Here is a 72,089-nt window from a genome sequence, read left to right on the forward strand (position 1 = left end):
CACTATTCAGTAGGTCCCCTCTGATGTCTGTTCTGCATACGAGCCCTTGTGAATCCTGTGGAACTGCCTCCAATACAGAGATTGGATAGATACTGCCTACGTTGTATGTGAAGTCCAGGTCAGCTTTGAAAGATGTGACTGGAACAAATGCTGACCTACTACTGGCAAAACTATCTTAAATATAATGCAAACCTTGAAATGAGAAGATATTCATATTTTTATGTAGAGAAGTCCCTTTGACAGCTAGCCAATTGCAATTTTTTTTCATGGATAAAAGCATCAGTGAGCAAAACCAAGAACTTTCTGCCATGGTGTCACTCAGCATCATATACTGAGAAGTGGGATCAAGTCTTCATCAGTCTGTGACACACTGGCCTTTGTTTTTTTTGTTGTTGTTGTTTGTTTGTTTTTAACTTTTAAAATGTGAAAAGCTAAACAAGTCTTTAGAAACTTAAGATATGTTAGCAAGTGTTTTAGCTGGGAGTGGAGTGTTTTTATTCAGTTGACTATGACTATTTTACCTGTGTGCCACTGTATGGGTCAGTACAAAGTATGCTTGGATGCCTACTAGAATAAATGACTCCAGAACTGTGGTTGGAACATAGTTTGTGATCATACAGTAGTGTGTTACTGTTATCAGATGTTTAATGTGGGGGGTTTTTTAATTATTTTTAAAGTATTTCAGGTGGAAGCCTTAATCAGGTGCCTATCCCTTAAGGTGGGCTCACATGATGTTGTACAGACTGAAACATAACTGTCCTTAAACTGCAGTTTAAGAAACTATAACTAACAGAAGAATCCTATTGTTGCCAAAAGGCAGGTCTGGATCAGATGCGCCTTACCCTGCTCAAGTGGTTCTCAAGAATTACTTCAGGAGGCTGGTTGCTTTAACCACTTGCTTCTTCTCAGTTAAGTATTTCAAGTGGGGTCCTGATAATCAGGTGCTAAATATAAGCAGGATGGGCCTGTGTCCCATGTGTACTGTGCAAGTCTGGCTGAAATAATACCATGTATTCTAGTTGTCTTGCACTGTTGTCCTATTAATATTAAGACCTGTATTATGGAGTTAATAACTGAACCAATGGAAGCAAGTTGTATCCTAGCTTGGTTTTTGCTTTGCCAGAGCGAGGTGGAGATGGTTCCTCTACAGCTAAGCTGAACTCCTAAGGGAATTTAATATTTTTTGTCTGTTTTCCAAGCAGGTGTTTACTTGTATCACAAGCACTCTCCTTCAGTGGTGCCCTGGCTCTGTCTGCTCACAAGCAATTCAATTAGGCCGAGAAGGCGACTGAATCCCCATGATCTCTGCAGAGCAGAGCGTCTCCCTCCAGGCCAGGGTTGAGTTGGTGCTAGTGGGGCCACAGTGGTCCCCTTCCATGCACATCACTGTTCCACTCTAGCATAGGATAGGGCATTCCAAAACCATTTACATCTCTATCTATCACTGATACAGCTCAGAACTAATGAAAAAATGGAAGGTTTCTTTCTTTAAGAATCATATCATGTGTGTCTTTTTGTAATTAATTGGTGTAGTTCTGTGTCTTTATGTAGCCAGCACAGAACTCTTATTTAGAGTTAGTTCTTACTGCACTTCCATAGCCCTCATGTTGATAATTCTTCCTGCTTCCTTTGACACTTAAGACAATAAAACTGCCTCTGTACTGCTGTCAGCTTGTACAGAGATAACACGGTGTCTGTGCTGTCTTTTTTTCTGATTTAAACTTCCCCTTTGTCAGCTAGTTGAGAAGTCAAAACCACAACATTGAGTGATGGTATCAGACAAATTATGTATAGATGTCCTACGCTTTTGCAATATCATGGAAAAAAGCCATAGAAGGACCTTCATTCTTCATCAAGCATCTGAAGGGTAAGTATGTTTGTACACAAAGGCAGCTGCCAGACAGTAAGAAGTTTTTCTGTGGCTGTGTGGCAAAGGCTTAAACTCATATTCTTCTTCTAAGCTGCCATCTGCAAGGCTGCACAAATAAAGTTAGTGGATGAGGCAGGAGAGATTTTAGACTTGAGTCAATATTCTAAGAGTTAACGCAAGCCTCTGCTTGCTCTATTTTACTCTTCAACATATGATCAAGCTTCCCTTCCTGGCCAGAAGAGCAATTCTGTTTAAGCACTGTAGTTTAGTGGCCTTCCAGACTAATGACCTCACCAGGGCTTCTCAGACAAATTCTGGGTTAATAAAGGACAGTCGGCTGCAACATTCAGTACATTTCCCCAGCAAGTGGGATCCAACTTTATTCAGGCTATCATCTTCCAGGCATAGCATACCCCTTCTCTAGGGAAATGAGTAATAAAAATGTAGGCGAGCAAGCTTACAGTATATGCAACTGCAGAAGAAGGCAATAAACATCCTCTACCCTGTCACTCCAAAGCATGGCACACGCAGTAGTCTCTCTCAGCTAAGTTAATTATATAAACAATTTGTGTCTCAAGGGGAAGTAATTGCATGGTACCTCATAGGTGGTGTGAACAGACAAGAGAAAGTAATCACATCATAGGACTTTATAGTCTGTGTCTGAGCTCAGAAGATGACAGACTTCAGTGGCAGCAAAAAGGTTCTTGTTCCATGCTCTGTTATTGATCTTTAGGCATTTAATAATAGCAAAAAATAATCAAGCACTGCAACTTCTATACACCTCTACTTCAGATCCTTGTGAGACTTGCTGCTAACTCTTTTATCAGGCTGTCCCCCAGTAAGACAGTTCCTGCAATTCTAGGTTCTTAAATTAGAGATTATACTACTTGGACATCAGTGAAAAACCTTTGTTGGGAAAAGCAGCTAAAAGCACTAATTAAAAATAATAAAACACCATCACCAAAAAGCACTGCCATCTAATACGCTGAGAAGCCCAAGACTGCAGAATTTAAGGATCTCACATGCACAGAAGCATGTAGAAACCCACGAAAAAGCAGAAATAAGCTCGGAAGGACCACATGTACAAGGACTACAGGATTAGGGAAAGGTGTATGACATACTTTGGCTAAGAGGCCATTACAAAATTCAATTAATTTAGTTAAGTTGGATTTCCTGGTTTCTATTTTCATTTTGGCAGTGACTTTCATCTTAATTCCAATAAACTGTTGACACCTACGTGGGTGTGTTTTTTTGTTTTTTTGTTTTGTTTTGGTTTTTTGTTTGTTTGTTTTTTTTTGTGGTGGTGGGCTGCATTCAATTCCCAGGTCAGGAGCAGCTGCTAAAAGTGGTCAGTAAATGAATAAAATTAAGACTGCTGGAGAAAGCAGCAGACTATCAATGCAGACTTAAAAAAAACCAACAACAAGGCTTCATGCTAAGTCTTTTTTGTCTGTAAAAGGAAAGACTGGATGGAACAAATACATCTTTTGTTCTAGTGCATGCCAACTTCTAGTTCAGTTTTTCACTCATTGCCACCTCAGCACCTTGAAAGTTGCTGTGTTTGTGTAACCACAGTTAGGAAAAATTTTCCAGCTCCACTATACAGCATTCCTATTCCCTTAGAGCACAGGAATGTGCAGGCTAGATATGAAGTAAACAAATAAAAGAGAAAAGACCTTCAAGACTAGATATTTTCAGTGGAAAGTGGCAGAAAGCTCACGTTAGCAGAAGCCAAGCTCACACAACTGACAAAAGCAAGGAACTTGAAAAATGCCAGCTGGTCAGGCAGGTGTCTGTTATTGTTATAGCAGGTGAGTTCTCTTACAGAAACTCAGTACCAAACTTTGAAACATCATGCAGTACTGTCAGTGGCAGCCAGCATCCACCTTCTGCATCTCAGTGACAACGCTATGAAAAACACCACGACCCAGGCAGCTACAGTCAGGTACGGACAGCAATTCAATTAACCTGCACAACACGAAGCCTAATGAAAGGATCAGTATTTGGATGAACGCTGACTGTCTGCAAAGTCCTAACAGTACATACAGCAAACATTCATTAGTAAGGTGGTAAAAACCGGGAGGAGAAATTGCACTCGAGCAGAGCTCTGATCTGCAAGGTGCTAACTAAGAACATCACTCCGAATCAGTAGGAGCACAAAGCATGCCTTGATCTGTCCTTAAAAGAGCATCTCTGAGATGCTCAACTTTTCTCAGGTCTTCTAGAAGACTCTTTAAAGGAAAGGAATGAAGGCCCTGTTTTCCCGTGCCTTACAAAGAAGGTTGCATACAGGGCACTAACAGTAAGTCTTGGATTTTTTTGTGTTTACAACAAGAGTTACTCCTATCTAAGTGTTGGCTTCAGAGCTCCCACTCCTCCCACTAAACTCTTCAGATAAGGGGTGAGGAAGCCACTTACAGCTTGACACTATTAAAATACTGAGAGTTTAATATGACTTAGCCCCAAATAATTCTCCCATAGCTTCTAAGTGAAAAAAATACCGCTGAAGAAAATAAACATCAGTAACTTTAAAAGATAATTGGATCTTACATCCAATGTCATGGGAAAACAGCTGTTGGAAAGATACCTCATAAGAAAAAGACACAGAAAAAGAAGGCCTCAAGCAGGAGCCAAGGTTCATTTTCTGACAAAAAGACAGAAATTAGAGAAATTATACTGTATATTACTCCTCCTATCCCATATATTTTGGAAGAGCTGATCACAAAGGGCATCTTCCTAAAGTGATAAACTTAAGACCAAGAAAGAGAAGTCCAATTTCTATCTAAATGGCAAAATTAAATATGGCCTAGCAGCTGTGGTGCAACCTAAGCTGTTGTTAAATCTGTTTGCCTCTACAGCTGCATGTTTGTGCAGCTTAGGACATAACAGATATTTACACATGCTGCCAGTGATCTCTGGCACCCCTTTCCATAAGTACCAACCTCCCTGAGCTCTACATCACTACCACAAAGATGACATAGGTAGTTCACTTCCTTCTTCTGGCTATAGCAGATATTAATGTTCCACTTTCACAGCCATTTCCAGGCTTCTCTGTTTCAGAAAACTATGTAAATGACAACTAGTTACACACTTCAGTCAAGAAACAGTGTTAAGAGCTACATCTGGAATCCTAATTCTGCTTCCCATCACAAGTTGCTGATTACCACAGTCCTTTATTATATCACTATGTGATATTCTCAAAGCATCAGAGAAAACATTGTTTTCCCCTACAACTATATAATAGTTGCTGTGTTAGTGGCAGGGACTATTTCCATCTATCCCATCTACAAACTTTGCCTCCAACATCAAGAGGCATTCAAAGGTCTCCAGATCCATTTGATGTTAATTCTGAATTGCTCTAGAACAGAAGTTTTTCTTTCCTGAAACAGGTCAAGTCTGTAGGAGTCTACACCAGAGCTTTAGGAACAGTGATCAAAACAACACAACAATCAACTATTAGAGCTGCATTTCTGAAACAGTTTAATCTATGAATGCCCAAGAAAATGTGTGAACCAAGGCTTTGCGAGATGCAGGATACTGGTGGCCTTCCAACCTTCAGAGAGAAGCAGGAGATTTTTGGGCATCGTCCCAGGGTTTCTAAGCACTTGACTCCATATCCACAGTGTTTAGCAAATTAATTATTTCAAGTCCATACCATACAATTTCACATATACTGAAAAACAAAGTGTTAGACTGACCTGTGAAACCAATTTTCCAGCAGAACAGCTGGAACTTACAGCCTCCCTGTGAGATGTGTTCATGCAAGTTACCCAAAAGAAAAGTCAAGTCTTTGGTTTGAATGAAATAGAAGAAGTATCTGTGATGTTGAAACTCAGCTACATCACAGGAGTGTCAAGGTGCTTGGGCAACCAGCTCACCTGACAGGGAACTGTGCACATCTCTTGGGTCTGAGTGGAAAGCGGCAGAGGGTCAGGAGGACTTTGACACACACACACACACCTATCACTAACAGGCTATCGGACTGGGCCAGCAGTTACAACCAAAGCCAACAGTCACAGTGTTAAGTGACAGCCCTACCTGTCACAGTGTTTTTTGTTTTGCTTTTGGCCGGTTGTTTTTAAACATTCAATGTCTCAAGTTTTCCTTCACAAGGTTACCAGCTGGTGGGAGTCATCTGCAACCAGACTGCTATCTGGCAACATACAAACAGCCTGGCAGAAAAATAAAGCTCTCAGTTGCACAGATTTCTGTTTTCTCTTCCCCTTGTACAAATAAAACCAATTATAAAATCAGAGAGTACTTGAAGAAATTAAAGCAACTCTCAGAAAAAACATCCACAAAAATACACAGCTCAGCATCCCTCCCCAATTACAAACACCAGCACCACACCAGAACCATTAACTCTGAAATTTCTGATGATCAAAGCTGCAGACTTATTTACCTCCAGATTCCTGTTCACTGTGCAGACTCTTACATGTAGAATCCAAGCTGGGGTAGCAAAAGCCATCCACACATCACCAGGCAAATACAAACCATGCAGCAGGGGCAAGAAGGGGATGCAGAGTTCTTAAGAATTGTATGGGAACAGCAGAGCACACGGCCCACATCTTTTGTACAGTTCACAGAAATAAGCTCTAAAGGATCAACAGTATTTGCTTTCTTGGAAAGAGGGGAATGGTTCCCGAAACCATTCTGCAAGATAAACCCTGATGCCAAATAGACCTCTGGGATGTGAGGATATGATGGGAGACAACAGCTAGACACACTTACCCCTGCCCTTTATTTTCATTACTACTATTTTGTGTAGCTAACCCACATTCTCCTCTTTCACATCCCAGCCAGCAAAGCCTTGCTGAGCAACTCCTCTAAGGGTTCAGCTGCCAGAAGCACAAGGTGCTGCAGTTACTTTGCATTTTTCATTAAATTAGAAAAAAATTTATTTTTCAATAAAGAAAGTAACATTTAGAATATGAAAATCCCCCAGTATAACACAGAAAGAGCAAATGATATTTCAAGTCTTTTCATACCCTCTCAAAAATCCTGAGGCAGGACAAGACTTCTGTGCCTCGTTTGCGAACAGAAGGTTAGAAATATTCGTCCCACATTGCTTTCCTCACTCACAGCAAAACTGAGCACCAAAAATCAGACTAAACAAGGCAATCTGCCTCAGGACCAGGTACAGTTTTGGGTTTTTTTGTACTGTACAAGCTGAGAAAACTACACTAAGATGATACCAAGAGACTGACAATCCTGCCTCTAAGGAAACAGCATCTGTTCAGAGACAAGAGCCAGTCCAATGGGTCCTACCTACCTAAGCATGGCTAGCTCCAGAAAGCCCATAGCCTGCTAGCAGGCTGCTACCAGTTGGCTCTCTGTCCCCTGAGAGGTAAAACGGAATTTAGAAGACACAGAGGAAGGTAGGGGCATTTACAATACGTTCAACTGTCTCGTTTGATGTTTCTGCTTCCTCTAACACATTTTCAATTTTTATCTCTCTTTTGAGAGCCTCCAGAGATACAGCCTCTGGAGTTGTCATGCTTTACCTTGTTTTTCTTCACCTGACATTCACTGGGATGACCTTGTTGAAATTACTCAACTACACAAGCTCTACTGCCAGCAATACAGCCCTTACCATTATTAAGAAAAACCTATTTCTAAGCAGTTAGCAGATCCACTCTCAAAAGAAGCATCACATTCCTAAAGACCATGCTTCATATACTATCATTCAGAAATTAAAAGAAACATTGTTTTGGTGCGAAAGAATATTGGTGTACATATGCCCTGCTGCTTGGTAGCCAGAAGCAGACAGCAATCCATCTGTACTTCCCAGGTCCTTGAAGACCTTACCAAGGAACAAACATGGGAGCAAGGTTGGTTCCTGCAGCACTAAAACATCTGCTAAATTAAGCTGTGGAACAAGGATCCCTTTAGGAGATGACAGTGCCTGAACACAACTGTGCAGAAACACAGATTTGCAGAGACCCACAAAATACCAACAGAAAGGGCTCCAACTGACTCATCCGTATTTTTGTGAGGGCATGAGGGCAGAAAGGGACTCTTCGGGCATGTCAAATAAAAGAGTTTTCTTGCAAGCTGGTTGTAAATCCAGAGTCTGAAACAGCTATATTCAGAATATATTTTCTTTAGGCAAAGGGAACCAACACTAACCCTCTCCGAGGCTGGAGATCTCCAAGCCAAAGCTAGCCAGCAAGCAGAGATGATCAGATGAACAAAATGGATTTGGTAAGCCATTTGCCAGCAACAGGATGTCTTCAGAGAGAAGGGAAAGGCGGCCAAGCAGCTTTAGGACTCCATCTCGGTACAGCCTGCGACCTGATAAAGTGGAAGAAAACAGCAGCTGTAGACTGATGCTGCAGATAATCTCTACAGACTTGCAGAAAGATGCTTGTCAGTGGTTTCCAATCCTTTCCCTGATGAAGAAAGACAACCTGCACAAACACTGAATGCACTTTTGAGCCTGGATATGAAAGCAGTGAGCATCTTATAATGCTGCAGTTCAATGGTTTTGTATGTTTGCAGGCACAAAAAATCCAGTATATGCTAAATTCACAAGGTAGTTGTTTACAGTGGAATGAAAGGAACTTCCCGTAAGTCCTGAAGATAGTTTCAAATTCCCCATTGAGCAGGAATTAATTTTCTTCGCTTCTAACCTCCTCCCCAAAGCTGATCCTGATATAATCCAAAACCAGCTCCAAGGCAGTTCCTGGATGCATTTACATGCAGTCTTCCATCATCCCAACTCCCATTCCAGATAGTAGAGATGTGCTGGCATTTTAACAAGAGTCACCTCCTTCAAAGGAGGACGTGTGGTCTCAGTCAGATCTAAAGTCCAAGCCTTGAACTAAGGACTCAGCACTGCTTATTACCAGGAGCACAAATAGTTAAGCAAAGGAAGAAGAATGTATTCTGCTCTGGCTTCCTTGGAAGTCTACATGAACCTTACCTGAGCAGCTTCAGTTTTTCCAAAAGGAAGACAAACACTGTCTTCTCAAGATATCTGAGCATATGTTGCTTCTGCTTTGTGCATCACTTCAGTCAAAGTTACACCCTATATATCTACCCCAGATTATTAAAATGCTCTATCCACCACAGAGCTAAACTATGTTACACCTCACAGCCCTCTTCCAACACCATAGGGACAAACCCTGCACTGGCACACTCACCTCCTCTGTTTCCATTCATCACAGGCTCTGCTGAGTAGAAGATATAATCAACAGTGGCACCAAGCCCCATGGGCATGGTTGTGACCTCCGGGCGTCCCCTCTGTGGCAGGAAATGGCTGTAGACAGAGGTCAGGTTGAGGCCGTGCCGGATAACACCTGCAGACCTGCAAGTGAACAGCCAGAACTTACCAAGAAAGGAAACAGGATGATGCAGTGCTCAGTGTTGCAGTACAAAGCTCAAAGTCCCCATGCTGATGTCACAGGTGAAGTTGGAAGTTCCCTTACTGATACAACTCTCCAAACTATTTCTGAGTTTGCAAACACGTACACAGAAAGACAGTTGGAATTATGTACTCCTCTTGCACAAAGCAGACCACGAGCTTACCTCATATCCAATACCCAGTCCTGTCCACTCCTTTCGTTCTTGAGCTCATCGACCCAATGGTGCCAGAATATCACCTAGTTGCTGGGATCTCAGTGGACCCTCACAATTATTTCAGCCTTTACTTCAAACAGATTTTCAGTGCTGCAGAAAGCGAAACATGGAGGCCACAGAAGGTGCATCAAATTACCTTGGGATAAACATCTGGAGATCAGGGTCATTCACTGGAGCAGTGTTCTTGGGCCAGTATGGAGGGGGGTCTGCAAAGAAGTAGAGAGATTCCAGACAGATGTACATAAATGCAGCCTACAGAAGAGTTTGAAACCCAAGGTACCTAAGAAACACTGTCAGTGCTGCAGTAAGACTATACTCTGATCTCTTAAGGAACCAATTAATAATCATACAGCCACAGAATGCTACTTTTCTGTCTTCCCCTTTTTGTACCAGGTGTTACCTCCAACAGTTTTTCATTGCTATACAGCTAGGAGAGTTGTGAGATGAAAAAATACCCCATTAATACCTGGTTTAGCATCTGTCACACCTTCCAAGAAGACCAGCTCTGGTGGTCGTTCACAAGCAACATCACAAAAATGGAACTGGAGCAGGAAGTCTCGGCTGTACTTACGTCTGCCTGCAGACAGAAATACAATTTAAGAAAATAAAATATCTGCAGCAAAGTCACATTTATAGCAAGTTTCATACCAAGCACCCTTACACCATGTCAACAGGAATCAGTAAACACAGCAGTAACTGTACTCTGTTCTATTCCTTTAGCCAATGCATCCATCATGGTCAGCACCTTGATGAGACAAATTAAGAATGTTCCCTCTGAAGCACTGTAAGTTCAAGGGATTTTTAAGCAGATCAGCGAGCTCACAACTTAAGGAAACTCAAGTCTGCCTAAAAAGAAAGAACAGTTCTGCAAATTAGGTTGAATACAAATTTTATATTCAGACTTCCAACAAAAACTATTCAGTGTGGCCTCCTTTTTTAGAATCCACTTTAGAAATAGTAGAGAACAATTACTGTTTTTAAGTGGACTCTTGGCATTTTCTAATTCCGGCATGCAATCAGTACTCAAAATTGCTCTTACAAATACCTGCAGTTGAAAGCTATGGATGCCAAACATCAGTTACAACTGCACAAAAGCTCAAGCCTGAGAATATAAAAGATATGTGGAGCAATGGTTACCTGGAATCCTCAGCTGTAGGCTAGAGAAATATTGCAGATACTGGGCTACAGTGACAGACTCCAGAAAAACTAAATTTAATTCAAATACCAAGGAAAAGCACAGAAGAATAGAATTTGTTGCTGACTGCCTCATGTAACACATGCATTAGCTACTGTGGGAGACAGCAAGGCCCACAGACTCTCAATCCACAGCAAGCTCATATACTCAGCACACACTAGAGCTCACCCTGTTTCTTTGGCCGGCACACAGTAACATACTGGCAGTTGTCTGTTACACCCAGTGAGCTCGGCCACAGTGGGGACAGCAGTTTCCGAGAATGCAGCTGTTGGGAAAGGTCTTCCTGACCAGACACCTGCAAAGAGGCAACAATCAGCAGAAGAAAACATCAGCAACACACAACAGAACTTCCGCAAGCTATAGACAACGTATGTATACGCATTCACCAAGAGCAAAACAGGAAAGTGCCCCCACAGTGGCAGTGCAGTGGAGCATGGATTCAATTAACTAGAAGTCACCATACAGAACATACTTTGTGGACATGTGTTATTGAATTGATAATTTTGCATGAAAGCCAAAGACATATCTAAGCATGGATATAAATTAACAGGTAGCCACTTGAAGAGTCCAGCATAGGTAACCATTTCATGGGCAAAACTGGTTTCACATCAAACACCTACAAAAATTTCAGGTTGCGTTGGTGGATTTGTGCTTCCCTACACTTCCAGTCACCCAGCAACAGAAATCCCACAGCAAGGGAAAACCAGGGTGTGAGATGAAGTAACTGTTATAACTGGTCTGGCTCAAAAGAAACAAAAAAAGCAGTGTTGGAAGCAACATGCACACATCTTTCTACTTCTTTCCTCAGCGCTGCTGGAGGCATTGGGGATGAGTCCTGAATAATTAAGTTTAATATTGGGACTCTTTCTTGTAAGAGGAAGAATACAGCCATGCTTTTCTCCAGCAGCGCGCAGTAAAGAGCCACCCAATCCCAGTTTTGCCTGGCACCTACCTTCCAGGCTGGCATTCCCTGGTAGGAAAGTTGACCGTTCCGGATGAATTCGTAAAGCGGAGAGTCAGGTACAGAGTTCAGGTCGCCACACAGGATGACAGGATAGTACTGACCTTCAGCAGTTTTTGCAATCTTGTCGATCTCTGCTAGGAGCAAGGCCATCTGGGCAAGTTTGATATCTCCCCGCCGGGGATTGAACAACACGTGTGTGTTGGCGACGCACAAAGGACTGACTGCCTTCAGATCAAGACCCTCTGGGAGCAGGGGCTGCAGCAGAAGCACCAAACCCACATTATCCCGATTGAGGACATCCAGGCCAGGCCGGAAATACTCGATGGGGCTGACGGTGATTAGCTGGAATCTGCTTTGCTTGTAGCACACTGCGCAGCCATCAGTCTTTCTCCCAGTTCTCCGTTTATAGAAGCAAGCAAAGCCTGAAGAGAAACCATCATCCATTAAAAAGTTAATCTGGTTGCTACCTCAAGCTCTCATTCCATTCAGATTCAGCAAGTTAGTATAGCAGACTTGTAGAAGAGGTACCTACTATGATTTGGAAGGACACAATTCAATCCAGAAGGACTGCCCAGAAGGATTATTTCTCCAACCCCTATGCATTCCAACTGTGTTAATTTTCAGCCTGGTTTCTACAATAGATCTAGGCTCTAACTACAAAAAAAATCAACTGCCATCTGCCAGTAAGCAACTCTACTTGTAAAGCACTGGTTGCTTAGTAACATAGCATTTTACAGCCCCTATCAGCATTCCCCTAAGCCTCAGCTCTCTCTAGCAATAAGCAGTGCTGGGGCACATAAGAGAAGACTCACTGCTTGGGAGCAGTGCTTTTCTTCCTTCAGCCGCAATACTTTCTGCCATACAGTTACTCCTAGTTATATACAGTTACTCTTAGTTATTAGGTATTCATACAGTTACAATGCTCTGGGTGCAGCATTATACCCAATTCTGTCCCAGTAATCACCATCTATAATTTATAATCATGTCTTTTCTCTCTCCTTGTCCTCCTAGGACAGATTTGTTACTCTGATCTCTCAAATTGAAAAGTCAGTTACAAATGAAAGGGTAGAGGTCCAGGCAGATAGCTCAGAAGTGAGGCTAGCAGCTCAAATAAAAAGGAAGAAGAGTTCTTTCGAGACTGAATGCTTTGAAGACTAAGAGGGAAGCACTGCTCAGCCAGGCCATGAGCTGGGCATACAGACACGTAAAAGCAGGACATACCCATCTTCACGAACGTTGGTTCTAGCTGCTCCCTGTAATGGTTCTCTTGCACCTCCTGTAGACACAGAACCTGGAAGGAAGTCAGAGACCTCACTTGCTCCAACAGTATTTGCCAGTTACCTTGCTTCAGGGAAGGAAGAAAGTGCAAAAGTATGCTGGCATACTAACCCTGCAATAGAAAGGCCACGATTGCAACTGTGTCCTGTAATTCCCACCTAGAGAGTGATAGCTTTCTGGGTAGCATTAGTTTATCAGTGATGAGGCGAAAGTTCCTTCATCACGCAAAGAGGGTTCACAGAGAAAGTCGTGAAGTCCTCTTTTATGCAAGCCCCCTCTTCTGTGCTGCCTTATAAACTTAGCCCTTCCCCCAGAAAATACATTACTCTTCTTCCTTCACTTCTGCTGTTTATGAAGTTAACCTCTGTTAGCTAAGTATTACTAAATGCTAAAAAACACAGTCAAAACAAGAAAGGCAGCAAAAAAAATGTATACACAAGGCCTCATATGTCTCAGAGGAATCAGCATTCAGCTACCACGTAGATACCCTCTTCCTACCACTTTCCTCACCCTTAAAGAAAAGAAGGAAACAAAAAAAACCTGCCACAATGCAATTAGATCAAACAAAAAATTCAAATTCTAGTGATACTAACATGTAAGGGGCTTAAGTCATACTCACATCAGGATCCCAATGTTGGATCTCCTGCAAAATATTTGGAAGGCGGTAGTCCCAGTTCAGGATGTCTGGATGACAGTGCAGGTAAAGAGCATGGCCCTGTTCCACCAGGTCCTGGGCAAGGATGTTGTAAGACATGACACGAAATTCAAAGACAGGATTTTTTTTTGAGCCCAATTCTAGCTCACAAGGCTGGACAGAAAGATCCTCCCAGTCTCTCCATAAAATCTCTAATAAACAAAAGGGAAAAAAAAAAAAGAAAAAAAAAGAGAAAGCCAAATTACAGCCATTCTGGATACCCTCCAGATTTTTTTTTTCCTCTGGGACACAGAATATCAATGTCATTCCCCAAGCTCGGGTAATTAAGCCTCTAACCTAATTCTCATCCACTCTGGGTTTCAGATGCTTTATTTGGATTCCTTTGGTTAGTTGCCACTGAGGATGAGGTAACAGAAGACCACAGTTGAGCATATAGAAAAACTCAACAAGCTTTTGGGAGCTTTCTCAGGCACAGCTCCTGGGAAGTAATGTATCAATATTCAGACAGCCCACTGGCACAGACACTTCTAGCTGTGATCAGCTTGTCCTAGGCAAAACCTGACTTCATAGCTTTCACTAACAGATCTTGTCAGTTCTGTATGGTCTGATACAATCAGTGTTCCCCTGATAGCAAGCCCAGACCTACTCCCCTCAGAAACAAAAACCTAACCAGGTTCTCTACAATACAAATTCCTAAAATTAGATCCAGAGCCGTTGACACTGACCATGGTAGGGTACTTCCGCTGGGAGAGGACAGAATTGCACAGCATCCTGAGCAGGCCAGGCAGGGAGCTCCGTTGGCACCATCTCTGTGCCACCTGTTAAACTCCACGCCAACACTGCCGGGTCTTCATTCAGCCCTTCTACACTGATAGTGGCACAGCCAGCTATCTGGGGATCCGCTTGTGGCACCAGAGCTGCCCAAGGTGCACTGCCTACTACAGCCACTGTTTCCTCTGCTGGTAATTTTTCCAGTTTAGTCTCTGCATGATCTTGCAGTTCTGAAGAAGTCAAGGCACACAGCTCTGTGAGCTGCTGACTGGCACACCACACGACTTCTGGAGCTGAATTCAGGTCACTAAGGCTACTCATCAATAGCTCTGAACCTTCTAACCAGGTGCTGGTGGATGCAGCCGATACGTTTCCCACTACTGGAGCACTCTCACTGGCTGATGAACTCCCCGCTCCTTCCTCCAGCCACTGCTGGAGCAGGGCTTCTTGCTCTTCTTGGACCAACTTTCCTCTGGTTGCAGCAAAGATGCCTTCTATCTGGGTGGACGTGCTCTTCGCCAGAAGCACATTCTTTCGACAGGTAAAGAAAGCATCTGCCATTAAAAAAAAACACACAAAAAAAACCATAAAACAGATGAATATGCTTTCCCATTCATTATTTCTTTCTCCAGTGAATTTGCTGTTGTATATAACCATTCAGTGTAGCAACCCAAACAAACGACTTCTCTGAAGAAAAACAGTTACAATCTGAGTAACTTACCCTGCCTCTTAATGTTAGACCACAGTCCATAGCTAGCTTTTAGTCAAAGTCACTGAAACTGTACAGCACAACAATGCCTTTACCAACCTGAGTAAGTGCAATTCTTGCTCAGGCAGCACCACAGCCAGTCAGCCAAGCTGAAAGGTGCTGTGGCAGTTGGACCTGTTCTCAAACACACATCTGTACAAGTTAGCTGATGGGGTGTGTGGGTTAAGAAGCCAAGCTTTGAAGGTGATGACTTGGAACAAGTTTCTTTACAGAGATTTGGTAAAATGTACTATTCAGATAAGATGATTAAAAATGGTCACATGTCACAGCAATGTGCTAGAAAAACTGTTCTGTAATTAGAGATGAAAAGTAAAGAAGCAGGGGGACAGATATGAGCAATTAAAAGCCTTATTAAAGAGAATATATGCACAAAAGAATTCTCGATAAGAATTAATGGCCACCTGGTGACCGCTATCTGTGATAAATAAATATGTATACATAATCTGCTGTTCACATAACACTCTTGAATATTGGTGGTGTAAAGCAGAAAATGACAGGGACTCTTTCTACTTCTATCGACATCAGAGATGACAGTATTGATCTTTTGCTACAAACCATACACAGATACCAGTCCCTGATGTTAAGCAGGGATTTCTGTTGTCTACACATTCCCTTTTTTCTGCTGTACCCCTGCAGCAGTCATCCATAGCAGTAACACACAAGGGTCAGCAATAACCGTACGCTTGTTCTGCTGGTATCTTCTGTGAAAGCTTTTTGCGTGCATCAGAAATGTAGCACTGAGACCCACAACCCCCCTCTGTACACTTGTAATGAAGCTCACGTTTGTCACAAATACCAGCACTTTACTTCCACACACCCTTACAGACACGGCTATCATAGGAGCTTATAAGGCAAGACCTGAACGTCAGGGCAGCCAGCCGGTCGCTGTGATCAGCCTGCAGCCATGGCTGCCACAGATGGTGAGAACCGGTTCGGTCAGGCCGGCTTTACACGAACACAGCACCAGGGCCTGCGAAGCCACAGCCGGATCGGGGAAACCAGGTGAAACCTGCATAGACCCAACTGAAGGTGCTTAAGGGCTACCAGGCCTCACAGCTGGCCGTCTCCGAAGATCTCCCCGGGACCCGCAGAGCGGCTCCGAGGCAGCACGCTCAGAGCCTCCAAGAACAAAATCCGTGACTTCAGAGCCAGGGTCGGGACCTGCCTCCAAAACGCCCGCCTCCAAACCCAACCGCACTGAGCCGCACACGCGGCGAGCCGCGCCGAGCGAGCAGAAAGGGCCGCGCCACCTCAGAAGGCGACTCCGGGCAGCACGGGGCCCCTTCCCCGCGCCCAGGCGGCGGAGCTGGGGAAGGACCCGGCGCGGCCTCCACCCGAGGAGCGGAGGCCGCCGAGGCCCCCGCGGCCCGACCCAGCCCTAGGGCGGCGCCTTATGGGAGGCAACGCCGCCGCGTCCGGAGAGCGGCGGAGGGAAGGCCGGGCCCCGCGCGCCCCCCCGGCCGCTTCCCGGCCCCGCCGCCGCCGCCCGCCCGGGGCCGGGTTACCTCGCAGGGCCCGGAGGAGCCGCACCGCCGGCAGCAGCACGTAGCAGAGCACGGTGCCGATCATAGCGCGCGGCGCGGCCCGACCTCCTCCGCCGGCCCGGCCCCAGCTAGGCGACGCGCCGGCCCGGCCCCGCCTCAGCAACGGGCTGACGGCCCGAGCCCCGGCTCCGCGCAGGCACTCACCGCGCCGCGGCCGTCCCCTCGTCCGGCCGTCTCGGGCACGGGCCTCGCCGCGCTCCGGGCCGACCCCGGCAGGTCGGGGCAGGCGTGTGGGATGGCCTGGCCGGGGTGGGGCTGTGACCGGGGCCGGGCGCCCGCGGGGCCTGGTGACGGCGCTGACGCCCGGCGGCCGAATCGAATCGGTCCGCAACCCGGGAGGGGTGCTTACAAATGAAAGTTTGCGCTCTGTTCTCCAGAAGCCTTCAAAAGTTGCAACCCCCTGAAAAAGCACCACATAAAGTCCCTTCTGGTCCCAGGCGGTTCGTTATTACAGTTCACTACGTGTCTTGCAAACCTGTACCCACATTAGTCAACATCTCGCAGAGAGCAGGCTGCGTGGACAAACCCTGGTGGCAGCAGGTCGAAGCACCAGCACACCAACGCGTTCTCCTTCTGTGGTTTGCTCACAGCATGTCGCAGCTCTGCAAAACCGCTCCATGTGATCAGCTGTGAGCACACTGTGAGCACCTAGAGCAGTGCGAAGCTGAGGCCTGTCGTGCTGAAACCAGACAGTTTCAGGGAAAAAGTCCTGCTTGAGCTACATTTTTAATACTTTGTTTTATTCCGCATTTGGCTGTGCACAAGGTAAAAATTGAACTGAGCACCACTGCAGCTCTTTACGACAATTACATATTTTAATGTATCATAGTAATATACAAAATTGGCAAATCTAACTCAGCTAAACTGCAATGTCCATGAAAATCACCCTTGTCATCTGGTAGGGAGCATTTAGATCCTATATCCGTACTGGTTATTGCCTCTCACTTATCAGAGATTGGTTTCTGCTTCAAGTTAAAAGCTTCTCATATTTTCAGAATAATGCTTTATGCCACCTCGGGTGTTTCCCCTCCCACTTGGGAAAGACACCCAGCACACTTCTGGAGGGTGATCTCAGTAACCCTCTTCCAAACTCCCTTAAAGATGGCTCTTGGGATTAGGTCAACAAGACTCATGCTGTCCCTAACTCTGCACCAGCCAGTGCTACTAGGCTGTGCCTCGGATGGGCCCTAGCTGTTGTTTTATGTTATCATAGAATCATTAAGCTTGAAAAAGACCACTAAGATCATGTAGTCCAGCCACCAGCTCACCAGCACTATGCCCACTAAACCATGTCACTCAGCACCACATCTACACTGTTCTTGAACACCTACAGTCCCTGGAGGTGGTGATCCCGCCACCTCCCGGGCAGTCTGTTCCAATGCATCACCACTCTTTTGGAAAAGAAATTTTTTCCTAATATCCAAACCGAATCTCCCCTGGCACAACTTGTGGCCATTCTCATTTGTCCTATCACTGTAACCTGGGCTTCTTTCAGGTAGTTGTAGAGAGTGATAATGTCTCCCCCAAGCCTCCTCTTCTCCACACTGAACAATCCCAGTTCCCTCAGCTGCTCCTCATATGGTCTAGTGTCTAAGGTCTAGTGTCTAGTTTACTGTGATAAGCACAGCAGGTGTCAATGGCTAGGACCTGAGCTGGTGTTACTACGTATATGTCACGGAATAACCTCTGTGCCAAAACTGAGTATGTCTCTGGCAAAGTACAGCAGTTGTCTGCAGTCTCCCATATCTGGCCGCAGAAACCATCATTGGTGTCTGCCTAAAACAGAGGATGTTCTCCAGAGGAAGGGTTTGTGACAGCAAAGGCAAATTGCCATGGAATTTAAAACAAAGCTGTTCTTTGAGAGTTCAAAAAGTATCTTCAAGCCCAGCCCACATCAGGATAAGCAGACTGGAACAGAGAAGAATATTGGCCAGAACCACAGACAAGCAAGGATCTGGACTGCCACTGTTGTTTGGCCTATGCGAGAGAAAAATATTTACAAACTTGGCAACAGAATCAAAGCTGATGGAGGTCTGCTTTGGGGTCAAACCTTCCACTGGTTTATGCATCATATTTTGTTTTATAGCCAAATGTGACCCTGCTGTGGCCACTCTAATGAGTGGACTAGCTGGGAGGTTTATGTAGAACCTACGGGGGAAAAAAACAGAAAAGATATATATATATAAAACAGAATATTGGTGGGAAGGTTCAGCCTCTACTGCCATACCACCAACAGCTGCCTCTGATGTTGTGGCCAACATAATAAAAGAGGAGGCATTATTTTCAGAGCAGTCTTCATACATAGTGTAGTTTAAATAAACTTCAAAGATTTTGAAGTGTATGCGTCAGTTCTGCTCAGGCTCCATCAGAAATCCTCTTGTGTTACAGCTTTAGATTTCTCCCCTTAGGAAAGGTTTTGGAGTCCTCAGCATAAATTGCATAAAATAATAAGTGTTGAGCCAAATTTGGCACCACCATTACTTGCCCAGACAAATGAATACTTGATTTGAGGCCCCATTAAATGCTGGTATGTTCACAAACCACATGTTATTGAGGAACACACAGGCAAATAGGTAATAAAGAAGTTTGAATCTGTTGAATACTAATAAGGCTAATGCACCCATTTCTTTCTAAACTCCTTTCTGACCGCAAATGCAGCAGTCTGCCTTTCTCATACAAAGCTGTATAACCTGCAGACCAACCAGAAGGAAGGAGAAGACTCACCAGAGATCTGGCATCACCTTCTGATATTCCTAGGGGTTCTCACAGCCAAAACATCATCTGATCCTGTCCTTGGGTGCTGACACCATCAGAGACCAAACAGCCCTGGTTTCCTGAGAAACCTGGAACACAGAGTTTGGGTGTGAAAGTGAGGTCACAGAATGGCCAGAACAGAGGGGTGAGGGTGCTGAGGACAATATAGGGCTCTCCTAACATCCAGCCAGCCCCTACAAAAACAAAACAGGGTTCTCCTGTTTATAAGCAGTATAAATCAAGAACGTCAACCTTACAAATAGCACCATTCCTCTTAAAGGCTTTTAAATTGCAGCTGAACAGCTGTGCTTTGTACAACTGAATTAGAGGAAATGGTGGGGCCTAAAAGGTGGCTGTAAACTTCTCACTGAGTGAGGAGAAAAAGCAAATAAACCTGCAGCTCATTGGCAGTGACAAGAAAACAGCCATGGACAAGGACTCTGAGAAGAACACAGGTGCTGTGCTTAGCTATCTACAAGTAGTCAGAAATAGGTAAATCAGCAGGGTCCAACAGGGAATACAGGGAGCACTGTGTCTGTAGACAAGTGAAAGTCTTCCCTTCTGTGACCTGGGCTGTATTGATATGTTACTGCCAAGAAGTGGGGTGCCAGGGGACCCAGGCTGCTGCTGGCCTGAGATGGCTACTGCCAGAAGGCTGGTGACAAATCAGACCAGCACCTTGCTTAGAAAATAAAATGCCAGCTGACCAGTACCAGCATTTATACCTCCTGGCAATTATACGCAGCTGCCTTTCATTCCCCACGGAGGATCTAGTAGCTTAGCACTGTGTAAAATGAGGTCCTATTTTAGCCCTCCCTTGCTAGGAAAAGTGGGTTGGCTTTGAGAGGCAGACTGGTCCTGGTCTGCGCTCTGCTAAGTAGCCTGTTTGTAGTATTTGGGGCTTATTTCTTAGTCTAACCTAACTTTTCTCTCATTAAATTATACTCTAATTTCATCTTAGTCATAGTAGGATGGGACCTGGCTGTTCGCCTGAATTATTTTTAAGGTATGGTACAAGGAATGTAGAAGTGAAGATGACCTTGACAGTTTCCTTTCACACTTGAAATTCCTTAGCATATATCAATTAGATTATATCATAGAAGAGAAGGAGAGTGATTTATTACAATTTTCGTCTTACCTGAAGTTGAACCACTATAAGCAGTGATTGTAAGAAAGATGACTTCATTAGTTTAGTAGTGGTACGCCTAGCATTTTGTAATGCTAGGCAAAAGAGAAGAAAATTTCCTCTTCTTTGCCATCCCAGTATAAATTGCTAGTGTGGTATACCAAAGACTTATAAAACACAACAGAGAGAACAATATGGAGTCCAGACAACAGGCACTGCCAGCCTAGCATGAGAAGGGTTTTGCCAGTCTCAGTACATTGTAAATCTCCCATCAAACCATGGTATGAACTCCCCTCCAGGTTCATGGTTGGTAGAATCTGTGCCTGAAGAAGGCTGACCAGAAAGCTGTGCCTGCAGTCCCAATGCCTCAAAAAAAGTGAGAGAGAAAAGAATCTCCAGACTCCTCAGTCTTCACTGCATTGGTTTTGATAATGATCTCTCTCTTGTGAGACCCCCCCCTGGATTGCTGCATTCAGATCTGGGCTCCCCAACATAGGGAGCCTACAGGAAAGCTGGAGAGGGACTCTTTGTCAGGGACTATAGTGATAGGAGAAGGGATAACTCTTTAAAAGGAAAAGAGGGTAAATTTAGGTTAAATATTAGGAAGAAATTCTTTGCTATATGGAGGGTTAGACCCTGGAACAGGTTGTCCAGAAAACAGATTGTACCCCAGGATGCCCCCATCTTCAAATGCCTGAAAGGTGCTTATAGTGAGAGCAGGGCTGGCCTCTTCTCACTGGTGACAGGTGTCAGGATGAGGGGAAATGGCCTCAAGTTGCACTAGGGTAAGTTTAGGTTTGATATCAGGAAAAACTTCTTTACAGAAAGAGTGGTTAAGCACTGGAATAGGCTCCCCAGGAGAGCGGTTGAGTCACCGCCCCTGAATGTGTTTAAAAACTGTTTGCATGTGGTGCTCAGGGACATGATTTAGTGGAGGGTTGTTAGAGTTAGGGTAGTATGGTTAGGTCGTGGTTGGATTTGATGACCTTTAAGATCGTTTCCAACCTGAGCAATTCTATGATGCTATGATTCTTGGAAGTGTTCAAGACCAGGTTGGATGGGGCTTTGTACAACCTGGTCTACTGGAATATGTCCCTGCCCATGGCATAAGAGTTGGAACCGTATGATATATAAGGTTCCTTCCAACTCAAACAATTTTATGATGATCATGATTCAGTACCTTTTACATTTCTGCTTGAATAACATCTTAACAAAGCAAACATCTGAATCAGCGCTATCTTATACAGTTCCACAGGGATGCTAAGGACCACATCTGGATCTACCTTAGAAGGCTCAGATCATGTAGTGCAGGGTTGGTTGTTAGTGGGCACACAACAGTTACATTATCAGAAGGTGATAAAGCCTGGAGGGATTCTGTATAGCACACAAAGGTCTGTCTGATCCCTAGGGTGGGAAGTTTTTTATCAGAATGACTAGAACTGTAGGGTCATTAAGCAAAGAGTACCTGGGGATATTATTACAGTATTTCAAATCTGGGTCTTTTTGTCTCATGAGTTCTTTACATGGGATTTAAACCTGTTTTTACCCTTTCTTGTGGTGAAATACAAACAAAGACATCACTTGAACAAAGTGTGGCAGAAGGAAAATATCTTAATGAAGGAGCTGCAGGGATAGTTGAAATGCTGTGATGTGGGTGCCAGCTGTCCAGTCTTTCCCTCACACAGATCTGAGTGAACAGCCAAACTGCAAGCTTCATGAAACAGTGCTAAGTGACACCCAGAGCAGCCTGGAACTCTGAAGAGAAATAAGGATTAAGGGAAGAAGGTAGTAAAAGCAGTGTCAAGGGATGAAAAGAAACAGTAGGAAAAAAAGTGTAGTTATTCACCAAAAAATATTTTGGAAAAATCACTCTTGATGATTCTGGTATGCATTTTCTTGTCTTAAAGAAGAATTTTCCAAATTCTCATTTTCTCTCACAGTAAAATAAATTATGAACGGTAAGCAAGAGAAGCTGTGCTACTTCTATCGAGTCAGGTTACGCTCAATCCCATCATACAATAACATTCAAAAATTCCTTTTCTGCTTTGCTTGAAGAGTACTACAAAGCAATCCCTGTCTGATAGCAGTCAGCCAACAGTATCCTGCCATTGCCTGGGAAAGTCTGAGTCAGTTCAGGAGAGCTAAAAGGAGCTGGCACAGCTTTGGTTTATAGGTTTGTGGGAAAGTGGGATGGAGAAGGGAAATTTGTTGTCTAGTCATTTCAGAAAGAGGGGAAGGAGAGAAAGGCTGCTGCTAGGGAATGAAAATCTGATGTGAGCCCATGCCAGAGCTAGCACCACATGGGGACCCAACACAGGGAGTGGTTGGCATGAAGTGGGGCTGGGGAAGGAGCACATCTGCAGAATGTTGAAGAGAGGTGCAGACTTCAGTGAGAGCACTAGGAAGTTCTGTCATATACCAGGAGTCTCAAAGTGCTGGGTTGGCACTGACATGTGAATGCTTGGTTTCATAGCAGATCAGAATGAAGAGAAGTCAGATATCAGTATGCCTCCAGAGTCTCCACTGTCTGATGCCTCAGCAGAGAAGGCCGCACAAGGCTCTGACACTGACCTAGATGTTGAAGGTGAGTGCTTTCTTGCCATCTGCCCCTCACTATCCTTTCCCCTTACAGTCAGTGCTGAACCTACCAACACGTATGTGTCAGAAATGAAGGCCACAGAACACAACCACATCAGGGTCCTGACATCCACATCTGACACCTGAACTGACATCTGGCAGTTCAAAAAGGCAGGGGGGATTCATTGCCTTTTAGGAGCTTCCACTTTGACATCAAGTGTCTTCCTTCACTGCTCTCTGTACAGAATAAACAATGGCTGTTCCTTCATTCTTTTCTTTCTCCTCTAGTCCTTAATAACCAACACTAGCAGAGCAGCCTGCCTGGGCAGTATACCACCTAGAAGAAGCCAAGGGTGGGGAGTGGGGATCAGGCCCAGTGCACTTGAAACACTGATGAAATACTGCATACCAGCTGTTGTCTGCATGCCATAGGTTTGCCATGATTGTCCTTTTCTGCTTGCTCTTCTCTAAATTCCTGCCTAGTGAAGTCAGTCCTCTGGCTAAACAAGTCTTATGCTCGTTTGTGTCACAGTAGGACTTTTCCATAATTTTGGATGAACATTTTTTAACATGTTGTAAATTGAAGGAAAACTTAAAAAAAAAAAAAAAAAAAAAGAATGCAAGAAAAAAAGGACTTTTGTGAGAGGCCTCAGACTGAACTGGAAAAATGGGGAGGGAATTTGTTTTGAGGTCAGACCACTGAATATGTATAACAACACAGAGAAATATGAGCTCTATGTATGGGGTTTTGATGAAGGAATTCCAAATGACAGGTTTCTGTGGAAATACAGCTGCCAGCTGCACTGATATTTCTCACTGCAGCTGTGTCAACAACACCCAATGGCCAAGATGGGAACGCTGGGATTCTTTCTGCTGATTGTAAGCCAAAATGTTCTGAACTGCCCTCGCTCTGCTGGCAATATCAGCTGCGTGCTTCAATTAAGACTTAAAGGAAAAAAAAAATGGTGAAAAGGTTTTTGCCTGATGTCAGAAATTCTCAATTACACCAAGAAGGATTTAGTCACATTGCAGACTGATGAGAAGCTACAGCTTATCACCAAATGCCAAGTGGAAAAGAAAGCAAGCTACGTTAACTCTTAGAAGTGTGGCATAAAGGCATGGGGAAAATTCTGGATGGAAGATAACTTTTTAAAAGTAAAATTCTGCAGTTGTTGCATAGTGTTACTTAATTTAGCTCTGTAATTAGTAGTATAAGTCTTAACAGAGAGGCTGAGCCAAAGAAACTGGCATAGTTTGCTGATGGTTTGGTTTGAGTCATGAATCAAGACAAAACAAAATGAGGTGCTCATTTTGGCAAAGAGCGAGATCTTGGTTGAGGTGGCTGCTGAGTTCTCTGCAGACAACTGGCAGGCTGTCCCCATCTCCCATGTTCCCACAAATGCTGAGGCAAGAATCCTTCTGCTCCTCATCTCAACATTCTAGCATGAAGAAATGTTACAGATATTGGGGCAAGTCCTGTGCTTAACACAGAAAGGTCAAGAAATCTATATTCAGAGTGATTGCTTTGGGGTATTGGGGAATTACTAGCTTATGCTTGCCAGCTGTGCCTTATTCAAAGGACCCAGAGAAAGTGGAGTGCTTGGGAAAAACAGCCTCAGAAGATGGATGGCAGACACAGAATGCACCACTCATTCACGTGCTTTTTCTCTGCAGATCCTGGGAAAGCCTTTGCAGGTGTTAGGGGTGCAGAGCTGTACCTGGAAGCATGCAGACTGATGGAGGTGGTGCCTGTCTCACACTTTGCTCAGAACTTAGCCAAGTCTTATATAAACCTGAACCACCATGGTCTAGGACCCAAAGGTGTCAAAGCCATTGCTATTGCTCTAGTGGTGAGTACCTAATAAGAGTGGGGCCATTTTTTTCAATGGCATTTTAGGCCTCTCCTTGAAAGCCATCACTGAATACACAAAGTGAGAGAAAATGTCCTACATTACCCATAGGAATTCCAAGTCCTCCTTATATTTCTACTCCCCTGAACGGGAAAGCCTTGTGTGGCAACTACTGGCCTTTGCTGAAATTACTGTGCCATGCCCCTTGCCTAGAGTCCTGTTTAGGACCTGCAATGCCTACTGAGGTTTGGAGGAAATGTCCAGTATCTGTTGACTGAGAAAACAACCCACTTCACTAGCTTTCCAGCTGTCTTTTCTGCGTCTCTTTTTACCTTTGTGTCTTTGCAGTCCAATGCAACTGTCACCCACTTAGAGCTGGAAGATAACCACATTCTGGCAGAAGGAGCCATATGCATAGCAGAGATGTTACGAGAGAACTGCTCTATTCGAGAACTGGTACCCAATCTGATGCAGTTTTTAGCCAAAAGTATTGCTTACCAAGTTCAATCATCTGAAGAATTTCAATACAGAAAACTAATTCATTCAATTCCAAGTTTTAACCAAATAACAGTTGCTCCCATGCAAAAATATTCATATCTGAAAGGCATGGTATTTTACGCTCATCTAGTTTTAAAATGTACAAGCTTCTGAAATGGCAGAAATGTGCATGTGATGAGTCTCACGAGGCTCCCAAGATCTGGGAGCCTGGAACTGTTCTTTTCATTAGCAGATGTAACAATAATTACCAGAACTAGGTTTTTCTAGGTCATGCTTAGCCAACAAAAAAATGTTTTGGTCAGAAACTTTGATTCTCCAATATGATATGAGGAAACTTTTCTAAATAGACTAAGGGAGTAATGCATAACTTTCAGATTAAAATCCTTAGGAATGTTCCTTCAATCTGAAAGTGAGGTAAGAAAAATTTTGATAGGCCACGGGATCTGTGTTGCATTGAGAAGAAATGTTCTTAGCCAAATGCCTCTTGGTTTACTGAAGGCAAAGGTCCACATGAAACTGATGGCTCTAGGACTTTGTTTCTGCTGGGAAGGCTATGGGTTAAACATACCTATAGCTTTTATTAATTACTGCTAGTATAACATTTCTTATATTATTGGTCTTGCATTTTTTTCTTAAGATCTTGTGTATTAAAAACACAATGAAGCTAACTCATTATTTGAGCTCATCTTTTTTGTCCTCCCTTGTCTCCTTCCAGAACATTTCCAATAACCACCTGGACACAGAAGGGGCTGAAGCCATTGCCAGTTTGCTTTTGGAAAATGCATCCTATCTCCATACTCTTCAGCTCTCAGGTGGGCTGCATGCACTCAAGCAGTGACAGCAGTGGAAGTGAAATGCCACATGTTTCATTTCAGTCCCCCATCCCAAGAGCATTAGTCAGACCATGGGCAAAAACAATTTCCTGGTTATGTCCCTTACAAGAACCCAAAGTGGCAATGTGGAAATTAGATTTATAGCAATATAATCAAAATAAGTATTCAGCCTGCTAGCCTCCAGCCTGTCTGCAAAACCAGTCCCATATGAGAAACCTGGATCATTGCTGGGTGTCTCCGACATCTTGGGATAATTCTATAGATTGAAGCGGAGGAAAGGCTAACATATCAAAGTCAGATATGGACCGTGATTAACTGAATGCTTCACATAAAAGCACAGTTTCCTGCAGACCCCAATACAATGCCAAGGGAGAGATCAGCACACTGTTCACATACTTCTTCCTCCACAGGAAACAGTTTTGGAGAGGAAGCTGCATCATGCCTTGCTGACGCATTAATGGTGAGTTACCTGAAATCCAAGGTCATTTGCAGCCCAGATTGCGTAAGACTCCTCATTTTGAGCTGATATTCACTTGGCATAATTTCAGATGGCAATAACTATATGAGTTCCTGGCATAATTCTGCTAAGTGCCTCTTGCTTACTTCAGAAACAAGGGAGCCTGGAGGATACAAAGAAGGATGGACTAGATTAACGTTTTCTCTGAACAGCTTTGTGAGTGTGACTGAGAAATAAAACCTCAGGACTGTGTAACAACAGAAGGAAATACGGGTAATCCCAAATTTTCAAGAAACATAAGTAGGCTAACATAAGAGCACTTTGCAATTCTGTGACAAAAATCTTGGTTTCTCTTCTTATTTCTTGTTTCCAAGTTTCTGCACTATTTGGCACCACCAGAAGATGCCATGAGGGAAGGCCTTAGGCTGATGATAGAAAGTGCTCTTGGTCAGGATTCAGTGCTGGCAGTGAAACCGGATGCGTTACAGATCAGACCTAAGCTGTGTGAGAGAAGTTTGCACAACACAGCACAACACAAAGTCCCATTGCTTTTGCTGTTTTGGGAAGATAATTGCTGTGACTTTGTATGACTGACAAAGCTTTGTCTTGGGGTACACAGTGCCACCATCTCCATGTTGATGAACTCCCACATGCTGTAGATTTCAACGAGTTCGATATCCCTCTGTTTCATCCTCACGCTGGGGCCTTAGCATGGCAGCCAGCTGCAGCTGGTTGGAAGATCTCATTCTTCCTGCACATTTGTCTCTCTGCAGAGCAATTACCAAGTGAAGAAGCTGGACCTCAGCCACAATGAGTTCTCTGAGAAGGGAGGACAGCTCCTAGGACAGATGCTCGGTAACTTATGTTACTACTTTCCAAGAGCCAGGTGTGCAGGTAGTCATTGGCAGACACAATGGGTCCAGCATGGTGAACATGTACTTCCTTGTCCAGTGACCTGGTGGGCAATACGAAAGACCAGATTTAGAGACTCCTGGCTGGTCCACCAACTCACCCTATTCACCACAGTTGACTGTAGCCACTGTTTCACAGCTGTCTCAGAATAGAAATGAAGGATGAGAAACCACAGTAACAGAGGAGTCTGTGTCAGAGAGAGGGAGCTGAAAGAGAAGTCCTTTACAGTGTTTAAAGCAAAAAATTACATTTTAATGGAATTCTAGAGGATAAAAACTGTTTAAAGCTTCTGATCACCAATTGAAACTTTTCTTAAGTATCACAAACTCTAGTGGTTTGAGTCATTGTGTATCAAGCAGCATTGTGTATCAAGGGAAACAGATTAAAAAGAAATAAAATAAAGCTGCCTAATTTAGCTCGTCAGACAAAGTGAGATCCATGATGCATAGTAGCCCTGGAGAGGGAAAACAAACAAAACAGTAAAAATCAGTCATTAATTTATGGTACTATTTGTGCACGGATATCTGGCAGCATTTCTTCCCTCAGCACCTGCAAGAAAATACTACCATGACAGGCACAAGCCTGTGACCTGAGCATCCTGTGTTCCTTGAGAATGCCAGTAACATGTCTTTGGTTTAATTAGCAATTTCATTCCCCTGGTTCAGTATTCACACTGATAGGAACCTGCTTCTAATTACAACCCATGTCTTTAAAAGATGGATCAATTAAAACTGCAGTGGGGGAGTAGGCACTATGTCCCTGTATTGCTCAAGTCTGAAGGGACCCCAGGGACCAATACTGAACCTTGTGACCTTCCCAGCCCAGAAAAAAATGCATCTCCAAACTAAAACTTCTTACAGCTCTTCCTTCCTGCCAGCTCAATACGGGCAGGAGCTGCAGAGTTTATTGCAGAATCTGTTTTTCTTCTGATCTGTTTTTTTAAAGGAATATTTTAAAGTTAGCTAAATTCACCATCTGCCTCCGTCCATCCTCCCATCCATGGAAAATCTGGATGAGAAATGCTTTCTGAAGATGAGAAGCTTTGGCAGTAACTTCTACTCTCAGTGTCACAGTGACACAAATGAATTCACACATATCCTGCTCTAAGTAGAACTTAAACTGTGAGGTGTGTTTTGCATGGAAATTGGCACTGACATGTACAACTGGGCACTACTAGTATGAAGCTGAATTCCTCTCCTCTGCTAACCAAAGATAGGCAGAATGAGTCTTGATGTTTTGGATGTGGCAAGGAGCATCCAAACATTTTTCCAGTGAGAAACAGTGCCTACTAGAGTCAGAAATCCTTCCTCTCTTTACCTCCCTCCTTCACAATGCATCCTTTGACTAAGCCAAAAAAAGCTATCTTCCCTTTCTGCTTGTGATCAATAGCCTGTTCTCTGTTCTGTGGAGGGAGCAAACAGAGAAGACTGTAGGTACAGCTATTGCTGAATCTCCAGCAAACTTGCTCTGAGCCCCTGCCTGTGAGTCAGCATCTGTGCTCAGACTGCTGTTCATAAGATAACATCTCAATTTCTCTATCTTAGCTGTCAATACAACACTAGAGATTCTGGATCTGAGCTGGAACCACCTGAGGAGGAAGGGAACAGTAGCATTTGGCACAGGTCTTAAGGTAGGAATTCTCCTTCACAGTGATTACTGTCAGAAGCTGATTGAAAAACTGATTGGAAACTCACATACCTGAGGTCTGAGCAGGATTCAGAAGCTCTAGCTAGGCTTATTCTACTGACATTAGGAGGCAGTGCCAGGTGAACAATTAAAGTACTGGGTAGGTCTGGTGACTCGTGTGGATGGAGAGGTGCTGGGACATTGAAGAGATGTTGGATTCATTGGGGCTGGGCTGGATGTGACTTGAGAGATGGTCCTGTCTCAGCCAAGCGAGAAAGGGTAGAGTGATACACATGGTGTACATGCAGTAGCTGAGATCTCTCTTCTCTCACCGGAGGGCAATGCTGCACTGAAAACACTCAACCTGTCTTGGAACAGCATTGGGAATGAGGGAGCACAGGCCTTAGCAGAAGCTCTCAAAGTTAACAATGTGCTGATTCACCTGGACATCAGCAACAACCAGATCAAAAATGAGGGAGCCAAGAAGATCTGCAAAGGCCTTAAAGTCAATGGAACACTGAAAGTCCTGAAGGTAAAATAAAGCCCGGACAGGGCTGGAGGAGAAAATGGTGGGAGTAGAAAGTTCTGAGGCACGAAAGACAGAGTGAGCAGTTTGAACTAGAACAGCATAGATGAGTACTGCTCTGGTTTGAAGGTGAACAAAGCAGAAGGAAACTCTGTGCTCTGAGTTTCTACCAGGGAAAATTAATTGCACTGTTCCCTCAAAATATCACCCGAATACTGGCCCTGGCATAACACCACACCCATTACCACCCCAAAGTGGTTGATTCCTATCATATCTAGTCTCAGTCAAGAGAGCCCAGGCATTCATCAAGTCTGCGTAGATCCATAATACAGAGTTGTGAATATACAGATTTATACATATTCTAAGCTTCAACATAAGGCAAAAGTTCAAACAGAGATTTGAATCATAGAATCATAGAATGGCCTGGGTTGAAAAGGACCACAATGATCATCTACTTTCAACCCCCCTGCTATGTGCAGGTCACCAACCACCAGACCAGGCTGCCCAGAGCCACATCCAGCCTGGCCTTGAATGCCTCCAGGGATGGGGCATCCACAACCTCCTTGGGCAACCTGTTCCAGTGCATCACCACCCTCTGTGTGAAAAGCTTCCTCCTAATATCTAACCTATACCTCCCCTGTCTTAGTTTAAAACCATTCCCCCTTGTCCTGTCACTATCAACCCGTGTAAACAGTCATTTCCTTTCCTGTTTATGTGCTCCCTTAAGTACTGGCAGGATTTGAAGGTAGAATGTGCCTTTCTCAGTGTGTTAATGATTTGCTAAAAATTTGTTCAAACAGGACAAACTGCTATTGCTACATCAAGGCAATGCCATAGCACTACCCTGAGGTATGTTATCAAGTCTTGGAAAAAGAAAGCCAAAACTGTATTCTGATAAGCTAAGAATCAATAATCTTGGAATGGCGCAAAGCTGAATGACCAGCCAAACTAGCCTTAGAGGTTAGGCTTGAAAGCTAATCTATCTTCTCAATCTGAAATAATTCTATAGGAATTCTGCTCAGAAAAGTCAGCCTGCTTATGAGGTGGATTCTCATCTCAGCTAAAGCTAATGTCATCACCCTGAGAACGTGCAAATGCCAGTATGGTGGTTGAAGGACATCTTTAAAACTGTTTGTACAGGTCTGTCTTTGGACACCCCATCTTTGTAAATCACTGCAACCACAATGCCTTTTTTGGATTGCTGTTCTAGATTACATAAATAAATGTGGCTGCTTGTCTCATTCTTAACATGGTCAAAGGTAGGATCACTTAGCTAAAGCTTAAGCATTCCTCTCTGGGAGCTGGCAACCCTACAAGCAGCACATGCAACACAGCACTTATTGTCCTAACAATATCTTTGCAGTGGTACAAAGGGTAGCAAGTGCTCTTTTATGTAGCGGTACAGATTGTCTTGGGAACTGATAACATAAATAATATAGAGTTAATAATTTAGAATTCCATTAGCCTATGTTAACCACCATGTTTTTTTCATATAATTGGAGTGGAGAGTACATATAAAGTTCAAGTTGGAGAAGAGGTGATGTTCATACACTAAGGAATGTACACGGCAATGACAGCTCCATAACTCTAAATATCTTGACCTTGTAGGCCTGAGACAGCTGATCAGCCTGAGCCTTGATCAGCTGTGCTGCCAAGAGGATCCAAAGGGTATGGGAAAGGTCCTGAGGGGTACTTGCCATCTCACAGGGTTCTCTGTTCAGATGAACTTTACTAGCAAAACACATCCTCAAACACAGTCCATCGTCTCAGCCTTTTGCCATCATATGACTAAGCACACCCCACATCACATACTCCCATGTGACACACAGCAGGGACACGTCAAATTTCGCAGATGGAGACAGAGGCTGAGAAGGCAACTCCACTGGAGAGCTGCACTGCAGAGTTTTGAGGACAGAGACAAGAGATGCTGAGACAAAGAATAAATACATCAAAAGGGACCACAGTTATTCTAAGACCCGCTGAAGGATGGGAAGAAAGGGTCACTCCTGAAGTTACAGCATGCCTCCTGCAAGGACACAAAAGTTTCATTCTCACTATGTCTGTCCACATCTTTCTTCCACAGATGGCCAATAATCTCTTGACCGTGGAAGGTGCCACTGAGCTAGTGGGATCTGTCAGAAAGAACCCCAATTCCATGATGGAAGAGATCAACATCTCAGTAAGAGCTTATGTACCGGAAAACTTCAAAGCCCATACAGCACACAGTTTTAGGAGCTAGTTAAATCCCAGAGCTGTCCCCCTCAAAACTGTTTTGAGACTTGCTGTCTGTTTTATTTGTGCATAGCCATTATTTAAGGGAAAGAAAAAAAAAAAAGCTACCATTTTAGAGCCCTTGTAGGAGCCACAAGGAAATTATGGTTTTTTTGGTCTATCTCTGGAGAGATTTGGCTGTAAAATCAGCACATTTCACTCCCTTTAATTTTGCAGCAGCAGAAGCAGAAGGAGGAGTGAATTCAGAGTAGGGGATGAATTGTCTTCATCCCCTGAGCTGCCTCCCTCCAGGGTAGCCTAAGATGCTAGGTACTGTAAAGTGCTTCGATACTCTGTCAGGATGAAAGAGGAACAGAAAGAGATGAATGCTTCAAGGCACTGAAAGCAAAGTGTTTCTTATTAAAACAAAAATCAAACAAACAAAAAAACCCACAAATTAAAGCAGAGGAAAAAATTAAAGGTGAGAGGATAAGAATCAGAGAGGCCAAATATTAATATGCATTTTTCTCCATAGCAAGATGGTAACGTGACATATTACTGTAACCTCACGTGCTACTTTTAAAATGGCTCGGCAAGTCCTACAAATGCTTCTGATTCCCTAAGTGAGGGCAGGGGCTACATCCCAAACCCATGCTGAGCAGAGACCTTGGCATGCACCAGTCCGCTCCTGTCTCTCCCATCCATGTGAGTGGGAGAAAGAGTGGCTTGCAGGCCAGGATAGACTTACAGAATATGTCAGTGGCTTCAGGGTCCTCTGTTTATCTTTGGGAGAGCCATGATTAAAGGAAAGACCATTTTCAAAAAATCAGATTTGAGTCTTGAAAGATAAATATTATGTTCACATTTGCAAAAAAGCTGAATAGTTCAGGGGGAGTTCTGGAGACTTAGACAACAGGTGGTATCTTTGTCCTGTGGTTCCTGTATCAAAGAAATGAAAACAAAGCAGAATAAATAATATTCATCTATGGTCTTTGCTGGGAGTACCAAGGGCTTTCAGCAGAGATAGAAAGAATGGGTATTCCTCCAGGGCAGACATTTTTTCCTGCATAAATTAACATCAAAGAAAATTATTTGCCAAGACTGCTTCATTTTTCAAAAAACCTCACAAAACTAAAAGAGTCTGTGTGTGAATAAAAGGCTTTGATATAGTATGCGTGCTTCTGTTAGTTTAACTATTAGTAACCTAAACAATTCATAAGCTTGTAAAGAGTAATATGTTATGGCTAAATTCTGAGAAGTTAAAGAAATTATTGAAATGCAATTATTTAAAAGGAGTCACTTGAGAAATTTTGAGGCAAGGAGTTTATTAATATTTAGAATCTTAAACATCACTGAATATTTCTGCTTTTCAGTGTTAACTTTTCTCCACCCCTCAAAAAGTCTAAATTATCTGGCATTTCCTAAAGTAAATGGTCAATGGCACAAATTTACAGTGCCTTTATGGTATCTCAATCACGTTTGTAGACAAGCATCTAACCTCTCTGATATATTTCATTCCATCTGTGATGTATATGGTCTTGTATTTCAGTTCAGAATATTTGCAAATACACACCTCCAAAGTTCTTCTGCTGTTCTAAATCTTTAAGAAATTGGAAAATCTTTAATAAGAAATCTAACAGCCTTTTCTGCCCCTTTTCTTGGTGATAAATGTTTATTTTGACTTTCAAAGAAAGAATAATTAGTGTGTCTTTAAGTGACATTTCAAATAAGGGTCATTTCTAGAAACCTCCGCATAGGTTTGACAGCACTAGTAAAGGCAAAGTGATAGAAAGACACATTTTTAATGTTGTAGTTTATTGCTTCTAAGCACATTTCTACCATTTCTACCATTTCTAAGCACAGCTGTTCCTCGCATTCTTTCCGTAATCTACTTTTACAGACTTTCAACTTGCATTTACTGGCAATCAGGTATTTTATGGAAGGCATGAATCAAAACAGCCAACATGCCTATCTTCACCAACACAGCATGAAAGAATGTCCATTACTTATCAGCTGCCCGTGCATTGTTTTTCTGGGCTGTGGGATGACTGTGCCAAAGACGCAGAAATAACCACCTGGCTTCCTCCAGGTTCAAGCTGACTCCAGCATGGCCTGCTTGGCCAGGCGCGGTGCTTGGTTGTGCTGAGGCCACACCGGCAGCCTGCTGCCTTTCTCCTGGGGTCAAGCCCAGCCTGGCAAACCTTGGGGAGAGCTGGCTGCAGGCAGAGACAGGTTGGGTCTCTGTGCTGGGTTCCCAAGACTGAAATGCGCTGCAAGCCTGCGTATTTCATCAAGGTCTGAATGGCTCTGGCAGTGAGCCACTCTGCATCCATAAAAACACTGAATGAAGGCTAGTAAACCCAGCCAGACCCAGACTAGTTCAAGACTATTCACAAGTAATAGCAATCAAGACCTCACTGTAATGTAAGTTCTTTAGCTAACAGTAATTTATTGGGATACCTTGTAAATACACTTCAGGGAAAAGTATGATGCTTGATGCCTTGGAAACTTTTTGCAGTGACAGAAAACAGAAGCATTTGTGAATTTGCTGTTCCTAAATTGCCTTGAAATTTCCATCAATTTATTATGTAGAGCTAACATAAGACGTGAACAACTGTATTTCCTTACTCTTCTGGAAAATCGTAATTATATTTTCAAAATGTCAGTCAAGGTAAAGGTAAATTCATTATATTGGTAGAATAAATTACAGTGACATCTTTTTTCTTTCTTTTTTTTTTTTTCTTCTTTTTTTTTTTTTTTTTTTTTTTTTTTTCCAGACAGTGAACTAACATCACAAAACCCTGAAACAGGACACTGTGCTGCTGCCCATTCTATAAGCAGTAAAACAGAAAACTCAGAGTGTGAGCTCTGACATGCTGAACTGTCACTACTCTGAAATCCTTAGGAAAAAAGCAATGCCAGGCCTCGCACTGCTAACTGGAATTTCCTTTTTAGGGTTAGACAAGGAAACAGTGTTTTGCCATAAGTTCTTTTCATCTGAAAACACACAGACTCTTCCAAGATAGGTTAATCTCTCTTGTCTGGGCTACAAAGCCACATTGCCAGGGATACTCATCTTTCTGCACCTTGGCTGATACTGTTTTCATTTTTTCTGAACTCTAAGACAAATTTTGGTCACTTAAGTGTTTGCCTGGCTGTCTACGTATAGTTAGAATGGAGAGGAGATCCAGGCAGAACCGTCTCTGAGACGAACATGGATCACCTAACGTTCAGTATAGTTTTCAGTACAGGCATTTACCTGATGAACATTTACCTTAATTAAATTAATTTCTATGTAGATTATAGGTCCTTTTCTGACTCAGGCATGGGAAAAGAGAACTAAGAATACTTATTTAGGGTCAGGCTTCTGTTGGATTACTGAAAGTGAAGATCAGGTACAGGAAAACAGCATCACCTTAGGAAAAGGTAGTTAATGTTGGCTTTAGACAGATCAGTTAATGCAAACAAGTCTTCGTTGCTTGCTGGTCATCCACACTCACTATCCCTCCTTCTGTGTTTCAGAATGTCCTGGTGAATGAAAATTTCATCAAGTTGTTGGAGCTAGTGTATCAAACACGCCCTGAACTAAATGTTATCTACGGGGAAGTTGAAGGCTGCATCTCCAAAATCTCCAAGCAGCATCCAAATCCTATGAAAGTGATTCAGGTGAGCTACTGAATTTTGTTCCATAGATCTCCTGTACACAGCACCCATGCCTCAAGCACTTGAAGAGAAAGAGCTTGGAATGGATAAGCTTTCTTCCAAGTAGGAAATTCAGGCAAGTTCCTTCAGAAAAGTATATTCAGAATCACAACTGCACATTCACATCTCTTATTCCATGCAGACTGACCAACTAAATCCTTCAATTTTCAGGAGAGGCTGAATGCTTTTGGATCTGAGCGTATAGGGCTAAAAAAAAAAGAGGGTGGGGGGGGGAGGCCTGGCTTTTGATTTGCATAGTTGTGATTTAGTCATAATAATCCCATATATTTGTATGAAAACATTCATCTATATATTTCTCTTTCAAAAGTGCATCCAAATTATTTCTCCCACAGCTGGGAATACTGACTAACAGAAGCTGTGCAGTTTGATAGTCTTCACAAAGCAGTGTCAGAGATGACAACATAAGCAAGCCCAAAGTGCTGTAATCACTGCACTGTGTTGTCTGACGTTTCCATCTGAATAGATGTTTGCTAGCTGAGGAGGACAAAACTGGTTTCAGGTTTGACCAAGATGAGCATGCACTCTGCTCACCAAGCCACTGCAATAGCTGAAATTCACAGAACTGTTCAGTGACAGTTGTAATTTAGCATCAAAATGAATGTGTTTCATAAAAATAGGGCATGGTAATATAAACAAATACTGTTCTAAATAGAAAATACTTAGCTTTTTAAGATCTGTAATTTCTGAAGATAGCAGCAGATGGTGCTATCCTCCTGGCTGGAAGGCAACGCGGCACCGGAGCTCTACTAAGTGAATAACCCCTGCACTACCAGCTTCACTAGCTTTCTAGCTGTTGCGGAGATTTTTAGATAGTTGGATGAAATCTTGCTGTATATATGACTTCAGGTGAAATTAAGTACAAGTTTAAGCTGTTAGTTCACATCAAACAGTGCTGCTGTGATTCACAGCTAGTGACTGACACTCATACTGGCATGCTTTGCAGTTTCTAACAGCAGTTATTACGGCAGTCCTCCTTCAAACAGATAGGAGTCCAGAGAAAAGAAACTGAAGTGATCAGAGATTGGGGGAAAAGGATTGTATTTGGATTAGACAGCCCAGCCAAGTAGCGCTGGTGGGATTTTGTTCAGACAGTGGCTGCATAAATAGCTAAGGAGAAATACATCTCAAAGATGGGCTGAGTAAAGGCAGCATGGAGGAATAAAAGGAGAGCTTGCAGCAGGCATCAGTGGCTGTTTCATCTCATGGTTGTGCCTGTGTTTTATCTCTGCTTCTCTTAGAAATATTTGAATGAACACAACCTACGACTCTGGGACTTCTTTAGGAAAATTGACAAGGATGGAAACATGAAGATCCCTGTGTCAGACTTCAGGAGAGCCATGATGCAGGTGTGTTCCTGAAATCATGGTCAGGGTGCTCCTCCAACAGCATACTGCTCTGAGGAAACCCCTCTGCTACACCACTGCTACCAGTCAGCCTTGCTGGTGATGTCCAACAAGTAGGCTGAAGGCACCCACTGCAAAAGCTGAGCCTTCAACAGATTCCAACAGAAATGCTGAGACATCCAATAAATACTGCAGAAGGCATCAGGGATTATCTGATCTGATTATCTGAAATTTAGAGTATCACAAGAACCTGGAGAAATCACAGAGGTCAGCTTTTTGTGCAGGATATAACTATTTGGTCTTAACAATAGTCATTTAACAATAACATTAACATTAACATTAACAATAGTGACCATGAAATGATAGACTTCGTGATTCATGGTGGAGCCTGGAGGGGGAAAAGTAAAATTGCTACCTTGGACTTCAGGAGGGCGGACTTTGAATTGTTCAAGGGACTAATAGGGGGAGTCCCCTGGCATTCAGTCTTAGCGAGTAAAGGGGTCCAAGAGAGCTGGTTGCTCTTCAAGAAGGAAGTCTTAAGGGCGCAGGAGCAGGCAGTCCCCCTGAGCTGCAAAATGAGCCGGCGGGGAAGAAGACCGGCGTGGATGAATAGGGAGCTATTCTTGAGGCTCTGGGAGAAAAAGAGAATCTACCGCCTGTGGAAAGAGGGACAGGCCACTCAGAACGAATACAAGGAAGTCGTTAGGATGTGTAGAGGTGAAATCAGAAAGGCAAAAGCCCAGCTTGAATTTAACCTAGCCGCTGGGGTGAAAAGGAATAAGAAACTCTTTTATAAATACATTAACAGTAAGAGGAGGACAAAGGAGAATATCCACTCTTTGCTGGATGAGGCTGGGAATGTGACCACTGAGGATAAGGAAAAGGCAGAGGTTCTGAATGCCTTCTTTACGTCTGTCTTTAAAAGTCAGACCAGTTATCCTCAGGATACCCCTCTCTCTGACCTGGTAATCTTGGCTGGGGAGCACACTAACCCCCCTGTGATTCTGAAAGAAACAGTCAGAGACCTACTGCTCCAACTGGACTGTCACAAGTCGATGGGGCCAGATGAGATCCACCCGAGAGTGCTGAGGGAGCTGGCGGAGGTGATAGCCGAGCCGCTTTCCACCATCTGTCAGCGCTCCTTGTTGACTGGTGAGGTCCCAGAAGACTGGAGGCTTGCCAATGTGGCTCCCATTTACAAGAAAGGTCGTAAGGAGGATCCGGGGAACTACAGGCCTGTCAGCCTGACCTCAGTGCCAGGGAAGGTTATGGAGCAGATTGTCTTGAGGGAGATCATGCGGCATGTGCGGGATGAGCGGGGGATCAGGCCTAGCCAGCATGGGTTCGTGAAGGGCAGGTCCTGCTTGACCAACCTGATCTCCTTCTATGTTCTAGTGACCCATCTGGTGGATGAGGGAAAGGCTGTTGATGTGGTCTACCTAGACTTCAGCAAAGCCTTTGACACTGTCTCCCACAGCATTCTCCTGCAGAAGCTGGCAGCCCGAGGCTTGGATGGGTACACTCTTGGCTGGGTGAGGAGCTGGCTGGAGGGCCGGGCACAGAGAGTGGTGGTGAATGGAGTCAAATCCAGCTGGCGACCGGTCGTGAGTGGTGTTCCCCAGGGGTCGGTGCTGGGGCCTGTCCTCTTCAATATCTTTATAGATGACCTCGATGAGGGCATCGAGTGCACCCTCAGTAAATTCGCAGATGACACCAAATTGGCTGGAAGCGTGGATCTGCCTGGGGGTAGCGACGCCCTACAGAGGGATCTGGACAGGCTGGAGAGCTGGGCTGGAGCCAATGGGATGAGTTTCAACAAGGCCAAATGCCGGGTCCTGCACTTCGGCTACAACAACCCCAGGCGACGCTACAGGCTTGGGGCGGTGTGGCTGGAGGACTGCGTAGAGGAAACGGACCTGGGGGTATTGATTGATGCTCGGCTGAACATGAGCCGACAGTGTGCCCAGGTGGCCAAGAAGGCCAATGGCATCCTGGCTTGCATCAGAAACAGCGTTGCAAGCAGGAGCAGAGAGGTGATTGTTCCCCTATATTCAGCACTCGTGAGGCCGCACCTCGAGTACTGTGTCCAGTTTTGGGCCCCTCACTGCAAGAAAGACATTGAGGCCCTGGAACGTGTTCAAAGGAGGGCAACAAAGCTGGTGAGGGGTCTGGAACACAGGCCATATGAGGAGAGGCTGAAGGAGCTGGGAATGTTCAGCCTGGAGAAGAGGAGGCTCAGGGGGGACCTCATTGCTCTCTATAACTTCCTGAAGGGAGGTTGTAGTGAGCTGGGGGTCGGCCTCTTCTCTCGTGTCATTAGTGATAGGACCAGAGGGAATGGCTTCAAGCTACGGCAGGGGAGATTCAGGCTGGACATGAGGAAGTATTACTTTTCAGAAAGGGTGGTCAGGCACTGGAATGGACTGCCCAGGGAGGTGGTGGAGTCACCGAGCCTGGGGGTGTTCAAGGAAAGACTGGATGTCGTGTTGAGGGACATGGTTTAGTGGGAGCTATTGGGAATAGGTGAACGGTTGGACTGGATGATCTCTTAGGTCTTTTCCAACCTTGGTGATTCTATGATTCTATGATTCTATGATTTCTTACTGCTATGAGAAAGTGAGTAAGAGTTATTTAAACCCTTGCTCCTGCACACTGAATGGACAGTTCTCTTCCTGCCAGAATTACCACAGTGATGGTACCAATAGCACTGGACACCTCTATATCATGTTACTTTACACCTTTGCAAAAAACAAAAAACAAAAAACCAACATTATTTTTATCCTCCCCACCATCACTCTGGATTTTTACATCCCGTATTTTTCCATGAACCAGGCTCTCTCCTCACCTATTAGGAGATGGCCACACTCCAATCTGATACAGAGGATTTTTCTGCTGTAAAATGAACAGATCTGTAAATATTTCTCTCTCTTCTTAGCAATCAAACATCCAACTGGATCGAGTCCAAATTGTGGAACTAGTGCGAAAACTAGACCAGAATCAGACAGGGATTGTAGACTATAGGTAAGTGACTCCACTAATTTACTGTCTTTTTTTTTTTTTTTAATTTGTTATAATACAAAGTAAACACACCCTCATTCGATTTAATTGTTAAAAGGACACATTTCTTGTCAATCCAGCAACATTTATTACACACTACTTAGCTAAGTGAAAGGTAGATCACACAGCGCCTCGTACGCTTAGAAACCTTAAAGAACCAAGCTACAAGTCAGGATTGTTTTTCTATTTTATAAACTTCCTGTGAGAGTGCATGGATTTCAAAGCTGAATGTCATTTTTATTCACACTCATAAACCCACATGAGAAGCATCAGCTCAATACTGTCTTCCCCCGAAGCTAAAGTACGATTTGCAAAGGCAGCATGTGTATGCCTTCAGACCTTTTCCTCCATCCCCGGAGACTTTCATTTTTTTCTTTCTCTCTGATCATTCTTCTTAGGAGACCTGGTTTTCCCTAGAAACCCACCTTCAAACTACAGAACTTTCCATTCTCTTGAAAGCACCTAAAGTGCCTCTGTCTCAGTGCCTGTAGCAATCATGTCCAAGCTCTGAGTCTGAGCAGTCAGCAACAAACTCCTTGGAGGTTGCCAGTTGCTGCAGGCTAAACCGCTTGTCACTGGACCACAGACTTCCCCCTAGACTTGCAGTCAGTTCTGACATGTGACTCATCACCTGAAAGCCCTATTAATGATGGCCAAAAACTCCCACCCCTTAGTACATGTTGTTGGGTTTAAATATAAGCTCTAGTCTGGTTTTAAGGTTAGAAGCAATGGGTAAGCTTTGCAAATCTTTTTACCTCTGCTTCATAATGTTTTCAAAGAGTAGCTGAGATATGAATGACTTTATTAGATCCAGTCTTTAGTCCTTTTCATCTATCACTGCCATGCTAAAGGCATCTATGTTCAGGCACTGTACAGGCTTTAGCCTGGTTAATCTCGAATCAGAGATTGCATAGGGTAACCAGGTATTTTAAGCACAAATTACAAAAGTGTGGTTGAGCAGTTAGCAAATGAGGAATGACTGAAACCCAGTGGACAACAAAGGCTGCTGCTGAATCGATGTGGGGAAAAAAAATAATATAGATACTCCTTATCAAGCTGCTTAGTACATTTTAACACTGAATTAGGTGTGTTAGTGGCAATATCCACTTTGCAGACAGGAGTCAGAAGAGCTGTCACCCTTGCTGTCCTTACTGTTTCTACCTCAGACCATTTCCTCAGGGTCAGTGATGAGCTGATGCTCAGGGATTAATATTGCTTCATCTCTTTCTTTTCAATCAGTCACTTGAAAGAGCAGAAGCCAGAATAGAAACCTGTGAAAGAGGAAATAAAGGAGGAGACGAAAAAATGAAGTGAGAAGGCAGGTGAGCCAGTGAAATATAGTAGGAGAAACGCTGGAAGAAAATTCATAATGGCTCTGGGCTTGGGGGGATTTGAGATAATCCAAGTGATCAAATGTAGAAATAAAGTCAATGTTCCTCTGCAAGGCAAGTCTGGTGGTTTTGGTCAAGAGCTGGAGCTGGTTACCAAACCTATCTCACAGCTATTCACTGGCCTGCAGACCTGTATTGTATTCTCCACCCTCCCACTCCTCCCCACCATTTTTCTTTCTTCCAAGCTGAAACATGCCAGCTATTCAATAATTTATCATAGGACAGACTCTGTTGATCCTCGTTTCCCTTCTCAGAACCATTCCCAGGTGGAATATACGGGAATAAGAATCACAACTGCAAAGAGCATTCAAGACACTGATGAGTTTGCACATGCATGAATGTAACACTGTTTCTTTTCATTCTCCTCTCCTTTCCTAAAAACTCCCAACGTTTCATTAGCTTTCCTTGGCTGTTAATGAGCACTGAGGTATGTTTCACAGAACCAGACACCAGACCTGATCTTACTCCTAAATACCAAGCCGCACCATGAAGCCCATCCTTTTACACGTGAAAAACGTGAAGGGGGCGGCGCGCTCATCATTGTGCACTTCTTGATCTCTTCTTCCTAAGACAGTGCAGCTGACGCACCGCTCCCGTGACGCCAAGGACGCTCCTGGGCCATGGCTGCGAGGAGCGGAGGCCGGCCCTGCGGCAGCGCGGTGTCGGTGCCCACCCTGCCCGCTGGGTGTCGCCGCAGCCCCGCGGTGGGAGCAAAGCACGGGACCCGGCGGCCCCGAGCGGAGTCCATGTTCTCTCCTGAAAGAGACTTTGTGTCTCCTGCGCAAAAAAATGCCACCGGCGGGACGTCATCTGGTGATTTTCCTGCCGTTCTGCCAGACTCCATTTATGTACTAGGAAATATCTTCATCGTTTATTCCCGCAGCATCCTGGGTTTGTGCTGCATACGCTATGCGTGCATCTTTATCTCATGCGCAGTGCTGTCGTGTGTTAGTCACACGTTGCTATTCTGCTTAGGTCTGCACAGAACTGGTTGCCCAACTAAACTGATTTGCCCAATTATTGCCCTTAAGATTCTAGACTAGCTACAGCCATGAAAAATTCTCTCTTCTGTAAGAAAGCAACATAATCAAATATAGATAGGTACTGCCCTGCAGCAGGTGTGGCTTTTATTTGGTTCTCTTAAGCTTCAGATTCAACAGTGATGGCAGTTTTGTTGTACATTTACACCACAGAAAGCCTACACAGTGATTGGATGGTTTCTTTATTATTTTTTTTTTAATAAATAAATAAATTTAAAAATCACAACCTGAAAAAATTGTACCAAATTCAAACCCAAATTTCTAGCTTCTAGAAGGGTTTGATAAATAAAAATTGCCTACTTCACCAAACACATAAAATCAAAAGAGAGTGAATTTCTGGGGAGGATCTCTAGGTGCAACATTCTGTCCTACCGTGTGGCTTGATGCAACTAAAACCAGCTAAAAGCAGTAAGTGCCAGTGAAAATGTTAATTCTATGAATTCATATGCAGGCAGTGTGGTGGAGGGATGTGTCTGCAGTCTGTATTGTTGCAGAGTCTCTCTGAACACTCTCATATCAATAAAGCTTTTTTAAGCTTGGTGGCAGCATTTGTCCTGTACTGGCACTTTGGGGATGAATTGAGTTGGGTGTTGAGTGGGGACAGGCAGGGAATGGAACATGAATTGCTCGCCTGATCCCACACCTGTGAAATGGTGCAGAAGGAAATGTTTTAGCTGCCATAAATTAAGGCTGCTCTGAGACTCATCTAACATACCTCAGGAATTCAGCCTGCCAGTACAAAATTGGACAGTGCAGAAAGCTGGTGAAACAGAATCACTGCATCTTCTGTGTGCTGGAGAGTGATACAGCCAAGTGACATAGCCAGCTCTCTTCAACAGTAGAAAGCAAGTAACTACTATTAAGTAACGTGTTTTGAAAACTCAGCATGCACGATACTGTATCTAATGTGTTAGCTACTTTAAATGAACATTTAGATCTCTCACAGGGAATATCTTCTATCTGTAACAGACCTTACCTAGCAGACCGGGTATTCAGACTGATTTCCTAGGTGCCACGGCAACACTTAAGAAAATACAGCTCTGCATTAAAAAGGAAGACATTGCTAGTCATAATCTTTGAAAATCTCATATATATATGTGTGTATGCAAATATACAACACAACTGATGTTATATGCAGAGCTATTTCAGCTTGTTCATGTCTCACTGAACTAGCCAAAAGGATTTTCAGGATTTGCTTTCAAAGGAGAAATCTCATACACTGCGGAAGTGGATACACTGATATTGGTTGTCATCTTTTAAGCTTGCATCAATAGTTCTTTGTTCCAGTGGTCTCCCATTCATATAATGGTACACCAAAAGATGTTCTGCATATATCAGTGGGCACGTGCCTTATTCAAAGGAGTGTCCTGCAGCTGTGCACAAAATCCAGCATCATGAGACTGGGAGCATGCTATGCACAACACACTCGATGGTGTTCTGAGATGCTTATGTTCCCTGTCTATTCGTTGAGTAAATCCTTGTCTGCATAAATCACAACAACTTTACCAAATCTGAAGAGATGATGGAGTGAAAGTTTGCAACAACAGAATTTTTTTTTTTTTCAGTGTGAGACAGGATTTGGGTCATTTGACTGATGCTAAATTGTTTTAGCAACACACTGAAAAAGACAGGTCAGAATGGATCTCAGTTCTTGAAAATGTAAGTTATAGTTGTTCTTTTCTTGTTCAGTAGGTGATTCCTTATCTGTCTGTAATACTGAAGCTAATTCATAGTTCCTTACCCCAGAGAACCCTGCATTCTGAATTTGGCCCACAGAAGCATTCAGTCAACTCATAGTTCATTCCTTGCCACTACTTTCCTGCAGGCTGCTGAGATGCCAGCAGGACATGGTCTGCAGGCTGGGCAGATTGCTCTGGTGGCCTTCTCTGTGCCCTCACTTCTCACTTGCTTCACTGATGTGATAGCTGCACAGCCTTCTGGGCACCAGTGTATTCCCAGCCTCAGGGAGAAGGGGGGATGTGATCGTGTCACAGAACAGCATGGAAATAATGTCCTGCCAAATACACATTGAGTATGTCAATTCCCTGATGTCTATGCCTGCATTTGTTGTCACAAGTTAAACTAAGCAGTCATATAATGGAGGTCTACAGGGTATGGCCCCCATGAAGGCCTGAGACTAGATCCAGCCACGAACTTCAGGGAAGATCAAGCCATTGTGACTGTCCTCTTTGCCACTGGTTCCTTCTCACCCCATCTTTGTGTAGCCAAAGTGGGAGCACCAGTGTCTCTGAGTACGCACGTGCTGAGAAGTCTGAGCTGGGGAGCTGGGACTAGCCCATAGCACAGCTTTACAGCCCATAGCACAGCTTTACAACCCATAGCACAGCTTCAGCCGCTGAGGCCCGGCCCCACTGTGAGGTAAGGGTGGTGTTCACGGCAGCACTGCTTTTCTCGGGTGGCAGCACAGGAGGACGGTGCACCTTGGGTTTGGCCCCCGCGAAGGCTGCACCTTTGTCCATTTCCACCGAGCAGAGGGCGCTGTGCTCTCAGAAGTGGTCCCAGCACATTCCTGGGATGCAGCCGAACCACTGGAAGAAAAAGTCCTGCACATACACACCCTGAGAGACAAAAAAAAAAGGACCGCGCTCAAGCCAAACTGTGCACTGCTAAAAAGGTTTTCTGAACCCCTTGGAAATGCAGTTTGTGAGGGTGCGGGAGGCCCCACCAGCAACAGCCGGGCATGGTGCAGGCTGAAAAGCCACATCCCAGCATAGCCACGTGCCAGCATGGCCACGTCCCGGCAGGCCCAATGTCCCAACAAGCCTGCTGTCTGACAGGCCCGGTGCCTCCGCAGGGCCGCTGCTCCGCCATGGCCCACACATGCCACACACGGCCCCGGCCCCTGGCAGCGCGGCCCCACCGCCGCGGTGGAAAAGCCAGAAGGCGAGCTGCTCTCTGGGAGGTGGAGACAGACACAGGCGGAGTCAGATCGCAAATTCTTGAACCTTTAACATCCTTTCTGTAATTCGAAACATACTTGTTCCCATTCCAGAGCTCTTTTTTTTTTTTTTTTTTTTTTTTTTTTTTTTTTTTTAATTAAATTCCTTCCTTGAGACTGTGGAAGTACATTCAGGGGAAAAAAAAAAAAAGAGAGAGAGGCAGAAAGAAAGATAGGAAGAAAGGAAAGAAGAAAAAAAGCAAGGCCGCTACTTATCAGAGGCTCCACAACAAAACGGAAACGTGAGAGCACAGCCCTCCCCAGCACAACTGCTGGCGGGCTCAGATTTCTGTGGCTGGGTCACGGCTGCGGCAGCTGGCCCTGCCTGCAACCAGGCAAACCAACCCTGCCTCCTCCACAAACAGCGTTTACCTCCTCCTGCTTCACCAGGCCTTGGTGTACAGAGCGGAAGGAGCCGTTAGCAAAGAGCACCGATTTCTGCCTGGTCACCCTCAGGAGGCGATTCCCATCCCGTGGCCTTCCCAGCCAGCCTCAGCCCTTCCAGCTGCCCTGGTTTGTTTGGCTGAAGAGGGAGCATGTCACTCCGCTTTAAGTCCCCCAGCTACAAACACTCAATCTGACTGCTTCCACAAGAGCAGCCGGCAGACAGTTTCCATGTTTAGGATGGAGTGTGCACGTATGGAGAGGAAAGCTGAACTGACGTGTGCTCAGAAAGGCTTTGCATGCCACTAATCCCCCCAGCAGCACGCCGTGCTTTCTTGCATCAGCCAGACCATGACTGCCTGCTTCTCTCCCCCTGGGCAAACCACAGCAGGTGACTCTGATGGTGCAGCAGGGCTTTGTTTGTTTTGTGTAAAGAAGCAACAATTACCCATGACACCAAATGACACCCGGGTCAGAAGCATCCCAAGGCTCCTGCCCTGCAGTGCCTGTGGCAGTGCTGTTGCTATGCTGGTGCAAGGCAGGCAGAAATGCAGCCAGGCTGCTGGGCAAGCAATTGGAGCCTGTGCTCCACTGCCATCTGTGCAGGGGCTCACCCCTGCTCTTTCAAACTGGAAAAACAAGTGTGAGGAGAGAAGCTTTCATGTTTCACTGCCATTATCATAGGTCTGTGTTAATGCAGCATCATGCTGTTTACATGTGTATGCATATGGACGGGTGTGAGTAATGCTTAGGGAAGGCACGAGGTTTTCTAGAAGAGAGTCAAGTAGGCACATGTGCATCACCTGAGGTAGCTCAATGCCTGCTGGGCCAGGAGGCACCCCTGTGCATGGGGGAGAAGCCACGTGGAGGGAAGGGCAGGGACTGAGCACAGGACACATCTTCACCTGCTGTGCTCCTCCCTGTCACAGATGCATGTCACAGAATGCTCTGTGCAGCTGGAGCATTTCTGTTTCCTCAGGTTTACATCTTGAGGAAGAGCGGGACTATCTGGAAGTCAGACATGGAGTAGATACCTTCATCTTTTTGGAAGGGTAAGTGTGACATTATAGGGTTTACCCATAACCAAGTCAGGCCTTTCAGCCACATGGCCCTCGTAGGAAGGCTGCTAGGTTATGCCCATCAGAGAAATTCTCCCTCCTTTGCCCAGCCCAGAGTGACAGTACAAGTCACTCTGCAGATTGGCAGGAGACACAGAAAAGCCCATGTGTGCTTAAATATTTCACGTCACGCAGCACATGTTATTCTGGCTGCCTGCAACACTGCACCATTTGGGCTCCCTCCCTCTGAGGAGATGAAGCATCCTGATAGCTTAGCTGTATTTATCAGACACCCTCAAGATGGTCTTTGTCTCTGAAGCCAGAGATTTGGAGCTACCAGCATCATCCCATCTTTTGAATGTTGCCCTCACATGGGAGCCATCCTGCTCAGGGCATTCCCATCTTCGCGCTGTGTCCATTTTTTCACTCAGCCTATGTTCTACCTTTTAGACAGTACAACTGTAACATGGTGTCCTATTTATAACATCTCTATCACTTTTTGGAATAGAAGCCTTCGATTCAAAACCAAATGCTTGAAATTCTTTTCCCAGACATCTTGAATACTAAAGAGCGCTCTATTCTTAGGCACCTGTTGGCAACTGTCCCCTTCTCTAGACTGTCATGCAAGCCCAGTCGGAGCTGTTATTAATATGAGACAAAATGTTGGTTAAGCACGTATTATGCTAAGTTAATGACTTCTGGGGTGTTACCAGCTTCCAAGAGATACAACGTGTGACTCACTAGGCTAGATGACAGACTAACAAGTTCATTTTCCTGGTTAAATTTATAAGAGCAAATTTCTCCTGCATTATTTTTGCAGTAAACACTGTCTTACAGGTGTCCAAATGAAATCTGTTCCTGCTAGCTTTTATTCTACTGCAGTCCCACATACTTAATTCATGTCCAAATAGCTGAAACAAAATTATTGAGTCCCCTCCAAGTCAAAGGTTTTTGGATGAGGACATCTGGACTTCCTAAGGTCATTGTTCGGTGGGCTAACTGTAGATCAGATTCCTATCCTGATGCAAATGGCATGTTAAGAAGTAATAGAGAAAATAAAGATTATCAGTTTACCGGAAATGTCCCAGCCCATGCCCTTCCTCTGCTGCTTTCCTTTACTCTTCACAAGTCCTGATCACCATTTGTGCATCTTTTGCAGAGCTCATGATCTAAAGCAAGCAGCATGCCAAAGGCACGTGGGCCAGCAACAGTCTTCAGCTTGTTGCCTTTGCAATGATGAGCATCTCTAGAGGGATATTAAGTGCTCACAAAGGTAGCTGAAAATTCTCCATATGCAGGGAAATCTCTGTGAGATACTAAGCTAAGAAAGACATCCTATCCATCTCATCATACTGCAGGGACAAGTGGTATTTGGGCCACAGGCCAAGAGCCTCTTAGCTGTTCAAAACAGGGACTTTCATGTCTTGTAGAGTGAAGGAAAGTAGGAGAAGCTTTTACCCATCTTCGCTGCTACATCAGATCCTAGTGCAGTGGCTGGGACAGGTGCGTGCCAATACCTGCAGGCAGAAAGAAATCTTCTGTTTTATAAGTACCAGCTTGTACCAACTGCCCCTTCTTTCCCTCTTGGGCTGGTTATTCATTGCTGAGGTGAGTTTGAGGATGGGTTGAGGACAGTTGGAGATAACAGCCCACAGATGCAGACAGCAAAGAGGAAAGGACTAACAGTACTTGGAAGAGAGCTGTGACTGCTACTGTTAAGAGAAGTTTTCAGAGGCTGAGAGGAGAAATATAACAGACTGGATGGACTCGCAGAAGTGCCAGGAGATGGAGGGGTGCAAACTGAGAAAAGCAGCATGCACTGCTTCATATGGGGTGAGTTTGGAGACTCTTAGTTTGTGGTAGCCTCATCTTCTCTACTAACCTTTAGCAATTGGATGCTATTGAAGAAATAAAACACAGGTAGACTTGAATTAAAGAGACTCCTGCACTCAGTGTGACTTCTAACTGTTTGTAGCAGACACAGCCTGCAACTGTTCCAGGTTTGAGAAGCCCAAAGGAAGACAGTCTCCTGTATCCCTGCACAAAATGGAAGCGGGGTGGTCTCAGGATGACGGCAGAGTGCAGGGAGACAGGGATGCCTGAATACCAGCCTCCCTTGTGACACTAAATCACAGGGAAACATTTTCTCTCCCTAGTCTGTTTCACACTGATTTTTTTCCCCTTCAGAAAACAGTGCAAATAAAGATGAGTTGCCTCATAGCTTGTGGATGTCTGTACTATAGACTGTACAGCACTCCTGAGAGAGGAGTAAAAAAGAGTAAAGGACTAATCTAAATGTTTGCAAGGACTTGTGGCCATGCCAGAAAAAGGTGTAATGTAGAGTCCTGCTCGATTTTCATTCCCCAGCCTGTTCCCATAGGCTTTGACTTCTGCTAATCCCAGTCTTGGGGCTAGAAGAAAACAAGACCAACAGTTCAGTTTGCTCTGACAGGACTGAGCCCTGCTTGAAAATATGAGGAAACCTCCTGAGTCAGCAGCTCACTCGCTCCTACTCTTGGAATAGCTGAGATTCCCGGACACAGTAACTTGACTCTGCTCCTGGCTCAGCACAGCCACTAGCTGAAAGGCAAAATAAAATCCCCTCCTGGCCCATTAACGAGGCCTATTCTGGGTTCAGGAGAAACCAGTCTGACTGATGAACTCCTCTGGCTCAGGGGCTCTGGCTGGGGCTGGGAGCGTTCTTCTTTCCTTATTCAGCAGACAGGAGGATGTTAATGGAGAGCATATGGGAGGGAAGGGAGTACTGTGGATAGTGCTGGAGGAGAGCCAGGCTGAATCAAAGCCCCAAGAAGCCTATTCTCCATCCGGGCAACATTAAAACAGGCCATGGAGAGATGAGAAGTCCAGCTGTGGTATGGAGGAGTTGGGAAAAAAGCTCTCTGCCTTCCCCAGACTTTTTACTCCCACTCCAGTGGGACAATGGTGCAGTCCCGTAGGCACAGTGTTCACAGTACAAGCCTTTCTGGGGAAAAGTGTACCTCAGCCAGGCACCCCATCCTGAGAGTCCTGCTGGAGACTTCAGGGAAGCAAAAACTGCCTCTGTGTTTGCAAAGCACCATCTAATTTATGGTGCTATAGAAATGATGAATTACAACAGTGCTACAAGCTGGAAAAAATGTGTTAACTCCTCCAGTCCAGCTCCAGAGCTGATGCAGGACTGTTGCCTCTCATATATTTCCTCAGTTTCTGTCTGGACATGTTTTGAACAAGCAAGCAACCGAGGTTCCCACATTTTTCACTTTTTAATTCTGCTTTTAAAATAAAGCTCAACGTGATTAATGTAGTATGGGCTACTCAGCTGCTTGGATATGTCAAGCAGGACGGAATGGGGTGCCTTAAAGGCAGTCCACATCTGCTTTACCTTAAAGATAAAATGGAGGACTGGGTAGTGAAGACTTGATCGCTCACTGAACTAAGATGCTTCCCATGAAGTGGGAGGACAGTTGAAACAGGTGCTGTAAAACTCAGCATGTCCTTTTTGGCTCCCAACTATCTGTTAACATAGCCCTGATCGTGGCAAATTTTGGGCATCCATGGTGCTTGGCTTTGCATCATTCACTAGAGCTTAATTAACTAAGGAACCTAGCTTGTTTAGCCTAGCAAAGGGGGATGTAATTGCTATCTATAAATAAATACTTCAGGAGGTGAACACATGGGGAGGAGGAAAGAGCTATTCAAAGATAAAGGACAATGCTGGCATAAGAACAAATGGGTATAAACTAGCCATGCATACATTTGGACTGAGGTTTGTCAGGTTTCTAATGCTCAGAGCACTGGAGCTCTGTGAAGGTCTCCCAATGGGTTTAGTGAGGCCAAAAACAACGCTGGCTTTAAGAATCAGACACATTTACTCCAATGATTGTAAGAAATGGCTGCCTGTGTGAGCAAGGAGCTGGACGAGAAGCCCAGAAAGAACGTCCTGACATTCTCTGGGCTGCAGTCAGTTCAGGATGAGTTTTGGCTAACCAGCTGCAGGGCCCACCTGGAGCAAAGTGGGGGAGAACTGGAACACTAATAAAACCTGAGAAACTTAAACTGTGTCTTCACTGCACAGTGGGCAGATTATGAATTCACATAAAACTGGAGCCTAGAAATTAACCCCTCTCCAGTGACCGTGCTAGCTGGCTTTGTTTAGGGAGGTTTATGGGGCTGGAGGAGATTGTCAACAGCAGTCAGGAAAAGAGTCTGTGACTATTTTGCGTGAAGAAAAAAGAAGAAAAGAATTGACGATTGGTTTTCCTGTGAGTGGGTTGAGCCTGGGAAGCCCACAGTTGTGTTCTGCCATCCTCTGGGGCGAAAAGATCTCATGAGCCAGGAAACCTTCATCTATGAGAATGTCTCATCATGTTCTCTAGTGGAATAACAGCTCAGTCTGACCTCAGGCTGAGCCCAATACGTGGTGCTCTGCACACAGCAGTCCTTCTCTATAAAGCCAGTGCCAAACAGACAGTGGGTGTCTTTCCCCATGGCTGTCCTGCAAAAGAGCTGGATTAAGAGAGACCTTGATCCTTGACTAAGGCATGACAGAGAGGCACATGTCCAAATCTTAGCTGCCTTATCCAACTGGAAGCCATAACAATACATCACACACTCTGGTTTACACCACCATAAACAAGATAATGGACCTTATATGAGAGAAAGATTTGTTGTAATATAGCTCTTCATTTCATCCTACTCCTGCTGGGAGACGAGGAATGAGGGACAGATTGCAGAGACAAAACAGCTATGCAAGTGGCACAGATCTCCCTTGCACTGGGGGAGTTTTCCTATGGGAATCTCCTGCCTGTTTGAGTTCTCTCTGTGCTCCATAAGCACTGCAAAGCAAATTTAGCAGAGACCAGAGAATCCATCTTAAAATGCCTTAGGGGGGACAGAGAATAGGGTATAAATGGAACTGCAGTGATGTCTCTTCTAATTCTTGTAATCTGTCACCCAGCTACAACACTGATAGGTGCTTTAGAAATCCACAGACAGACTGAATGTGATTTGATCACATTAGTGATGGCCCATGCATCAAGAGATTCAGGGGTGTTCAGAAAAGCATTAAAATAAAGGTGGTTGTACTTCCAAATCTCTTTTGTCTGAGAAGAGGATATCTCCTAAGGCTGGCTTTACTCCTGACATTTCTCATTCTCTGCATTTTCTCACATATCAGAAATACAACACGAAATGCCTTGTCTTGCTGTTTCCATAATTCAGCAGTCATTCTCAGCAGGAATCTGAGACAGAGAGGGTGGGAGGTGATAGGCTGAGGCAGGTCTGAAATATGGATCCTTGCACTGGAAGGATGTAGATGTGGCTTCTATTTAAGTCAAGTTCAAGTCTTCATGATGTGGCTGAAAGGTCATCGCTGTTACAGGGCTCCCTTGAAATCACCTGCAGGGTTTCCATCCAACTCCTAACTAATTCCATGCTGTAGCCTAGGAAGCTGAGAACTGCATGAATGAAAGCAATGCCAATGGGGTGCAGCACACATGGGAAGTTTGTTTTGTCACTACTTGCATTTTCCTGCTGTGTGAAGCTCAGACATTTTTCATCCTCCAGGTCTACAGTTTTGGCCTGGAAACCTTCATCAAGCTGAATCAACTTTAAAAAACAGGAGAGAAGATGAGGAAAAAAATACTGATTTTTTTTCTTTGAGGGGGAATTTTTTCTCTTTTTTGGGGGGAGATGAAAGCCAACAGTTTTTTCCCTTTGACCACCCAAAAACAAAGAGAATTTATGGGTAATTTTCATGTTTTTAACTGACATTCTTCATGATTTTCTTCACCAAAACACTTCAAACATAGAGAACCTCAATAAATCTCAAAAGCACACAGTTAAAAGTGTTCACACAGGCCATAAAATTGTAACTCTGGATTTGTACGATTCACGCTTATGGTCAGTCTTGTCTCGATTTAAAGAATCTCCCACTTCAGCCATCTCAAAAAGGCAGTAAATCTAGATTATGTATTGAAAGTGGTTAGGGAGCCTGGGTATTTGTACCAACGAAATGCCAAAATATTTTCCTGACATGCTCCATTTTTTACATTCTTTTACTAGCACTTAATTTTTTTATGTATGTATATATATATATTTTTTTCTGTTGACAGTTATATTTAGGCTATTCTTAGCTTGCAAATGGCTATGCCTCCTCCAGTCAAAACAAGAGGCTGAAGAATTTCACACACATGGTACCCTGGGCAGAAGACAGTGGAAAACACAGATAATGTGCATGACTGGGCTGAATATAGTTAGGGCTACATATTTTGGAACTCTGGAACTGTCATGCACAATTTCTGATTCAGTGGGGGGATGCTGCTAAAGAGTCTGTGCTGGTCTTCAGTGTCTCCACATAGGGCTCGAGGTTGTGGCACTCTGCAGTGAAGGGGGTGACTCAGGAGGGAATATTTCTTCTGCGTCAGAAGCACTTTAAAGCAGCCTAGGGGAGCGTGCAGCTAAAAGTGTAAACTGAAGCCTCTGAGGGATGTCCACCATATTAAGCAGTTAAGAGAGATCTAAATCAGCCCTAGTTCCAAAAGCAGTAGAGTGGCATTCATGCAGCTCTCTCACTGGACTTACTCTCTCTTTTAACTGCACGCACCTAACATTGCTACATTTCTTTCCTGACCCAAATCAGCTCTCCCATCTAATTTGAGCAACTTTATGATTCTGCTTGGTGTTGTACAAACATCACCAATAGCTCTCTTCACTGTGAAGGTGCCAGGAGTACATTTTACAGTGCATGAAAGATTTAAATGCAATTAACTAGCTCATACCAAATTCACTCAGCATAAAGGAGAGTGGGAGCATTCTCCATGAGCTCACGTCCAGTCCCAGGCACTTGACAACCTCACACAGGGCCCTGGTCCCCTCACCCGGTGCTCCACCTACCCTGCTCATGGCCAGGACCCTGTTTCAGCCCACAGGACCATCAGTCTCTTCACCAGAGATGCCACAGGACACCAGTTTCCAGCTGCCATAGCCTTGCCCTGCCTGCCCACCCTCAGTCTATCACCATCCATATGGAGGTGTCCAATGCCCAGGGCTGCCCCCCAGCCGCCCTGCTCCTGGCTGGGTGGGGGGAAGGGCTCTGCCTTCCCCATACTACCCCTGGTCCCTACACTCCAGTCTTCTGGAAGACATCAGCCCACACTGTGCCCTGACAGTGACTTGTCTACACTCAGTAGCTGTTTCCCAGTACTTTCCTACAAGTCAGGATGTTGGGAATGAAGGATAAGCTCCATAACAGCCATGTAATGCCACTCCCTACTACACTGGAAACCAAAAATAATATACTCATAAATTTGGTCTCCCTGCTCCTCAGAGCTCAGATTAGGTACTCAAAAACATAATAAAATATCAGACACGTACTTAAGTCTTGGATAAGGAAAAACTGTTTCGGTATGTGAAAGATCAGCTTTTCTTTCACCCCCCACCAGAAAGGCTAGGCCTTATTGTACTGCCCACAGTCCTCTGAATGGCTTCATTTCCCACTTCCTCTCCTTCTGGAAGAATCAATACATGCCTTGAGTGCTATAAGGGGGATACCATGAACCAGACTTCCTTCAAACTGTTTCTTGGATCACCTTTTGCCATGGGGTCTCTATTAATTAAGTACCGACTTGTGATTTATAGACAGTGAAGTCACTACGGTTTTCTGACTTCCCATATTTTGAAAAATACCTGGTGTAGCAAGTGAGACAAGCTCAAAGAAATGATATTTCTATGTCTGTCTCACTTTCTCCAGGTGAGATGCTTTAGCTAATGACTAATGTCTTTAGACTTAATTCCACATCTTTAGACTTTATTCCACATCCCAGGAACAGTTTACATACCAAGAGATTTTGGAAAGAGAGAAACAACAGCAAGAACACTTAGGCATCATCATACACCTGGTTTTCCCACAGGCAGAACATTACGGCACTATCAGTAATATTGTCAGCCCTTCCTCACTTTTCCTCCTTGTTTGCTCACTTAAACCCAAGTTGCTGAAATGAATCAGCAGATTAGACAGCAGGTGACCACAGAGGTGCCTTCACCAAGGAAAGGAGGTCTATGGCCAGGACTGCTCAGCAAAAGCTGCGCTACCGAGCTATCAGGAGGGATTCAGAATTGCTCTGTAGATCCTACCATACCATGCTGGGCTGTGGGAGATTATTTATCTTTGCCAACCAAATCTAGGAATGGTTAAGTAACAGTATTGTGTGCTGCTGACCCTGACAAGGAGTCAAGTCCAAGGGCAGAAGTTTACTCCAGGATCTCTTAAGTAATGCAGTAACACCAACAGTGGCAGATGTGTCCTGTACAGATGCATCCTTTTGTGCTTCTCATGGCACTTCTGGGTACCATTAAAAATGAATCCATAGTGTAACAATGGTATGGAATGCAAGGATGCTTGTAAGGGATCTGTTTTTACTTTCTGGCCATAGGCATACAATCTGGGTCAGTGTAGATGGCACATACAAACATGTGGACGATTTCATTATTTCCAGCTGTTCCTCATTACCATTTGCTTTCAGTAATTTCAAGAAATACTGTAGTTGCCCTTTCCAAGTCCCTGTCAGGCTTTCTTCCAGACAGAGGGATTCAGGTGGCTTTAGTTGTTCCCCTTCTTCTTTTTTTTTTTCCAAAGAAATCTGAGTTCTTTCAATACAGTGTAATAAGGGCGTTGTGCCCCCAGGAGGGACTAATTCTCATTTCCTAGCCCAATGTTTGAAGTAGGTAAGTTACCAAAACAATTCTGTAATCTGTGGCTACCGTTGTACACTGAAAATGGCATTCTTAGGACGAAGTTAAGATATGAACCCCTTTTTACAGTGGAGTGAAGTCAGGAACAGTTTGTCCACGTGAAGGGCAGTAGGACTCCAGTAGTATCACTACAACAGGACGAGTGCCGTAGGCACTCCCTTCCAGTCACAAGCATCCAGATAAAGAAGAGAAGCACTGATGCTTTCAACTGCCCAAGGAGGCTGGGGACCATCCTACCGACCACTCAGCCGCTGGATTGCCAGCCATCTTGCTCCAAGTCACATTCAGAAATTCCCATCTGCCAAATGAGAAGGAACAAAAGTGTTGAGCAAAAGATCTAATTTCCCAGTGTCTATGGGGAAATCAACAGACAATGGGAAACAACATAAAAAACATATACATGAAAGCCTGTTTTTTAAATCCAATTGACAGTCATTTTCAGTGGAATCTGGCCAGCTCTAGCCAGTATTTAATTCAAAAATTCCTCAGGAATGAAGGTCTTTTGCAGGCCAGCTTTATTTGGCTGGGCTTGGGCTTTGCTTTTTCCCACATCCCGCCTGCTGAAGTTAGAGGTTGATGGCACGCAGCCTGATTCCTCTGCCTTTTCCTGTGACGGATGCATCCAGCCACTATCACCTCCTTTTTAAATTGTCTGCTAAAATGGCTGCAGGCAACAGAAGCTGGAAAGAGAAAAAGAAGGAAAAGAATAATCTGCTCTGCCTTCTGAGAACAGAGCAAAAAATTACCTGATGGGCAATGCTACAAGGAGTCAACGAAACTGAAGGAGACAAGTACAGTCCAGCATGGGCTACGTATGGTCCCATGGCAGAAGCACCTCTCCTGAGTGATAACTTATGTGTTCACAGTGCTACAGTGAGAGGCTTTATCACACAGCAGATAACAGCAGCAACATGCTTGCTGCTTGCACTAGACATTGAAAATGAAAATAATACCATACCTAGAGAACTTTTTCCAAGCACTGACCATGATGTATCAGGCTGTTAGTCTCTACCCTCTAAGCCATGCAGTTGAGTTAGGGACACTTAGATACTCTGGCTTTACAAATGAGGGAGATAAAAACTACTCCTGCTAAAACATTCAGTAAAGCATACAGCAGGCAGAGAACACACAGCAGGCTGATGAGGTTGAGGTATTCCAATGTGAAGCCCTTTGTATGACAGTAGTCAAGCAAACGAACCCAAACACCCCATAAGCAAATAATGATCCCTCCTGCACTGCACCTCTGTCCTGCATCCCACACACTCCCCTCCTCTCTCCTTGTACATCCAGCCCTGAGCCTACAAAATCCAAGGCACCAGCTCTTGCTGGCTCTGCAGGCTGGGTCGGAAGGATAACTGCTGCTGCAGCTCCAGATGTGCTTTGTCTCTTTTTTGAAAGTGTTCCTCAGAAAAACAAAAAGCTGCGTTGCTATGGAGACTGTACCTCTGGCACTGATGCACCCAGCGGGCGGCAGCAGCTGCTGGCTGCCAGGGCAGCGGGGCTGGGTGCAGGCAGGCGTGGGGCTGGGAGCAGGGCTGGCTGCTGGCACGCCCTGCCACAGGGCCGAGGGAGGAAAGTGTTGGGCTCACAGATGTGGGGATTTTATTCCTGAAAAGACACTGTTAAGTAAGACCAAAGTGGGTTTGGAGGCAAGCAAAAGCTGTATGTAAGCCTGGGAGTCCACGCAAGCAAAGCTGGTAGTGTCTCGTAGAGTGAAAACATTTTCTGATGTTTTGATTATTGTACTTGCATAGCTAATACTAGGAATAGTGGAGAAGCTAAGAAAGATCTTTTTTCAGAAGCAGAAGTTATTTCCAGGAAATCAGTGGAAATGCCATCTTTTGAATCATTTAGAAGTTACAGCTGCACTTCATAAAGGAAACGATGCTCTGCCGGTCCCCCGGAGACACATGAAATGAGACCAATTAGGGCTCCTCCAGCTTTAAATACTTGCACTGCAAAGACAGACTTCATCCTTATTATCTTTGAAAGTGAAAACGAATAGGGTATGTCCCAGCTGAATTAAAATCAGGGCTCACGTTATGTAAAAAGCCAGAGAAGATGATCTGCTTTGTCCCTAGAATCTCTGAAAACATGAGCATGAGGTTACTAGATCAAGTGGGAATGTCTATTTGTGAAGTCTGGTCCTAGCAGCGCCCACCTGGTGAAGCCTCAGAGGACAGAATGCCACCAACCCAGCTGGCCAGGGATATGCTGCAGGATGCAATGACTGAAATTTTCTTGGACCTGGGGAGCAACTCCAGAACATGAAACTTCTAGATGTGCTCACAAGAGCCCTGGGAAAGGTCTGGACTGCTGCCCACTCTCCTCTACGTTTTTTCCCCAAAGCTGTTCAGCTTCATTGCTGCTCGAGAAACTGAGAACGGCTGTTGACAGGAAGAAGCCCTATTAGCAGAGACACCCTCCTGGAGGTGGTAGGGAACAGACATTAGGCGGCTGTCTAACTCGTGCACCAGTCCAGCTGGCCAGGGCTTATTTCTCCTGACATCTGCTTTCTGAGGTACTGCCATCCATATCAGATTACATCAAAAGCCATTTTGCCACCAAGCTGCATTGCTTCCTGGGACGTGCATCGCTGCGGGGGGCCCACCATACCCCATGCAGCATCCTGGGGAGATGACATCTACCCAGTACAGGGGCTGGGGAGCTACAGCAACTCTGCCACAGAGATATTCTGCATTTGGCTGGTTAAAACAAAACAAAGTCATAATTTGCTATTGCTGGAACAGACATGCAGTCACTGGTGACATTTGCTCTGAAGTTGTCTAATCTCTGACAGCGTTCTCACTGGGGCTTAGACTCAGGTGTCTGATGGGTGACACCTACTTGGAGGACAGCGATGCAGTGGATGCTGCAGGATGGGGTGCTGTGAGGGCAAGGAGCAGTGGGGCAAGATCCCACAGACAGGGCTGCAGGAGGCACATGGCATAGCTGGGAGACACCTTGTTTTAAACAATAAAATTCCTTTCCTGGTCCTGAAAGAAAGCATGGCCCTATTTGAGAACTGTGCTATTAATTTGTACTTCAATTTGAGCAATTTCATTTTGCTTCCTAAATTTTCCTTATCACATGTGGCTGGATGCATCATGCTGCTACTTCAGGCATTATACAGCACTGCAGTGCTCTGTTAAGTAACTTCCTCCTTCCTTGACAGAAATAGCTACATTTCAATAACAAGCGAAAAGATCCTAGTATTTATAGTTTCTTGAGCTTCAAGATGGGATCACTGAGACACAGAAACATAAGTCTGTGGTTCAATTTTGCTGTCTCAGGAAGCAGCAGTTAACAGAGAGGCACACCAACATGTCCAGTTCAGCCACTCCATCAGCACCTGCCAAGAAAAAGGAGTCCTCTGCCCAGCCTCCAGCTCCTCAGCCCTTTCCTCTGCTCTTTATTCAGGCAGAATCTTGGAGCCTGAAGGAGATGGGATACTTTGTGAGCATTGTTGCAAGCAGTGTTTCAGCCCCCGTGACCAAACATAGGGTCATTCTGGACATTCAGCAGGCTGACGAAGTACCCCTTCATCAGGAACAGTATTAGAGGGACAGAGACTAGACAAGGGAGTCTGAGCTGCAGACAGGGCACTGGGAGGGAGCTGTTGCAGGCAGGAGCACTTGAGAGGTGGCTCCCAGCAAGTTAAGCATCATGTTGGCTCAGCTGGGGGTTGGCTGAGCTCAGGGGTGCTTTGGGAAGGCTGAGTCCATCTCCTGAATAGTGCTCTCACTTTCCTGAATAGTGCCACAGGTTTAAAGCAGGAGCACTGGAGAAAGCGTGTCCTTTCTTCATCATACGTGGAAATAAAGAAAAGTCTACAGTAACATGGGGAGTCAAGAGAGGAGGTGAAAAGAAGGAGGGAGATAGGAAAAGAGGGAGGGAAGGTGAAGATAGCAGGGGATCCTTTCCAGCCCTGCTTACAAGGTGCTGGATAATTCATAGCTCTTGTTTACACTGCTGCAGACCACATCACAGGCATTCCCGGCTAATGGCTTCCATCTGGCGTGGCCATGTGCTGCCCAGCCTCCCCTCGCAGGCTGGTTCCCTGCCAGCAGAGCAGGGGCCTCCCCATAGTCCGTCCTACCCCACCCCACACCGCTGTCATGGGGGAGGGGGTGCAGGGAGGAGAGCTCTATGCCAGGTTTGTATGACCCAGGGTGAGGGGCTTGGACATCCATCAGACATGGAAAGCCCCATGAGTGCAGGGCCCACAGGATGTGTGAGGAATGTGGGGCAGGGATACCCAGCTACCATGCACAAACCCAGCCAGAGCAGCACTTGAGCATCTGCACATCATGCTTCCCAGCACTCCGGTTTGGGAGGGTTTGCTGGCCAGGGCACAGTGCCAGGTGTGAGCTGCCTTTCCTGCATCTCTGTAGTGCTTGGGCCTGAGGAGCTCCACTGTGCTCACAGCACAGGGAAGGCACCTGCTTGTCTTGAAAGTACCCACCAGGTCAGGCTGAGTCGATTCTAAGCTGGGCTTCATGTGCCCTGCTGCATTCAGCAGGATCTGGGCCCAAATTCTCAGGTGTCTTTGCATTGTAGCTCCTTCACAGCTGCAGGAGCGTGGTCCTGAAACAGACACACTGGCTCTTCCCAGTGCTGGTTTGCCAGGATTCCAAGATCAGAAGCCATTCCAACTATGCAGCACAAAGCTATGTCCTGCCTTGCTTGGCTCTCTGCATCTGCAGCAAGACAGAGCTGGGGGAATGCAGAATCAAAGCAGCAAGAGTGCTGGAGGGCAGAGGTGTGCCAGGGGAGCAGGGTAGCCACAGGAGATAGTAGCAAAGAAGGACTGCTGCAGAGCTGGATACATTCCACCCAGTAGATCCAGCCCTCCGTTAGCCCAGAAGACAGCAAATGAGGCCTAAAACTTGAATGTAGACTGTCATGACTTCACAGAAATTCAGCAAAGCTGGATTCAAACCCAGGCTACCGAGGCAGCTGAAGCTAATTTATTCCTCTGAGAGTCCAGCTAGGTGCTAGAGGTGTGGTCACAGGTTAAAGGCAGAGGCAGTGAGAGGTCAGCCCTGCATCCTGCTCCTTTTGTTCCCATTGCTGTCTCTCCCACAGCCCCGCTCAGCCACACTACACGCTCCCAGCATCTGTCAAGTCTCATCTGCGTGGAAGTCCAATGAGAGGCAGGCGGGGAGCTGGGACAGGAGCAAAGCGGATCCCTGGGCCGTGACGAGGAGCTGAGATTCCCCCCCGCACCCTGCACGGGTTGCCCTGTCATAAATCATCGTTTGTCAAATTCAATAAGCATCTCTAACACAAAAAATGACGCTATCTCCTGGGAGCCCCAAGTGCCTGAAATTCTGCACAGATGTGGAGAAATCAAAATACGAAGGAAGGGGGGAGGGTGGGAAGGGAGGAAGAGGGAGGACAGATTTTACATGGCAGAAAGGCAATTTTTCCCTGTGCTCTGCTCCCTCCCCATCTCCTCACCCATGCGTGCCGCCTTCCTGAGAACACCGCAGACCCAGCCACGGGCATGTGTTCTGCATCTTCCAAAAGGAGGAAGGAGGCTGTGTATGCAGTGCTGAACATCTGCCCACTGTGGTGCCCTGTGCCTGCCCCAGAAAGCCCCGTGTGAGCCCAGGGCAAGAGGAGAGGGGCTGGGAACACCTCCTGCTTAAGCTGCAACAGCTCAGGGGGACTTCTCATGAGAAGCTGTGCTGCGGCCGCCCCACTGCCCGCCGGCAGCAGGAGGCTCAAGTCAGGGTGCGGCTCCTGCGAAACTGCGGAGCCAGGGGCTCGGCTGGGAAACCCCACAGCCTGGAACACACCGCTGGCAGCACCGAGTCAGGGATGAGCACGGCTGTAAAGGAGAAAAGGCCAAGTGCGTGCTGCTGTGCTGAAGCTTAAAGCAGGCTCCAGTTATGCACGCACAGGTTGTGCTGCACAGCACCAGTGCCTAAAATGCTACGTATAAATAGGGATATATGCAAATACCTGCAACAGCCATTTTGTCTTCCCCTTGAGACCATGGTACTTATCTCCAAAATGTAAGACACAAGCCTCCAGAGCTGCTCCGTGTGCTGAGCAGGTGCCCTGGAGATGCAGCCTGTGCCACACTGTCAGAGGCATCCAGTCTGAGCCCCATGCACAGTGCTCTGCACCCCAGCCCTGCTATGGGGGATCCTTGGCATCGTGGCTAAACTGGGCCAGCCTGCTGGGGCTGTGCAACAGATACAGGGATTTGCAGGGTTGGCGTGCTGCTCTGAGATCAGCAAGACCCTGTGCAAGTGGGGGATGCCCTTGTGCTGTGTGGATCCATGCAGCCACACATACCCCTGCTGTCAGCGAACCACTGTGGACACATCCCTAACCACTACAGGTATTTGGACCTTCCATGATATGTATGTTACAGAGCGGCCATTTTAGAAGCAGCACAGAGCTTCCTGAAGCCTTTACAGAAGCTGCTTTGAATCTCTCCGGCAGCCAAACCGTGTGGATACCCTGCTGCCACAACCTAACTGCTAAAGCTGCAGAGGACCAGTGTGAAAATACATTAAAATTCCAAATAAGTATTAAAAAGATCTTCAGTAGATAAATATACCCTGACTTTGAAGGTCAGAGTATTGATCCATTGAAGGCTAGAAGCAAGTACTCTGAGCTGCACTTGTGATCTTCCCCTTGTGTTATTATCATTATTGGCATTGTTGTTGCGGCAGCGACGCCTCAAGGACCTGCTCAGGACCCAGACACCGCTGTGCTGGGGCACTGAATTCAAATGAGGTGACATGTGATGAGCATTCTCTAATGCAAAACAAACCCAGCCTCAGTGTGACAAAAGAAGCACAGTACAGCCCTGCGAGGTGAGCTCTGTGCTGCAGCAGCTGTGCAGCTCCCACAGCCCAAGAACCATGGTTTAGGAGCTCTGTGCTGTTTTGTGATCCTTTTAGAGCTGACGGGTTGGCTTGCCCTGAGCTGTCACCCCACACACCCAGGTAACTTCTCAGAGTATGTTCAGCTCACCACACAGCGTGGTGTCCTGGTGCATTCACACTGCACCAGTGTTGTGCTTCCTTTCTTAGGCAGCCTGAAGCTGCAGGCAAGCATGCTTCTGTCTGAGTGTAACATGGGAGCCCAGATGTCAGCTTTGTGTCTGGGTTCCTGGTAGCTGGGTGACCATTCATGCAGATGCCCACGGGCTGCATTTCTCTAGGAGCAGTGGTTAACCCGGATTCGCCCAGGGAAAGGGAGCTTGTGTGTACCTTGTTCTGCAAATGCACTCCACAAATCCAGCTCGGATAGTATGCCCAGGGAAAAGGAGGGAAGTCAGACTGCTGTATTACACAGGTCAGTTACTTCAGACATGGAAATGATTATCAGAAAGTGAGGTGGGGGCAGGTAATCTTACAGAAATAAATCAACTCTCTCACCCATCTTAATTCCTTCGCAATAGCTTTCCAGAAGGATAAAGTTGTCATTTTTTCACTCTGTAGGGAGATATCCAACAGAAAGACTGTAGTGATTCAGGTCTGAGTCTTGCCTATCTGAAGTCTTAGTCAGATAAATTCTGCTCGGTGAGAGAAGAAAATATTCCTCTTTAGACTGAAAGAAAGAAAGCTGATGTGATTGTGCTACCTGCACATCTCTCTCTCTTGATACCTTTTTAACCCTGTGATGAGCTGCAGCCCATCACATTTGCACGCATTTGTAGGCAGTAGAATCTCAGACAAAATCTCAGGCAGTATATTTTATGAAAAGGAATGGCTGGATAAACCAATGCAGCCCACATTAATGCGTGCACAGAGAGGCAGGAGGGCAGACACCACAGTGGTGCCCAGACAGCACACAGGTCTGCAGTTTCATGCCCAAATGGGGTGTAGTAGAGATGTACAGGTCACAAGGATACTGCATGGTTTCAGGAGAAGATGTGAGTCTGTAGGAGATCAAGCAGCACTGGCTAGTGGAACATCCTCTTTGTCAGTAGCACCTATTCAGAGCTGCATGAGTGCAGAAGAAGGCAGAGGGAATCCTCAGTAAGACTAAATGCTATGCCCCTGAGTGCCCAGAGCTCTGGGAATTAGCAGAGGAAGGGAGGGAAAAGAGATAATGTAAATGTTTTTAGCACATGGTTCTACAGTTGGTGATCATGACAGTAATATAATACAGGTACCCACGTATCTACTCGTACCTCACATTTCTGCTAAACCTCTGGGGTGCTGGTAGTAGAAGTTCACAAAAACAAACCAAAGGTCACGATGCTGACAGGGTATCTTTATTGCTAGACAACTCCCCAACCCACCCATGATAAATTAAGGCCCTTATTCCTGCTTAACCCATAACCTTTGTAGTAGACCCTGGAGGTCACCCACTTCAAGTTTTCCAACCTGGGGATGGGGGCAGGTAAGAGATCCACATTCACGGGTCCCTTCTCTCCCTGTCCGACACACAGATCAGTTCAGATGGCCGCGGCTGTAAGCCCACAGCAGAAGCACAGCACAGACCTGCACAACCACACAGCAGCAGAGATAAAGCCCATAGTTTACATGCGACACGTGTTTCCTCCCGGCGAGGCCCCCTCCCCCCGGTGCTTTCCGCATTATATAAGAATTTTATTCTATCGTATGCTTTGAGGAAGGCGGCATTTTGCCAGATCTCAAAATGGCCTCATTTATCACCTAAATCCCCTATAAAGGCTAGGGAATAAGGTTTGTAAAACATCCCAGATTAATGAGCCTGCATCTACATCTTAATAGCTTTTGTGTGTGCACGGTACTTCCACACACATTTGTGCTCAGTGTGTTTCTGTGGCTCACGGACTCTGCTTGCTTCTCTTACCTGCTCCATCTGTGTGCGCGCTCGTGTTCCTCTCTAATCCTGTGCGTGTTGCCTATGCACAGCACATAAGTCTCCTTCTGTGACTGTAACTGTTTATGCCACAAGCGAGTGAAATCCTCCTTGTGAATATCTGCAGTTTTGTAGATCTGTGCGCAGCATCTATTTATGCCAGAGTTTTGATATCAGGATCGAATGGCATGCTTGTCTGTGAGTTAAAGTCATCACTTCGAAGTTGGCTCCTTAGGCAACAGAGGCCTATATTTCATCCCCATGCTGGGGGAATTTCATTTTGCTGCCATATATAAAAATTCTGGTGAAGTAATTAACAGGAGCCTCCAGAGGCCGGGTTATGAAAACAAGGCTCCACGTGCCTGTTCCAGAGGAACCTTGTACTCCTCGCAAACTCCTCCAGGCAAGGAAGATATTGCAGCTGCAAAGAGGAACAACCCAGGGCAGAGAATGGCAAGCACCAAGGTCAGTTTCTCAGTCCTTGAAAACAGCTCTTGCAGAAAGCTGAAAAACAAAGCAAATTAGAACCTGAGGTTCCAGATGGGATCACGAAAGAAAAAGGCATTGGTTCCACCTACAGTGATTAATTTTTAAATTGTATACCAGAAAGCATTTGGCCTATATCAGTCTAGTGGCTCCAATAATTTACTATCTGGGACACAGGGAATACTTGGAAATTCCCCTCAGAGTTTTCCCCTACGGTTCTTTCCTATCTTGGATTTCTTTCTTCCTTTCTGCATCCAGTTCTCCTTCCATCCCTCTGACAAGGAACTGCTGCTGCTCCTTTCCTCCCCTCTCCCTCCCCCTGTCTGCTGTCAGCCATTTCATTTGGCTTTTTCAGCTCTTGCATTCACCAGAGCTGAATTCAGTGACAGCCCCTTGGCAATTTCCCTTTGCTGGTGACTCAGGTAATTAGATCTGGTGCCTTGGGGAGCTGCCAGGCATGATGTCACGGCTCTGCAGAAAAAATACCCTATGTAATTGCTCGATACACTAGCTAATGTCTCATCCTGGTGGAAGGAGGAACCCCGAGTCTGGGGATTGCCAAGATTTCAGAGACTCAGGATTCTGTGATCGAGGTGAACAAAGAATTATCTTCATTTCTTGCTTACACAGGCTCTTGCTTGTTTACTACATGCTCATTAACTGCCTCCTAAGCAGTTAGTCTGAGTGTTCATAATAAATACCACAGCGCCTTGATGAAAAGGGAAGGACTCTGAATGCTGCATTAGACAAAAGAAAATGGGAGTGAAACATCAATCTAGCGCAAGAATGAACAGCTCTGCATGAGATGGTGTAACCTCACATCAGGATTATTCTGCCCTTTTAAGACATTTGCCTACTAGCGTTTGAATGCATCTGGATAGTTCAGTTCTCCCAGGATTGCAGGAAGACCTCACTCTGTTCCTAGCTGCAAACAGCAGATCTGGAGGACAGGCTAGAGATCAGGAGGGGTCAGAGTTAGTCTCAGGGTAGACATCAGAGTGTATCTGAAACCCATTAAGTGAAGCAGCAAGATGAGAATGAGCTAATGGATGATCCTTGCTAATGCACTAATAAAATGGAACTAAAGATTTCTAGCTCATCCCTATGCTGCCCCATCTTGCTTGGAAAAGAAACTCCCTAGAGTTTAGTATTCAGAAGAAATTGACTGTTCCAAGTCCTGCTTTTCAGATGTTTTATGTTGATCTTCCTTCTTTTGCAGACATAAGGAGTCTAGCCAGCAAGGATCTGGCAGGGTGAGATGTTTGGGCCTCAGCTCTCTTCCCACAGTTCATCGGCAAAGCAAACGCTGAATCCATTGCTAGAGGTACTGATTGCTTTGCCAAGAGGAGGGGATGGGAGTATGAAAATTCAGAAAGGAAACCTTTGATTGCCTTCACTGCCTGAAACCTTTTCCCCAGGCAAAATGGGACCTGGATGTTACAAAGTACCTGCAAATGCCTCAAAAGACCTCACAAGAAAATCGAAGCGTAGTGTCAAAAATGACCTACTCTGAAATTCCAAGATGAACAGATGGGTTTGCTGCAATAGCACTTCTGTCCTTTCCGCTACTGCAGCTGAAGTCTTGTTGAATAACCTGGAAAACTCAGCAAGTCCTCAGGAAAAATCAGTCATTTTTAGAATAGGTCACAAACTTAAACTAGAAGAGATCGGTCTTTACTTTCCACTGTGCTCTGTCCAATTCAGCAGATGATAATAATCATAGCTCTGAGCTGGTTCTTACACAAGCAAAAATACCCCATTTCTGAGATCTCTGTTGAAGCTGTTTGCTTAGGCAGGTCACCAAAAGCTTGCTTAGCTCACTTGCTCTATTCTTTAACACCCTTGCTTGTTTACTCCTGCCTCTCCAGGCCATCCCCTGGCCTCCTGGGGCCTCACTGAAGCAATGAAGTTTCCATCTTTGCTGCTTTAGTGCAACCCTTCCAAAGAGACTGTTTTAGTTTCCCCTTTAGACCTGAGCAGTATTTAGGCTGTTCAGGGTGTCCTGGATTCTTACAGAGCCTGGAATAAAGGCTAGGAGGGTTCAGCTGCCATTTTTCCAGACTCCTACCTCCTCACAATCTGCTTCCCACTGGCATTCTGGTGGATCTGAATAGTATTGCAGCTGCAGAAGCATTCCAGGACGATGGTACACCACCACTCCTAGTGAAAGTCTTAGAGATCTTGCTGGGGAGAAGAGGCCACAGCTATCTCTACCCTCTCTTTAGTACCCCAGCTATCCACACTGTCTTTAGCTGGCTTGTCCCAGTCACTCAGCCCTCAGAGGCACAGCAGGTTAAGGATACCATTCAGCTACATAGCAGGCCAAGTCAGAGCCTTTCCAGTTTGTGAGGGACAAGTAATAATCTCAGAATTACTTTTTAAAGGAAAAAGAGGAGAGGGGAAAGGCAAATAATCCACCATTCTCAGTGCAGCTAGCATTTTCATGATTTCTGTTGTTAGGGAAACAAGATGTAAAGGGAGAAGCAACTTGCTCGGGTTCCGTCTGTCTGTTATGTCTGCACAGTGCAATCATGCCATCTTCATCAACTTTCTCTGACTGTGCACCCAGAAGCTGTACACATACATGTATGATTTATGTCATGGTAAATGAATCCATACTGTTCCTACTCTCAGATTTCTGCCCTGGCTCTCCTGAGATGTTTATGTTAGTTATTCATATTTTAAGCTATCTCTTGCTTCTGATTTCTCTCCCTGAAATCTCCAGTCAACCAGTAGAAGCTGTGTATAGATATAATCACTTGGAAATAAAAGCATTCCATAAATAACTCATGTATTTATCTGTGTAGAAAACACTGGTACGTCACGACAAGGCAGTAGCAGAGCAGAGCTGCATGGACACCTCTTTGTGGAGCTGGTGCAAGTACTGAGAACAGCAAAGCCCATACGAGAACACAAGCTATTCCCAATGGAAGGAGCGGATCCAAATGCAGCCTGGCCAGTTGCCCTCAAAATCATCTTAGGGCCTTTAGTCTGCCAGTCTGAAGGTAGGATCAGTACATAGGAGGGGACACAGAGATCAGACTATCAGATAGCCAAAGAAACAACCTGACTACATGCTTAGCCCTAGGGCAAAGAACAATTGCAGCAGCTGACTGCCTCTGCAAGCCCAGAGATCAAAGAATAAAGCATTATTAATTACTGCCATTATAATCATTAGCATAGTACCCAGTAGTCCTGGTCATGGACCAGTACCTCACCCTCTTAGCCAGTGCGCAAACACAGATGAAAAGAATGGGCCCTGCCCAGGGAACGCTGAGTTTAAATATTAAACATCAGATGGCAACAATGGGAATGGAGGGCACAAAGAAGCAAGTGTGTCACAGGCAGAGGAAAGCTGCTCAGGAATCCAGACTTGTAATGGCTGTGTATCACCAAAGTAGCTACTGAATTATCTGGCAACAACCAGGTTTGCTTAAACACCTTTACAGTGTACTGCAGGCACTCTGCAGTGCCCTTGCTATGCATTCCAGCATGTGTTGTCTGCCCTGATGCTGCCCAGGCCAGCAGCAACCACGTTTCTCCCCGTTGGCTGAGGTAAAACACATTATTTGTTCTCAGTTCCCATTGTCCCCATGTTTCAAAAGTCACATCATACCAGGCACTACTTGCTTTCCAAGGAACGATCAAAGGCTAAATAAACTAGAAAAATAGAAATTGGAATAGTTCCGTTAGAAGAGATCTGCAAAGATCAAGTCCAACTGCTTGATCAATTCAAGATCAACCAGAAGTTTAAACATATTATTGAGGACGTTATCCAAATGCTTCTTGAACACTGACGGGCATGGGACATCAACCACCTCTCTAGGAAGCCTGTTCCAGTGCTTGACCACCTTCATGGTAAAGAAATTTTTCCTAATATGCAGTCTGATGCAGATCTGTGCCACTCCCACACATCCTACCATCGGTTCCCAGGGAGAACTCTACACATCCTCTGGTGGCTTCAGGACTGGTCTGATGCTCCCCTGCAGAGCTGGAGGTGAAAAAGGCTGTTTCTGTCCCTGCTCTGTAGCCATGAGACATCTCTCACTGACACTTAACTGCAGGGATCTGAAGGGTGATATTCCTCTGCATCAGAACAATTTACACTTGTGCCCATTCTCTGTCTACCATAAGCAACAATATCCACTCTATTTTTAAAATGTTCTTCTAAATTTTTCTAGCCAATGTTATGGCTTAAAATGGTCATATTTTTGATCTTCTACTATAACCCCATGAAGAGCTTACAAAGTTTCAGGCAGTGTTTAATCTAACCTCCCTGCCTCCAAGCTCACATCTCGCTGTCTGGGCCACTGTTACCCTGTGCTACCAGTGAAGAGGATGCCTTGGCACAGTGTGACTTGCTCCAAGCCATGCAGCCAGCCAGTGGTGGCACTGGAACTTGAAAGCAAAGAAGACGTGACCAGCACTGATCATGTTTGGGTCTTTCAGCACTGGGCAGAGTTCTCCTGCTCTCATGTGATTCCCTTATTACCACCACTGTGAAAAAGTCCTGTAAACAGCTTCTTTTCAATCCTTCTGATCTCTCAATATTCAGTCTTGTAATGGCACATTCAGATTTCTCATTTTCCCAGTGCTTTAACAACTTCCTCAGACTGTGATTGTTTTCCCTGCTAAGAAGAAGTTCCAGTTACTTCATGTAAATCTCTTTATTTCATACATATATGTCTAGATCAAGTTGTTGGATTCCTCACTCTCTCAACACCTCATATTCTTTAAAATAATTATGATGACAATCCCCTGTGAAGTAGGCAAATTTTACACACTGTGTTTTATAGTTGGGAAGCAGAGACTTGGGAACTAACCGTAACATTGCCTCTGCTCAGCATTCTTGCACCGAAAGTCAGGAACTAAAATAATGAAGTGTTCTGAAATACTAATGCAACCATCATTTTTCTCTGCTGAATTTCTGAAATTGTTCTGGGGTCAAATTTTCGGGCTTTTATCTGCTTTTATGGCTTTTATGAGGATAAAATGTGTTCTTTTTAATGAATCCTGAAAGTCTCATGACTCCAGGACCAGCCTGAAGAACTGCAGAGACTACACTGTACTTTCCAAAATGACCACAAAGAGATACCCCAACAGCAGGAAGGAGGGCAACTGTCTCAGCAGCTTCCTCCACACAGTGGCCAACAAGGATCCAGACTGTTTAATAAGGGCAGTATGATTTGTCTAATACCACTTTTTTTTTTTTTCTTCTTTACCCTCTTGGCACTGCTGGAAGCAGTTGGTCTGACCCAACTGGACATTACTTATGCAGATTTGGGAAAGCAGTAAAATCCTTTATTAAATCAATTGCTACAGTATTTGGTTAACACAGGGATATTTAAATGAAGGTAAAGGAATATGTCTTTTTTGGTCATCACAGGAACTGCGGTGCAGCCTATGGTGTACAAGAAATACAGACCACAGAGCTGCATCCAGTTGCTATGTGAATAGTCCCAAATGAAGGGCCATACAACCTCCTTCACTCTGTCAAAGGCTGCAGGTTCTGTCCCTACGTAATTAACTGCCATGTCTGGACAGCAAACTAACCCAGCAGGGGTATACACAGAGACGTGTGAGTGTATCTGTGTTAGCATATGGGATAAAAAGCTGGATGCCCAGATAAGGAAGTATTTAGAGCCCACATGGTTGGATCATATGAGTACAAATGATTATGCATCTCTGTGAATAAACTATTAAAAGAAGGAATGAGGAACTTTCTGAGGCTAGCAAGCATCTCAACTACCTCAAATGCACAAGATCAAAAGATGGTCTAAGGTGCTTACCTAAAGCATTTCATAATAAAGAAACAGAATGGCACCCAAAGGACATTTCATTCTTTGGCATTACACCACACCTATCTCAGAAATAGAGCTCAGAAACAAGCAAAGTGCCCTGTCAGCACAGACCATGGAAGTGACAAATTTACACAAACTCCCGTAAAGCTGATGTCAGACAAGGTGTATGCCACACTGAATGTTTAATTTTGATTTCTGTGTAATAACCTTCTGGATACCACAAACATTCTAGCACACAGGAGAAAACAAATCTATGTGGGCAAATATTCACAAGGCTAGATAGCATGCTATGTGGCTCCTGGGCTGCTTAGCTTCACATCAGTTTTGCTATCAGTGAAGTATAAGAAGATGGTGAAGTGACTGATATAAAAAACATGACAATATGGAAAATCTTGTCCCACCAAAAACCTTAACATTGGTTCTTGTGAGTTCACAAATTTGGCTGATAGAGTAACTGGTAATGATAACTACACAAATCAATGTTGTCTTTATTAAACAAATTAAATTCCCACTCAACTGGCATATCATTAAAAAAGCAATTGCAAATAGAGAGCCATCATCATCTTAGGAGAGTTATTTTACTGAGCACACAATAAATCTGTTCTGGGCACAAAACTATTTAATAATTCTATCAACCAACAGAAAGAAAAACAGAGAATCAATGTGCATAACAGAAGAATCAGCAGAGAAAATAAATGGTGATGGGACACAGAAGTTGTAAAGACCCATCTGGAGAGTTTGGTAAAAGTGGGCTTCTCTGAACCCTGTGTGTCTGACTATAGGCAAGAGAGAAGTCACACGTCTAGCACAAGAGCTTCCAAAATGGAACAGTCTCTAGGAATGCAGAGACCTGAAAAATCTATTTCAGTTACGAGAGGTAACCAAGTACATATACTTCAGAAAAGATATTGATTATCTGGAAGGAGGTCTGAAGCAAAACTTGAGAGATGAAAAACATGCCTCTGTGATACAATTGGGGTAGTTAACATATTTATCTGTGTTATACCTGGCACAAAATGTCCAGCATTGCAGAAGAGAGGAGTGCTGGACTTAGGAAAAAGCAGCATAGTCAGAAAACAGGCTGATTCCCCTCTGTCTTCTTGGACTTCCCCACAAAGCCTGCCTAAGCCTGATTAAGTGTTGCCTATCTCAAACCAGCATCCCAACCCAGTTACCATGGACATGAAGGACTACAAAGCTGAGCAACATCCAGTTCATTCCTTTACCTATGTTAACTCATCAGAGCTGGCAGTTAGGTACATCAGTGAAGTCATCAGAGCAA

At 44.9% G+C, this 72,089-nt stretch overlaps 2 protein-coding genes across 2 annotated transcripts; one reads left to right on the forward strand and one right to left on the reverse strand.

Annotated features, from left to right (window-relative positions):
• Positions 1–7,994: 7,994 nt before the first annotated feature.
• On the reverse strand, positions 7,995–16,652 carry ANGEL1 (angel homolog 1; the record flags this gene model as incomplete). The annotated part of the gene is made up of 10 exons (XM_079537286.1): positions 7,995–8,164; positions 9,016–9,179; positions 9,588–9,657; positions 9,918–10,028; positions 10,815–10,941; positions 11,599–12,032; positions 12,832–12,901; positions 13,508–13,734; positions 14,269–14,868; positions 16,589–16,652. The coding sequence occupies 10 exons, from the start codon at positions 16,650–16,652 to the stop codon at positions 7,995–7,997; spliced, it is 2,037 nt and encodes a 678-aa protein (XP_079393412.1).
• LRRC74A (leucine rich repeat containing 74A) lies at positions 16,001–41,387 on the forward strand (the record flags this gene model as incomplete). The annotated part of the gene is made up of 14 exons (XM_079537287.1): positions 16,001–16,085; positions 22,981–23,091; positions 24,759–24,934; positions 25,283–25,390; positions 26,148–26,244; positions 26,676–26,725; positions 27,496–27,577; positions 29,179–29,264; positions 29,598–29,792; positions 31,870–31,965; positions 35,520–35,663; positions 36,959–37,066; positions 39,999–40,084; positions 41,360–41,387. 14 exons carry the CDS (start codon positions 16,001–16,003, stop codon positions 41,385–41,387), a joined length of 1,452 nt encoding a protein of 483 aa, XP_079393413.1.
• Positions 41,388–72,089: the final 30,702 nt, after the last annotated feature.

This window comes from Tetrao urogallus (genome assembly GCF_951394365.1).
Source record: "Tetrao urogallus genome assembly, chromosome: 6".
Classification (NCBI taxonomy): Eukaryota; Metazoa; Chordata; class Aves; order Galliformes; family Phasianidae; genus Tetrao; species Tetrao urogallus.